Source organism: Sorghum bicolor, chromosome 9 (genome assembly GCF_000003195.3).
Source record: "Sorghum bicolor cultivar BTx623 chromosome 9, Sorghum_bicolor_NCBIv3, whole genome shotgun sequence".
NCBI classification, from domain to species: domain Eukaryota; kingdom Viridiplantae; phylum Streptophyta; class Magnoliopsida; order Poales; family Poaceae; genus Sorghum; species Sorghum bicolor.
Window position 1 is genome coordinate 7,434,429 of NC_012878.2, and position 57,035 is coordinate 7,491,463.

The 57,035-nt window shown below is 41.1% G+C and overlaps 4 protein-coding genes, 2 long non-coding RNA genes and 1 other non-coding gene across 7 annotated transcripts; 4 read left to right on the forward strand and 3 right to left on the reverse strand.

Moving 5' to 3' along the window:
• LOC8080970 (U4/U6 small nuclear ribonucleoprotein PRP4-like protein) lies at nucleotides 25,405-26,677 on the forward strand. The gene is made up of 2 exons (XM_002439344.2): nucleotides 25,405-25,829; nucleotides 26,587-26,677. Exons 1-2 carry the CDS (start codon nucleotides 25,405-25,407, stop codon nucleotides 26,675-26,677), a joined length of 516 nt encoding a protein of 171 aa, XP_002439389.2.
• LOC110430534 lies at nucleotides 27,134-30,412 on the forward strand. Its single transcript, XR_002447884.1, has 2 exons — nucleotides 27,134-29,367; nucleotides 30,108-30,412. It is a non-coding gene; the product is annotated as an uncharacterized LOC110430534 (long non-coding RNA).
• Nucleotides 33,556-34,425, reverse strand: LOC8080971. The gene has a single exon (XM_002440676.2). It carries the CDS (start codon nucleotides 34,339-34,341, stop codon nucleotides 33,883-33,885), a length of 459 nt encoding a protein of 152 aa, XP_002440721.1. The 5' UTR covers nucleotides 34,342-34,425; the 3' UTR covers nucleotides 33,556-33,882.
• TRNAM-CAU lies at nucleotides 36,410-36,481 on the reverse strand. The gene has a single exon. It is a non-coding gene; the product is annotated as a tRNA-Met (tRNA).
• LOC8064203 lies at nucleotides 36,756-42,355 on the reverse strand. Its single transcript, XR_002447284.1, has 5 exons — nucleotides 42,066-42,355; nucleotides 38,145-38,202; nucleotides 37,994-38,066; nucleotides 37,842-37,907; nucleotides 36,756-37,181 (listed from the first exon to the last, which is right to left on the reverse strand). It is a non-coding gene; the product is annotated as an uncharacterized LOC8064203 (long non-coding RNA).
• On the forward strand, nucleotides 44,969-47,242 carry LOC8064204 (hypoxanthine-guanine phosphoribosyltransferase). The gene is made up of 3 exons (XM_002439345.2): nucleotides 44,969-45,549; nucleotides 46,323-46,487; nucleotides 46,767-47,242. Exons 1-3 carry the CDS (start codon nucleotides 45,040-45,042, stop codon nucleotides 46,878-46,880), a joined length of 789 nt encoding a protein of 262 aa, XP_002439390.2. The 5' UTR covers nucleotides 44,969-45,039; the 3' UTR covers nucleotides 46,881-47,242.
• LOC8080972 (protein SLOW GREEN 1, chloroplastic) lies at nucleotides 48,254-50,815 on the forward strand. Its single transcript, XM_002439346.2, has 4 exons — nucleotides 48,254-48,962; nucleotides 49,825-49,971; nucleotides 50,050-50,130; nucleotides 50,225-50,815. Exons 1-4 carry the CDS (start codon nucleotides 48,339-48,341, stop codon nucleotides 50,408-50,410), a joined length of 1,038 nt encoding a protein of 345 aa, XP_002439391.1. The 5' UTR covers nucleotides 48,254-48,338; the 3' UTR covers nucleotides 50,411-50,815.

Below are 57,035 nucleotides of genomic sequence, written 5' to 3' on the forward strand. Positions count from 1 at the left end.
TGTGGCACACTAATGAAACACACATAAACTAGAACAAAGCTCACAACTGACAAAATATTGCTCATTATTTTCATTGAAACCATCAACATTTGTACTTGTACAATATTTCACAAGAAATACTAAGACAATAACCAAACTACACTCAAGTACCTACAAAACTAAGATGTTGGCTTGTACAACAACAACTCATATGATTTGCTCGCACAACAAAATCTTTCGTGACTAATGAAAATAGCCAACATGAGCACCTTGATCCTCTTGCCGCAATTCCCAGATAGCCTCATCAAACATCTGCAAAAGAATACTTGATCAGTAATAATCTTCATAAACATGTTAATCAACATTGCTCCCATTGGCTACACAAGGAAACTCCTAGGCTAAGAATCAAATAAGCACATGTAGAACCAATTGAATGGGAATGATTTGACTTCTCAGACTTCACAGGGAAATCCTCCTGGCATTATTGCTCCGACTCAGAGTAGCACATAAGAGTGGTGCACTGGTGCTGAAAAGATGAACACACAAACACTAAAATCAACCAAGAAGCATTCATCATGGATCCAGCTAGAGGAGAAGAAGGGTGGCCACCATGTCATGGATCTAGTCGGGGGAGAAGAAGGAAAGCCACCCCATCATCGATTTGGCCTGGGAAGAGAAGTAGGGTGGCCACCCCATCATCGATTTGGCCACGGGAGAAGGGTGGCCACCCCGTCGTCGATCTGCCCGGGGAAGAAGAAGAAGGCCACCCGCTATCTTGCTCTGTGAGATTGAGCAAGAGGTGAGAGGTGAGGGGCGTCAGGGAGAAGTGCATTGAAGAGAGGCGTCGGTGTGTAGCTCCAGGAAGAGGGTGTCCGGTGTGGGGAGAAAGAGGTGATTTTTTTCTTTTTTTAACAAGATGGATGTTGGGCTGATTTTTTATTTTATTTTTCTTGTTTTATCTTTATTTATTTATTATTTATTTTTTCTATGAAACAACCAAAAGAACATGTGTGCACCTATTTATTTTTTTACTTGTTGGGAAACACCACATTTGAAATATTTTGAAACCTTTTAATATTTATGGATAATATTCATGCATAAATTAATTATATGAAGAAAAGAATTTTTTTTAGAACCCTATTTGAGTTCAATCTTTAAGGCAGCATAGGAGAATATGATATGTGACGTCTAACCGTGACGACAGCTATACCAGCCGTCATAAATGTGTGAGCTCAGGAATGAAACATCACAAACAATGAAATTCTATGATGTTTTCTGAGAACGTCACCAGTAAACTGTTATGAAAAGCTTTATTTCTTGTAGTGCAATGCCTTTTCAGCAACGGCGCTAGAAATGCTTGTTGGCATTTCTTAGCACAATCACCAAGAGAGGAGGTTGTAAGTCCTTCCCTGACAATGACGCTAGAAATGTAGTATTGCTACTAGAATTGGTGGATCTAAGTAACTGTACCAAGGAATGTCATCTGATAGGTCATAACGTTTATAGATATTATCTGCAAGCATACGGATCTATCGTTGTACCATTTCATCCAGAAATATTATCAGGGTATCCTTATTTATATTTTCCCAAACTAAGGCATGGTTGTAAGAGTTCTAGTGTGGATATGAGCAAGATAGACATACATGCATAATGAACTGAATGATCATAGATGGGTAACCATTTGTAGTTGTAGATAGTGGATACACACAAATGTGCCGACCTTAAGGATAAAAGGAAAATAAAAAATAAAAGAATATTCCTAAATAGAGTAGGCATGATTCTATATAGCTATGCATAAAATGAATTAGCAGTCATACAAGTCATGTGAATAGAATCGAATTAAGTCTAGGATGAACAGGAGATCCCCGTAGCTAGTCTATCAGCCAATAGAGACATTTATGAACTCCTACACAATACCCCGAACATGGGGCTTACAAAGAATGAATAGGGCTGTCACCACCTATCGCCTACCCCTCAACTATGGTGCACCATCATATCTGAAGGCTCCCATGCACCCAAGCACCACACATGTGTACAAAGAAACTACTCATGTGAAAGGTCCTAATATGGCTAGAGGGGGGTGAATAGCCTATTTAAAAAATCTACAAACTCACTAGAGCAAGAGGTTAGTAAAAAACAAAGCGTAGCTTTTTGCTCTAGCTCTAAAAGGGGTGTTTGCAAGCCACCTATCCAATAAATCTAGTTGTTATGATCACTAAGCACACAAGCTCTAGGTCTTCTACAAGTTACACTAGTGAGCTTAACTACACAAGTCAAAACTAGCAACTAAAACTAGTTACACTACTTTGCGGTAAGTAAAAGGAGAGGAAAAGATATTTATACCGCCGTGTAGGGGATGAACCAATCACCAATATATCAACAATCAAGCACCGGGAGAATGCCAATCAATCACAATTGAGACACCGATTTTTCTCCCGAGGTTCACGTGCTTGCCGGCACGCTACGTCCCCGTTGTGTCGACCAACACTTGGTGGTTCGGTGGCTAAGAGGTGTAGCACGAACCTCATCCTCACTAGGACACCACAAGAACCTACCCACAAGTGAGGTAGCTCAATGACACGAGCAATCCACTAATGTTGCCTTTGGCTCTCCGCCGAGGTAGGCACAAACCTCTCACAATCACCAGGAGATGGCCACGAACAATCACCAACTCGTGCCAATCCTCCTCCGCTGCTCCAAGCCGTCTAGGTGGCGGCAACCACCAAGATTAACAAGAAAACCGCAGCTAGAACGATCCCCAAGTGCCACTAGATGCAATCACTCAAGCAAATGCACTTGAAATCACTCTCAATCTCACAAAGATGTATAATCTATGAAGGAGATGAGTGGGAGGTGTTTGCCTAGGCTCACAAGGATGTCAAGTATGCTAGAATGCCAAGAGAGTGAGCCCTAAGCTGGCCAAACACGTATTTATAGCCCCTCAAGCAAATAGAGCCGTTGGCTCTTTTCACTGGGCAAACTGCGGGGTCACCGGACGCTCAGACTCAGCGTCCAGTGCTCCAACGTCAGCCACGTGTCGCTTTTTGAAACTCTCGTGTCAGAATCTAACGGTCACCTACAGTGCACCGGACGCTGAGCAACACCGGACTCATGCGCAGAGAGTTCTGCAAACCTGCGGGTCACCGGACGCTAAGCACCGGTAGCGTCCGGTGCTCACCGGACCCATGCGCAGAGAGGGTCGCAAAACGCCCGCACACCGGACGCGCACCACCGGACGCACAGGCCTGCGTCCGGTGCCTATCGTCCGGTGCCTTACCCTAGCTAGGCCAGGCACTGTCTGCATCGGACGCTCAGACGTAGCGTCCGGTGCTCCAGAAGCCAGCGTCCGGTAAACACTCCCGTGACTTATCTAAATTTCCCACCGGCGCAATAGAAAATATGCACTTCATTTTCTCGAAAAGCACCGAATCCCGCTCAAAGTGTGCCAACACCACAACATGTGTACCAACAAGTGCACGTGTGTTAGCATTTTCACAAATATTTTTCTTCGAAGGAGTTAAGTTAGCTCACTAGGTTCTAAATGCATGCACATGAACAATGACACCTAGTGGCACTCGATAACCGTTTAGCCAAAGAATTCCCCTCTTTATAGTACGGCTATCTATCCTACATGTGATCACACCCTCCATGGTGTCTTGATCACCAAAACCAAAACCCTAAGCAATACCTTTGCCTTGATCTCCATAGGGTTTTGTTTTTCTCTTTCTTCTTTTCCAAGTTGAGCACTTGATCATCTTGTGGTCATCACCATCATCACCATGATCATCTCTTGCTCCATAACTTGGCATGTATCAACCTCATTTAGTCTACACACACTTAGTATAGAGGTTAGTACTAGGGTTCCATCAATTATCCAAAACCAAACTAGGGCTTTCATCATGGCCCCTAGACTCCAACCCTATGGATTGATAGGCTAGATCATGAGCAAACCCGAAGGAACAATGAACCATCACCCTAACCTGAATTCTACCTCTACTCATACAAGATATATGAACAATGAAGAATGACGATGAACATATCAAGATCATGGCATATAGACTAGACTAGTTAATATAACATGAATATACCATGATCAAAACTATGCTCTAGCTAGTTCATATGCAAGACTATATGAAATAGATGAAGACATGGGTAAATGGAGAGAAGATATTACTTATTTCTCACATGTTCCTTCTCCAAGGAGCCAGACCCTCCTTGCTAGCTTTGCCTCTCCTCTCTACTAATCCTACTTCTATTCCTAAGCTAAAGAAGAGTGGAGAGGGATAGAGGAGTGGTGTGTGTGTGTGTTTGTGAGGTAACTCCCAAATAGTGTGGTGTGTGTGTGTGTTTGTAAGGAGGGAGCCCCTCCCCTCTTCTTATATAGGCTAGGACAGGCGGTTTGTAGAGGAATATTCCACAGTACATGCCTACACTGCCAGCCTTCGCATTAAATGCACCACCACATGAATGGTGGGCCAGGACGGGGCCACGTGGGGGGGGTGCACCCATGCCTAGGCCGCCCCCTTGGCTCGTCCTTCGAGTGGTGGCCTTGCTGGTGGGCTAGACCTCGGTGAGCTCATGGGCTTGGCCTGATTTTGTTTTGCATTTGGCCCATCTCCTTCTCTTGCCCTTTTATGCCTTTCTGGTAAGTGTATTTTGATGTATTCGATCTGTATTTGATATGTATTTTGTAAAGTGACAATACTTTGGGTATAAGTGGAATTTGGTCAGTAGCAAAGGTATATGCGTGCAAAAATATCTAATTCTTTCCTTTTTGTGTTTACATTGGCAGTATAAATGTGTCGATAAGGACCGCCAACAATGGCTATGGATGGCAGTGTAGTGCTTTTGTGCTTGTCAAGATCTAGTGGTGCCTGATGGATTCTAGAGATAGCTTCTCATCTTAGCTCTGAGTGCCTTAGGGGACTGAGCCAAGGTTATAAGGACAACCACATGGGCTACGGCTAGGCCTAGGCTCCCCTTCAGGCATGAATTCCTACATCCCTACCGAGGCCCCGAGCCACGAGCAATGGTGGCTCTGGCTTTCTCAGACTTGCCCTTCTATATCGAGAGTCTCCTTAGGGGAGGGCCATTTGTAGGCTACCGAGCCATTCCCTTTTGCCTCAGGGTACACACAAGTGTACCTGATGGTTTTAGATCCCAACTGATTTAGAGAGTTGGCTAGGGGTCACTGTGATTGTCGCATCCTTCATCTTGAGACTTAGCATACCCCTATATTAAACTCTCGTCACTAAACACTTCACAAAGCACCTACACTAATCACCTAATAATTTGTTAAGCTCATATATGTTGGCAAGAGCACTAGAGTGGAGTCTCAACTCCTTTGATATGTTCCTTAGCTCCTCACTCCTTCAAATGGCTGGTTGGGAGTAATATATATAGCCCGAAGATTGAAAACTAGCTAATGCCAAAGCCTGCAACTTTTTGAGCATGCACTGCAAAGGTTTGGTGTGGTGGGACCTGGGCTATGGGATGTTTTCTCACAGACTAGCTATTGGAATTTGATTGATGGAGGTCCTTTTATATGGTGACTTCTTCAGTGGGTCATTGGACAATTCTGATGCATTGACCTTCGCTATAGATGTAAAGTACTGTAGATGTAGATGCTCATATATGCAAAGGGTACACTCACACCTATAAACGCAATCATACACACCCTACCTCTATGAGCACATTCGAAGGAGTGAATTGGACTAGCGAATCTTAAGATCGATAAAGTTACCATAGGCACCTTGTTATTGATGGGCATGTCACCTACAAAAGAATAACACTATCAAATTCTAGAATAAATTCAGAAAAATACAAGCATTAGTTCCATTACAAGAAACATAATCAACTATGGTCCACTTAGTCCGCCAAAGCATACCTCTCTTGATAGTACTCTATATTGTACGCAGAAAGACTGGGTTGTATAGTGCCCTATAAATGCATCACATAGAATTTGGATTATACTATATTATTCACGGACGACCTAATATTTTACTACATTTTGAACTTTGCATCAAATTAGAGCAAAGAACTTATGATTTTTTGTATTTGTGAAAATATGTGGAGAGTCTTCTTTGGTGAAGAAAAAGTAGACAACAATTAGTTAAGTTTACTATTGCTATAGTTATTAGAACAATTGATCATAGCTATCTCAACAATTTTTAAAGCAACATATTTACCTAAATAGATGAATTAAATACTGTAGCATTGTGCATGAATAAGATGGGTCTCTTAATTTTTCATCGAAGTGTCAACAACGCTAGTTTTTTTAGACCAAAGGCATTCACCCAGCTTTATTAGAAAGTGTAACAAGCACCCAAGGTCCGAACACTCAACAGAGAGAGCGCAGACACAGCATCTCTGCTACATCTTCTATATATCCATTCCAATCTCAAATACCTAAAACTAGTATTTTATGAAACGATAATGATACAACACGGGCGTCCGTTCCTCCGGACGCGACCACAAGCACGCCGCCGCAGGCCTCACGCACCACTGCTGACACCACCAATATACCCAGAGGCCTTAGAAATGGAGGGGCCAAGTGGCGGCGGCCCGACAAAGGTAGCAAGCTCGGTGCCGGTGGCACCACTGAGCGGGTGGGGGCAGACAATCAGTGGGCAGTATTAATTGGCAGCAGGGGCGAATGGAAGCTCAGATCACCAGTGGATTGTGGCACTACTACACAAAAGATTTTACACAATATTTCACACTATACCACAACCAATCTATAGTGTATCATCGTTCGTTATAAAGTTATAGTGACCGATGTATAAGTCGCCGTAAGTGGCATCGCTATACGTCTATAGCGTCCGATCGAGTCTATAACGACCGATAGATGGACGCAAAATCTATAGCGACCAATAATCTGTCGCACGGTTTAGCGACCGATGATATGAGGGTATAAGACTTCGTAGCGACCAATAATCCGTCCCTATGAACTGGTACAATTATATACAATTTTAATTTCATATTAACCAGATTTCATACCTAATAAACATCCACAACAGGCCACATTATTCATCAACCACATACATATGTAAACCATAGCTACCTACAACACTCATCAACCATATAAGATAAGTTATCTCAAGTTTTTATTGAAGCCAACATTATCAAGTATGCTTGCACAATTCATGACAAGTCATCATTACACAAGGAACAACACACATACAATCCAGGTCAAATGGCAGGCACAAGTCATATGTTTGCTTGCACAATCTAACTAGATTCACTACAAAATGCCTCATCTCCATCTTATCAAAAGCAAAATGTCATATGTTGGCTTCCTCCAAGGCCTCCCTCAACCTATAACATCAAAATAACAATGTCTGTATTAGTATCCTAACTACAGACGCATGTACTATACAGGCATCGCTACTATGACCTTTCAAATAGACGTGTTTACCGTTGGTGTCTGTAGTAGTAGTAGTAGTAGTAACCTACCTGCAAATGTGTGTAGAGTACGCGCGTCTATACAATATTCACTAAAATAAACATGCTTAACAAATGCGTCTATAGAGGTATTCTTACTACAAACCTGTGTATAGTACACACATCTAAATGTTGTTGTTCACACAGACAAGTATTCAATTTAATCACAGTCACATGTTGGTATGTGCATCTGTAGATGTATTCTTAAAATAGACGCTTGTTTTGCGCATTTGTAATAATCCTTATTACAGATGCATTATTTCCAATGTGCATTGGTGCGTGTGTGATGCACCTAAATGCGCGTATGTGAAGTGAATTTTTGACATAGGGATGACATGGGAAAATAATGCTGCAAATCAAGAATCTAACGGAGAAATGTTTGCACGTAGTGTTGCAAGTTTTGGCTTGGTTCTCAAGTTCAAGGTGGATAAGTGTTTGGAACACTTCCATCTAAACATACTATTTCATCACAGGAGGTGACGATGTCTGGTGGAAAACAAAATGTTAGGGAACTATTGGACAATTTTAAAGCTACTAATCTCCAAATGCATTTCCTTTGTTGGAACAATCTGAGATCACTGCTGCATAAGCCACCAGGAGCAACAAAATCTCTCTTTTCGATAATGCTAAGGTAGCTCCCCAAGATGAAATAGTTAATACAACTATGATGGTGGACAAGTGTACTTCTATGGGCAGTGGTAACAGTGAAAGTGTGGTGCACACATGAAATGCGTATGGCAAGAGCCTCAAGGAGCTAAGTTCACTGCATGGGCAAAAGGGTGTTCACTGACGAGAGGAGAATAAGCGCATGTGCTGATGTCAGGACAACAACCCGTCACAATGGATGCCTCAGATGTAGTGTCTTGACCAAAACCATGGGAGACAAAGATGGATGAGATGAAGTTGATCCAATTTGCAGTGTGGACTCTATGCAGGTTGTTGATGGAATTCAAGTGGCACCAGTCAGATGACTTATCAGCTAGCATGACATGCTCAAATATTGCTAGTCCAACTTAGTACTTCTGAGGTGCACATAGGGGTAGAATGTGCGTGTGTTCACAGGAGTGACTGCACTCGTGTATGTGAGAGTCTGTGTTTGTAACTAGGTCTCATAGTATGAAGAAACAAATGAGATGAGAGAAGTCACTGAGATTTTGGTAACACTATCACAAAGTTTATGCAAAGACAATATTGTGCATGTGTCATTAGTCATCGTCAGCATCAATTGCTAAATGTTTTATGTGCACAACATGCAAGAAGTTCTCTTCATACCATTCCCTAGGAGGCAACATGTCCATTCATAACAACAAGCCAACCAAGAATAGTGGCACTAGTAGCTCCAATGGTGGTAGGGAGTGGTCCACATGGAAGCACATGTGTGACAAGTGCAATGTGAAGTTCCCAACTAGGCAAATCATCAATGGGCATAAGCGCAAGCATTGGTGGGAAGAACACTACAAGATGGCACTACTAGAAGATCAGAATGTGAAGCCACCATTGCTAATATTTCCTCATCATGAGGCAAAAAGGTCAAGGCTAGTGGTTGTGCCAACTAATGAGAACATATAGCATGCAAGGACAGGCTTGGTTGTGGTAGCTCACACAGTGCCACTGGATTGTGATGGTGTCCAGCAATGAGTGTGGTGCACACATGCAATCAGTGTGGCATGAGCTTCAAGGAGATTAGTTCACTAAATGGGCACCATAATCACTAGAAAGAGGAGCATAATTAAGCAGATGTGCATGATGGCAGAAAAACAACCCATCGCTATGATGGCAAACAAGTGTACTACTATGGTAGCTAACCAAAATGCATCATCAGGAAGTATTATGGTGGATAGTTACAATGGTGTGTCCAGAATGAATAAGACGTTCCTCTAAAAAAAGCTAATAAGATGGAACATCCTATCAAAGAGATTGATAGTAATGATGGAAGTGTGGTGCACACATGCAATGAGTGTGGCAAGGGTTTCAAGGAGATTAGTTCACTAAATGGGCACAACGGTATTCATCGGCAATAGGAGTATAAGCACATGTGCATGATGGTGAAACGACAACCATCACTGTGATGTTAGACAAATGTACTACTATGGTAGCTAACCAAATTATATCATTGGGAAGTACTACGGTAGATAGTAGCAATGGTGTGTCCAAAATGAATAAGACTAGTTATAAGATGGAACATCTTGTTAAAGAGAATGGCAACAATGGAAGTGTGGTGAACACATACAATGAGTGTGGCAAGAGCTTCAAGGAGATTACTTTGTTGAATGGGCAGAAGGCAATTCACTAGCAAGAGCATAAGCACATTCGCATGATGGCAGAACAACAACCCATTGATGTGATGGTGGACAAGTATAGCTAATAGATTGTATCATCAGGTAGTATTATGATGGACAGTAGCAATAGTGTGTCTAGAACATTCCTCTCAAAAATCTTATAAGATGGAACATCCTGTCATAGAGAATGATGGCAATAATGGAAGTGTGGTACACACATGCAATAAGTGTGGCAAGTGTTTCAAGGAGATCAGTTCACTGAATGGATACAAGGGTATTAACTAGCGAGAGGAGTATAAGCACATGTGCATGATGGCAGAACAAAACAACTCATCGCTATGATAGTGGACTAGTGTACTACTATGGTAGCAAACCAAACTATATCATCGGGTAGTTTTATGGTCAATGTTAGCAATGCTATGACAAAAATGAATAAGACTAGTTCTTCTAGAAAAGCTAATAAGATGGAAATTATTGTCGAAGAATGATGGCAACAATGGAAGTGTGGTGCACACATATAATGAGTGTATTATGAGCTTAAAGGAGATCAGTTCACTCAATGGGCACAAGGGTATTCACCATCGAGAGGAGTATAAGCACATGCACATGATAGCAGAACAAAAACCCATTGCTGCAATGGTGGACAAGTGTACTACTGTGGTAGCTAACCAAATTGTATCATCGGGAAGTATTATAGTGGATAGTAGCAATGGTGCATCTAGAATGAATAAGACTAGTTCCTCTAGAAAGCTAATAAGATGGAACATTCTATCATAGAGAATGATGGCAACAATAGAAGTGTGGTGCACACATGGATGAGTGTGGCAAGAGCTTTGTTGGTGCAAAAGTAGATCTACAAACACAAAGGGCTAATACCCGATTCAACGTTAAGGCGTGCCAGCCGATTTGACGTTACAATCGACAAAGGTGGTAACTCGAACACTTTGGTCCCGACAACAGCGAAGCGCCCGAATGGCACGGCCAAGAGGTGTCCACACAGAACTCGAGAACTCATCGAGATTGACTCGATGAATCCCTGAGAACTCGTAGATAAAAAAGAAAATATGCAAGTTGACAAAGTCGTTGAAAAGTAGATGCTGGAATTGATGTAAAAACTTGTGTTTGATTGATTGTGTATATCTTACATCGCTACAGGGTCTTATATTTATACCCTACCCAAAAGGGTTACAACCAGACACGACTAGGACTCGAATTCCAAATTAAACGGAATCCGTATACAAAGCAAACTCTAATAACTATGGAAAGTATTAAATCATCTTCCACAACCGATCGGTACACCACCGTGAATCGATCAACAACTCCTGCGCCTTTCTCCATGACCATCGGCAAACCACTTCCCATGGCCATCGGCAGCCATCAGCACCAGTCATCGGCACAAATCCATCACCACTCCTGGACTTGGCCATATCCTGTCGTTTTCTCATCGCCACCAACCCTCATCGGCAACTCTTCTGTAGACTAGTCACCACTTTTCTGCCTGCCGATCATACCTCATTAACTCCGGATACACGTCCAAACATATGTGTCCAAAAAACAGTGTCAACTAGCTTCAAGGAGATTAGTTCACTAAATAGGCACAAGGGTATTATCTGGTGAGAGGAGTATAAGCGCATATGCATGATGGCGGAACAACAACCCATCACAGTGGAGGCCTCACATGTAGTGTTTTGACCAAAACCATGGGTGACAAAAGAGGGATGAGATGAAGACGATTTGGTTTGCAGCACGGGTGCTACATAGGTTGTTGATGGAATTAAGTGGCACCGGCCAAATGACTTATCAACGGTATGACATGGTCAACTAAGCATATCAAGCTTGATGAAGAAATAGATGAGATGAAAAAAGTCAACGAGTTTTAGCAACACTGCCATAAAGATTTTTGCAAGGATAATACTATATATGCATGTGTCATTGTCAGCATCAATTGCTAAATCTTTTCTGTGCACACTATTATAGAAAGTTCATCACTGCTAGTTCTAGACCCCATTGGTAAAAGTCGTTGGTGATAGTCTGCCTAATCACCATTGTTTTCACAGTAGTGGAGGTATTGGTCATCACGACTAGATCAGCGTACGATCTGGCGGTGCTGTCAGTTACTTCACTACCATGTTAGAATATGATTCATTGGCAATTGGTTACTTACCAGTTACCACCCCTAGTGTTGCGGATGATCCAGTGATGATGATGGGGACAACAATGTTGGTTCAACATACCATCTGGCGAAGATGAATAAGACATCAACATATATCTTAGTTATGATCTATTGTTGATGTAGTTACCAGTACAACCGGCCGCCATTCAATCCGGTGGTGTTGATGGGGCGGTATTGCATGTGTGAGACAATATATATCAAAGTTGTACCACTTCTAATTCTACTACCCCCACCACCACCACCACCACCACCACACCACCGCCGCCACCATACCACCACCACCATGGGGATATCAAGTTGCTTCTTAGTGACATAACTAGAGTCTACCTCCACATACTTAGAGGATTTACACTTTGGATAATGCTTTGCTTCCTCATGTTCTTTACTAAATAGGACACACCCATTAGCACATGTGTGTATTTGCTCATACGGCATCACAAGTGCATGAAGGATTTTCACCAACGCATACATGTTCCTCGGTAGGTTCTAATTTGCTGGAAGCAGGGTCCCAAAAACTACCAACATACCATCGAAGCAGTCTTGACTCAGGCTATACTACAACTTCAACCCCATTAAGTGTCCAATGACATCAAGTTGAGAAATCATTGTCTTCTCATGAAGGAGCCTCTATGCCAAATCCAACATGTCATAGAATGCCTTTGTGGTTGACTCTGGATTCTCCTCCTCTGTACGTCCTTCACCGAACTCTACTTCATGAAAGTCATCTAACCATTCTATTACCCCAACATCACCATCAAACTCTTCAAAGTGTTGTCTCACAACCTCCACTCTAATACAATGGGCTTCACCATGGTAAACCCACCGAGTATAGTTTGGCATAAATCCAAACTTGCAAAGATGTTCCTCCATGGCCTTCCTTGTTTTCCTTTTCCTATTTCCACAATCACTGCAGGGACACCACATGTCACTTGCTCCTTTAGCAGCCTCACCAAAAGCTTGGTTCAAGAAAGCCTTGATCTTGTTCATCCATTCACCAGTGCTCTGATCCTAACTTGGACGGGCAGTGTACATCCACTCATGGTTATCCATCCTCTACCATATACATAACCGAGTAATATAACCATCAATCATATCTACACAGCATGCCTACTATCTAATAAGGTGAGGATAGGTCCTAATCCCACTCGCAGATGTAGATGAGGTTAGTTTCCATGCTCTACTTTGATCCAAGATAGAATTTTAGGAGAACCTCCCAGCTATTGTCCCGATACACATCCTAGAAGGGAGAGTGTATCTGGAGATCAACAGGGAGGTGATGCCAAAACTTTGTCTCGGATTAGAGCAGACCATGGAAACTAACCCATCTATGGATCCGCAGGCTGTCCAAAAAATATGAACAATCCAAAATAGATACGGTCGTAGATATGCAAAGATGTGCATACCTCCAACCATATCTCTTTCATATGGGAATCGCCTAACTAGGTTACATGATCTAGACCATGATATGGGGAGAGGGGTTATACCTAGGGTGACGGTGGAGTCAGGCTAGTGGGGTCATGGTGAGTCGAAGCAGTGGCAAGGCGATGTGGAGCAGGCAGATCCGTAGCGGCGACAAAGACGATTGGGGTACTCCGTCTTGGCTTCTACGATCTCTTCTCTAGAAAAAAACATGTAACAATTGTCTTGTTTGTTTGGCTAATAAGCCATGATAGAAAGTGTTATTGGCTGATTTATTGTGAGAGAAAACACTGCTAAATGGCTGACAGATTCGATTGATAAGCCCAAACGAAAAGATTGAATGTCAATTAAAAATCTCAGCAGAACCTCTCTTACACATTGAGGTTTCCAAAACCTAAAAGAAATAATGGCACGATGGCCAACAACCACATATATACCATGGGAAGCCATGTAAGAATGTATCGAAGTAGTACAACTACTACCGCTACTAACTTACTACTACTAACTACTACTTCCTCGATCTCTGAAAGCTTCAACTTCTAGAGTTGTCCTAAGTTGAACTTTCAACGACAACGACGGAGGGGATATACCTTGCCGATTCATTGGGCGAGGACGTTGGCGGTGAGGACAAACAGGTGGAATGGTGGGGATGGCTGTGGGGGCTCATCAACGGGCAGTCGCTCTCCTTCTTCTTTTCCTCTACTTCTCCTTCTCTTCCTCCTCCCTTTCTCCTCCTCCTCCTCCTCTCCTCTTTCTCCTTCTCCTTAGCCTCCTCCTACTCCTTCTCAGCGCGGGGGCCGTGGTAGGGCAACAGTGGTAGCAGGACGGTGCAGGCAGCCCGCAGCACAAAGGCCGAGCATGGGGCACCGGCGGCTCGCACATGGGGAGGGGTTGTCGGCGAGCGCCTGCGTTTACAGCCGGGCGGCGAGGGGCAGCGATGGGCGTGGTAGGGAGGAGGGTGAGGGGTGAGCTAGCTTGTGCGCGAGGTGGGGCCTACGGCAAGGTGTGGGAAGAGGCATAGGGGGATTTGGTGTCCGGGCGAGCATGGCAGCGGCTGTGCGAGGCGAGGGCAGCGGCGGTGGGGCGAGGCGAAATCAGCGGCGGCGGTGTGATGCAAGTGCAATGCAGCGGCACCGGGTGAAATGGGCTAGGGTTTGGGGGCCGTGGGATGCTGGGGATATATTTTAACTTCGGTCGATATAATTATAATTTTAGTCTTTGCTAAGTGCCCCAATCTAGCACTCGGCAAAAGGCTATTTAAAAAAACCCTGAAATTCCTCTTTGCCAAAGGTCCTGCAGAGGCACTCGGCATAATTTTATTTTTTTTTCTTTTTGCCTCCAAATCTTTTATGCTATCCTCCTACAATACCTTGAGGTACGTGTTCAAATTTGAAAGTTTTCTAGTTTATTTTGCTATATTTGGATCATTAATTTTGTTTACTTGATTTTTTTATAATTCAATTTTGAACTGCAGGTGCATCTAATAATAAAATTGAGTGATTCAAAAAATGATAGTCATATATTTGAGTGTATTCTGAGGCCATATCCAGGGACTGGCACAAAATTTCAAACATCTTCTTCTTGAAACATGGCCACCAACTTGCAGGCGATTTGTTTTAAAATTCTATAAAATGCAAACGAAGTCCATAAATCATGAAACTTGTCAAGATGTCGTGATACCACATGTGGAGGGTGTGATAAAAAATTGAGAACGTTTCGTGCAAGTTGTGATGTACGATGCTTAAAACCCACACATATGCACATGTGATCACGATATTTTTCGTGTTTTGAGATGTCACACATTTTTTCGTATAAAATCGTGTGTTACATAGCCAGCAAGATTCAAACCCATGACCTTCCCCTCGTGCGTAGCATGCACTATCATTCAACCCATCACTTAATTGTGACTATATTAGAGTTTGGTTTCCACAAATTATCCTAAACCCGAGCATACATTGATTGTTTGAGGCTCTAAACGAATTTAAATGAAAAATTGTCAACTATAAAGTTTCATAACTTTTTAAGATCTGCAACTTTTATATTGGTAGTTTCTCCATCTGAGGTCGTTTACAAAATTTGAATTTCTAACAAATTTGAACATAATTTTCGATGACAAGACGTTTTCAAATAAAAAAGTTATCAATTATAAAGTTTTATAACTTTTTGAGAATGACAACTTTTATTTTGATGGTTTTTTCATACGAGGTCATTTAAAAAATTAAAAAAATCAATTTCAAAATACCTCTACGGGCAGTTTTCGTAGGAGAGTACCACTAAAAATCTGATTTGTAGTGGCGGTTTCTTAAGAAAACCGCATGTAGAAATGCATAATTTTCAGTGGTGATAGAAAACCGTCTGTGCAAATATATTTTCACTAGCGGTTTACTTAAGAAAACCGCTAGTGAAAATGCACCATTTACATTGATGGTTTTCTTAAGAATATGTGTTTCCACTAGCGGTTCTTGAGTCAGACACGCTAATTTATTTTTACAGGTATTTTTAATTAAAACCGTTTGTAAAAAGAATCTCCACTGTTAGCGTAGAGCTTTTACAGTGGACTAGTCGTCAGATTATTAGGCTAGTCTCAATGCATGTTTCATATGAGTGTCATGCACATTAAATAAGATGCCACATAAATAAAATTGTTGACTTAGCAAGATCATTATATGAAGGAGTTTCATCAAATGAGAGAGAAGTTTCATCCCAATAGAACTTACGTGGCTCGGTTACCTAATTTATAATTTTGGTAACTGTACCATGAAACTATATATATTGAGACTGGCCTTACCTTGACCTTCTTGAGGAGCTCGTATCCCGTCATCTCTGGCATCCAGTAATAATAAGTTATTATCATACTCACGTTCGCCTCCCAGGTAAATTCACGCGTAAAAAAAACATTAGATGAAAAATAAAGACGGAGAATCCATAAAGATCTCTATTTTTAGGCCTTATTTAGTTGGTAAAAATTTTGGATTTTAGATACTGTAGCACTTTCGTTTGTTTGTGGCAAATATTATCCAATCATAGACTAATTAGGGTCAAAAGATTCATCTAGCGATTTACAGGCAAACTGTGTAATTAGTTTTTGTTTTCGCCTAAATTTAATACTCCATGCATGTGCCGCAAGATTCGATGTGATTGAGAATCTTGAAATTTTTTGGAAACTAAACAAGGCCTAGGCCCTGTTTAGTTCCCCGTCTAAAAATTTTTCATCCATCCCATCGAATCTTTGGACACATGCATGGAACATTAAATGTAGATAAAAAAAATAAACTAATTATACAGTTTAGTTGAGAATCGCGAGACGAATCTTTTAAGCCTAGTTACTCCATGATTAGCCTTAAGTGCTACAGTAACCCACATATGCTAATGACAGATTAATTTTGCTTAATAAATTTATCTTGCAGTTTCCTAACGAGTTATGTAATTTGTTTTTTATTAGTTTCTAAAAATCCTTCCCGACATCCTTCCGACACATCCGATATGACACCCAAAAAATTTTCGTTCCCAATCTAAACAGGCCCCTAGTGATCCCGCTATAGTTCAATAGTGACCTCCCGTCTCCTCACATAATAAGGCCGTGTTTAGTTGGTGAGCGAAAAAATTTCGCGACACTGTAGCACTTTCGTTTGTTTGTGGTAATTATTGTCCAACCATGGACTATTTAGGTTCAAAAGATTCGTTTCGTAAATTTTGACTAAACTGTGTAATTAGTTTTTATTTTCGTCTATATTTAATACTCTATGCATGTGTCTAAAGATTCGATGTGACGAGAAATCTTGAAAAATTTTGGGTTTTGAGGTGGAAGTAAACAAGGCCTAGCACAATCCATCACATCCACAATCCATCACATCCACAGATCTCTATTTTTGGTGCAGCAGTCGGATGCATGCCACAGCCGCTATACCACCCACCTCCCTACCTATCCACACCTCCCCAACAATTCTCCGCGCCACGACAAGTAAACACGAAAAATTCCTCGATCCTCCGGTGTCGCCGACCAGCACGCCCTGCCTCCACTGCTCACTGCCACCGCCGGAACACCGCCCCGCCTGCGCCCTCCGTCGGACGTGCGGCGCGCCACCGCTGCGATCTCTCCATCCAGGACTTTATTTGTTTCCGAAGGAAAAAATTTTAGGACACTGTAGCATTTTTGTTTATTTATGGTAATTATTGTCTAACTATAGACTAACCATACTTAAAAGATTCGTCTCGTCAATTTCAACCAAACTGTGCAATTAGTTTTTATTTTTGTTTATATTTAATACTCCATACATGCGTCTAAAGATTCGATGTGACGGAAAATTTTGAAAAATCTTACGTTTTTAGGTGGAAGTAAACAAGGCCCAGGTTATATGCAGCCTGGATCGCATGGTGTAGTGGTACTCCGTGGGCCGCAGTGAAACAAACAAGAAAAAATTTATTTCCCTCAAAAAAAGACAAGAAAAAATTTATATGCGGGCTGGCTGCACAGATGCTCGGTGCAGACCACGCCCGATGGAAGCCACGCGTGAGGAGGAATTCATCACGCGACCAGCGCCAGGCGATGAACGGCTTCACGCGGCCACGAGAAAGCCCATGTGTCTGGCGGCAATTGATCCGACGGCTGCTGTGCCATGGAAAGGCACGTGTCAACATCTGACTGGAAGTGCTCTGCCTCAGTACAGCCGGTTTACATTTAAATTTTTTTCCGACAAACGCGTTGCCTCCTATGCCTATGGGCTGGGCAATTGGTGCTATCAGTTTTTTTTGTTCTGATTTACTACTACGGAAGTGGTTTGTAAAAGCCATCAAAATCAATTTTGTAGAGGCTGTTGTTGTAGTCTTGTAGACTGAGTTTTTTTCCTATTCTAAGTGTTACGAGCCCTTTCAACTATGGGCGTGAGCCTTTAAACACTGTAATGTTGTATTATTATTTTTTTCACTTGTAAAAGGCTTTTTAGGGTACAAAAACAATGTTCCTTATTAGTACAGTGAGTACAATAAGAATTCTTCTGAGCCTTTGATTTTGAAATTACCTAATAACGACTTTCAAATGCAGAGTTCAGTTTAGCACATTGACAAAGGGCCACACTCCTAGCTTTCCATCAAAAATACAATTGCCTCATCATCATATATAGGCCTTCCTGCAGCTGATAAGAACATAACTTTGTCAATGGCATTCTTATTGCATATAGTCCTATGGGGGTCGTCCTCTTCTACAAGCATATAGTACGTTGTGTACTTCGATGTGTTGTTGAACCACTTCTCGTCCATGTGAATAATGTTTTTCATTTCACTAAACATGGGTTCATTTGGCAATGTCTGCTCATCTAACATCGACAGACACCACTACAGCCTCTCTTTCTTGTTTTCATCCCTTAGTAGAGGCTTCAATGTGTTAGAATGGCGTCGTAGCAGCCCTTATTTGCACCTATGTACAGTGCTCTTCTCTACACCAAGAGCAGTAGCTAGTGATCTTATCATTCTCCTCCTATGCAAGAGGATGCTAAGAACATCTGATAGGTCTATTTGTTTTTTCGTGGCCACAATTCCTTTTTCTCAATCTAACATCTACTGGCCTGCCTTGTGCACGGAACTGCTTTACTCTCTTCCAAACACTCCGCACTTGATTGATACTAACCTGGAACATTTGAGCAACTTTATTTGTACTATTCTTTTTTAACCTTCCTCGGTTGCTTCTCTCACGCAATTCTTCATATATTTGCTATCTTTCGAGATCCATCAGATTTCTGTGATGATGTGTATTATTTTCATTTGCATGTTCATCTTTATCAGCATTTGAGTCCTCCAACTCCTCAACAACGAAGGCTAAGTCCACAACATTAGAGTACACACCATAGTCATGCATGCCCTTGTCATGTCTACATTAACAATATGTTGGTGAGTTCTAATACCACTGTTGCAGTGTTGTACATAAATGGTAAATATTTCATAATAATAGTTGCTGAAAATGTTTCTAAAAGTTAAAAAAAATGTCTTGGAAGTGTTGTAGTTGTATGAAAAGGTTGTGCCAACTATTTGAGAAAAAACTAATGTTACATGAACTTTACTTAGTTTTATTTAAATCTATGCAAATAGACGAGTTCGAATAACTAAATCCAAATTGTTGCTATTTTATATGCAGTGCCTTATAACCATGCTTAGTTACTCTATGTCATTTTGTATGTGTACTGATTAGCCCCATAGTTCAAGTTATCAAGTTTAGTTGCAAATGGTGATATAAGCTTGACCGTAAATCCTTGTTTTGAACACTTAACTGAAATGAACAATGTATACAGTCAAAGTTGCTGATCTGGATCTTAGTGATCATTTCTTGCCTCTCTTGTTGATCAAAAGGTTCTGAGTTGAGGTCAAATTCATCTTGTTCATGTTCACCATGAAAGCTGATATCTCCATGTTGTTGATGGTCTTCTTCAACAACAAGGACTACAGAAAAGGTGAGGGATAGTGTCTAATTCATGTTCTGAACTTGTGTGTACACATTTCACCATTTGCTTGTTGTAATGATGCAGTTAAGAGACATTACCTTCATGGGGTGGTTGTTGTCCTAGCTAAGCAGCAATGTTGAGATCAATAACATGCACAGTATCTTGTTCATCTTCTAGAAGAGAGTGGGCCTGATCTTCATGGTGTCGGTGTACTTCACCCTCTTGGGAGGTCGATGGACTTGATCTTGATCCAGAGGATGATGGGTTTCAACACCTTCCACATGTGCAGGTTTTGCATTTAGGTTCATCTCCATCTGGTACTATGTTGAGATCTGTGGCTAACTCTTCATCTCCATCTGGTACTATGTTGAGATCTGTGGCTAACTCTTCATCTCCATCATCTGGTACTATATTGAGATCTATGGCCATGTCTAAATATAGATTGGATTGCAGGTTGTTGGAGTTTAGGGAAGATTGAGCCTTTCGTTGGATTGATCTTGAAGAGGTGGAGACTTTTTATAGTGGGCCAATGGCGCCAATTCAAAATTTGTAATTTGGCCACAATGGCGCCAGACTTGTGGTACTGGAACATTCCGTGCTATATTACATGCCCATGAGCTTGTAGCACTAATAATTTTTTATGTGTGTCACTCCACTAGTCTGTGAAATGTTTGGCCACTAGTTTATTGTACTACTATTATTGGTTTATTTATTTTAAATTTTACTCTCCAAATATGTGAGCAATTCTCTATACTGTCAGACGTCTTTATAGGGGAAAAAGTGTAATTTGCCGACTTCATTGATCTAGGAGCCCAAGTGCTAGATGTATTTTTATTTGTGGGACGGAGAGAGTACAACTGTGGTATGGGGATGCTATCGATCCTCGTGGTTTCACGTGCACAAACACCACGCTGATCCAGTGATGCGGTGAAGCCTACCTCAATTTTTGCGCTACTTGTCACAAAATTTTTGCGCTAGTACTTGTCACAGACAATTGTGCCGCAGACTAGACAACGAAGTCAAACAAGATTTTTCAGCATATCGAATCTTGCAGCACATGTATGGAGCATTAATATAAATAAAAAAATAACTAATTGTACAGTTTACCTGTAATTTGTAAGATGAATATTTTGAGCCTACTTAGTTCATGGTTGGACAATAATTACTAAATACAAACGAAAGTGCTACAGTAGCCGAAACAAAAAAAATTGCAACTAAACAAGGCCAAATCAAACTAGTGCGCCGTTAGCCATGTCTCAAGATGGCAATGGGTACGTACCCGACGGGTAGTGACCACCCGTACCCGCACCCATGAAGTCTAAATTTTATCCATCGGGCTACCTGTACTCGCACATGGGTAGGAAAATGCTCCCATACCCGTACCCGCGGGTAAATTCTACCCGATGATAACCTGCACCCCGAGGATTACATATAAACCTTAGACATTCACATGCAAAGATAAATCATTCTAAGCTTCTAACAAGTTATAAACTAATATTCATATAATAACATCACATTCATATATATAATAGGATAGTTTAGTTGGATTTAGACCAAATTCATAGGTTATATAGGCTAAAATGACAAGAATGGCTAGTTATTTTGGCGGGTATTTTTTACCTGCGGGTAGGCGGGTATGGGTAGAATACACCCGTACCCGGCATACCCGATGGGTATAGTATTTTACCCAATAACATACCCACGGGTAGAAAATTCATCCTATACATGCCTCTTTATCGGGTAAAACTCGTTACGTACTCGAGTTTCGGGTACCCGTTGCAATCTTGAGCCATGTCGCATCACTGCTTCACCCGCCTGACCTGCTGGGTGTGTCGCGCCCGTCGGCCACCGCGCCGCGCCTGCCAACTGCCACCGCCTCCAAAGGGTTAGGGTTTGGAGGGAGAGGGAGAGAGGGAGAAGGCCACGAGGAGACCAGGAGCGGAGCGTGCGAGTCGCTGCGGGCTGCGGCTCTGAAGAGTCATGCCGAGTGGGCTGTTGGGCTATGAGGGCAAGTAGCGAGTGGGTGGCGAGTGGGTTGAGCGCCTACGCCTGCACGTCGTGGAGTCTGGCTCTTTAATGATGTGTCGATTCCTCGGGGTCTCAGTTTGGTTTGGCATAGAACCGAAGCCGAAGTCGAACACCGAATCACACAAAAACAGAAACCGAAGCCGAACCGAAAAAACAACAAACCAACTTTTCAGTTCAGTGTTCGATTTTTGGTCAGGTTGATTCTGTCCGATTCATCTCCATGTGGAGGTACCGATACAATGCTATGGATCCTCATGGTTTCGCGTAGACAAACATGCCGTGATGTCTATCTCAATTTATGTGTTACTTGTCATAAAATTTTTGTGCTAGCTGGATGCGCGGGGCAGCGGCTGCCTCTCCACCACGCTAGGGAGCGCGCGGTGGCTGAAGCTTGCTGCTCGGGCACTGGCGTCGTTGTCACGCGAATTTGCTAGTTATTCATTATTCATTTTCGTACAACTTTTTGTCTGATGGCTAGCAGTTTGCTATTTGCTTTCATATGGTAGTGCCTTGTAACTACTCCCTCCGTCTCAAATTATAAGTCATTCCAAAAATCTTGGAGAGTTAAAGTTTTTCAAGTTTGACCAAATTTATATAGTAAAATAATAACATTTTTAGTATCAACCAAGTATCATTAGATTCTTTGTTAGTTATATTTTCATAGCGTACCTATTTTATGACATAAATCTTTATATTTCTCTCTATAATTTTGATCAAACTTGAAAATACTTTGACTCTCCAAAATTCTTGGAATGACTTATAATTTGAAATGGAAGGAGTAGTAGCCACTGCACGGTGAATCGCTGATGTCAATCAAGAAATAAAAATTCACTTCAGTTATTTCTAGTACAAATGTAATGGATAATACTCCCTCCATTCATAAAAAAACTGCAACTCTCATGTTTCAAGGAGCCAAACAATTTTAAATTTAATCAAAATTGTATAAAAATATCATCTACAATATAAAATAAATTTCATTAAATCCACCCTAAAAACGTATCTTCATAATGTTTTCCTTGTATTGTCGGTGTTATCACTTTCGATAAAAAAGAATATGCTTTTCTTGACAGAAATGGAAATATCTTTTTCATTTCTCAGCAACAGGATCGGTTGCTAAAAAAATCATATAAAAATCAAATAAAAAGGTTCTAGCAAAGCTGCTGTACTGGCGGGATTGGCTAGGCTCTTTTTGCACTCTGGCCTTGTTTAGTTCCCAACAAATTTTGTAAAATTTTTCAGATTCTCTATCACATCGAATCTTTAGACGCATGCATAGAGTATTAAATATAGACAAAAATAAAAACTAATTGTACAGTTTGGTTGGAATTGACGAGACGAATCTTTTAAGCCTAGTTAGTCCATAATTGGACAATATTTGTCAAATACAAACGAAAGTGCTACAGTGTCCATTTTCCAAAAAATTTTGAAACTAAACAAGGCCTAAATCCAAACAAGAGTGAGTGGTTCGATTCCACTCTCAAAACAAGACCGAATGAAAGAAAATGCAAGTGAAACGGGACCAAAATTTTAGGTTGGGAACATGTATTTGAACCACCTAATAAACCAGATCTTTAAAAGACATACCACTATTTCGATACACTCAGTTAAATTTAAGGAGTTTGATTTAGGAGAAAACTCAAAAGAATAATACTTTAAATCGGACGGAGTATCATGGCCTATTTGGTAGAGCTCTTCTAACTTATTCTCTAATGGAGTGATTTTGGTTAGGGGAGCATACTGGATGAGAGCAGATAAAGTAATCCGAACATCTGATCCACTGCGTTCTGTTAATCAATCTTTGGAGCTCAAGAGTATTATAGTCATTAGTCAAATCATTTGCTTTCTCCAATGGCCCTATGCCAATGAATTCTAAATGGACAGATTTACAAAAGTTTGATCCCTTCATTTTTAATTATAAAACATTTTGGCATTTCTACATATATAGTTTTGTTGTGTACTTAGATATATACTATATCTACATACAATATATCTAAAAAAACAAAATGTTTCATAATTTGGGACATAGGGAGGTAGCAAGGTAAATAAAAAAATAAACATGGCATTCTCAAGGAAAATATACAAAACCATATCGGCACTATCTTTTGCCTGAGTAATGACAAACTCTACAAGCAATAGAATTCAGGAAGTATCAGCAACATTGTACCGGAGGGTTCAAAATTTTGGCGAAATTTCATGAATTTTGGAAATTTCAGTGGTGGAAAAGAAAAAATCAAAATTTTATAGTAATATACTAATACATGTGCTATATAACTCTAGACAGACTCATATTTTTCTATTATTTATGTTGCATATTCTTCTACACAATCTATGTGTACCCATAAATCAATGCTAATATTTTCTTAGATCTAATTTTTTAGAAAAATATATTTCATATGCAAGTCTCTAAAAAAAACATCGGTGAAATTCTGGTTGAATTTCGCGGTAATTTTAGAAGTGGTACCGAAATAAAAAACCCATCAACCTGTTCGGATGACAAGTTGAAGTCGAATTCACGTGTTCTCAAACTTGACTAATCTATACCTATCTATAAAGAGCCAAAATTTCAGTCTGCCAAATATTTTCTTCTGCCTCCTGTCCATGTTCTGTCCGTGTTCGTGTTCGGTTTACGGATCGCCTCCTCTGTCCAACGTTTTTAAAAGGGCAAAAAAAAAATAAAAAACATTCTAGGGTTCCTAATGCAAAATCTCATATTCCAGTCGCTCGCCTCTACCGTCGACCGCAATCCCAACCGGAATCGGTACTGATGGAAAGAAAAAAGAATAAAAATTTTTCTAGAGTTTCTAATATAAAATCTCCAATTTACTTTTCTTTTATTTTTTAAATTGGCTGAAAATTAATAAATGCATAGTAATTCATAGAAAAATCTAAAAATTATAAAACAAATTTTGTTCAACTCCACATATATAGATCCATGCAGTAAACAAAAAATATCACAAATTTTAGTACACTTTTTTTTTGGAAATGCTTGCCTATGCTTTTTACTGTAAAATTAAAATTGTAGTTATCTTGCTCCAATTATTATAAAAATTTAATGGTACCCTATTTAATGTGATGCTTGATTCATATTTCATAGCAATCCTAATCTAAATTAAAAAAATAATGCTAACATCAAACTTCTCATGTTTTAATATAATACTGAGGCATATTAAGAGGTAATATTAGAGTGAGATAAGATTTAACTATTTTCTATTTTTATTATTAAATAAATATGTCTTTAAGCTACATATTATTGTAAATATTAACTATCTAGTACCATAGATGTTATGGTTATCAATAAAATAAATTATGGACTTTAAATTTTATAAAAAGGATAAATATAAATAGATATGTAACATTATGTCATCACTTTCTAGGGTTATTCGATGTTTTTCTTCCGTTGCAATATTACCAAATTGAGGAAAAGCAATTTTTTTTAAAAAAAATTGTGACCCCCGGCCCCCACTCCTCCCATGGCTCCGCTCCCCGTCCCCGTCCACCCGCCAATCGCTCCCATCCCCGTCCCGCCGCCGCCACTTCCTCCGCCGGGGGCGGAGGCGAGGCCAACTACGAGGTCTCCGACGACCACCGCGCCACGTGGGAGCGTCACGAGCAATCGGTGCAGGAGCTCCTCTAGCGGCGCCGCGCCTACGCCATGGTCGTGTGGGCCTACCTCCGCCGCCTTGGCGAGCGTGAAATGGAACGCCACGACCGCCTCCGAGCCCTCATGGTCCGGCTCGAGGCCGATGGCCAGGTCGACCGTCTCCTCCGCGCACGGGAGGACGACCACGCTGCATGCACCGGCGAGGAGGAGCAGATCCAGTACCCCTTCTTCACCAAGGGCACGCAAGAGCTTCTCAAGGCGCGTGTCGACATTGCACGGTACTCGCTGCCCCGTGCCAAGGCCAGGATTGAGATGGCCAAACGCTGCCACGAGGATTTCGATGAGGACCCAGAATCGGAGGCCGAACTCGTCGTGAAGCAGGCTGCGGAGTTTGTCCTGGAGTGTAGCGAGATTGGAGATGATCGCCCTCTGATCGGCTGTTCCTTCTCTCGTGATGCATCAATGCTGGCCACAAGGTACTTCCTCTTAATCATACGGAATTACATGTGCTTTGTTCATGTATGTCTCAAACAAATACTGTGATGAAAGGATGTTGAGAACTGTTACCTATTAATTATATTATTATGTGGCGGTTGTGGCTGTGGGCTTTTGTCACTAACTACGCCGCTGGTTTTGCTTTGGATTGCACTGAGCGACAATAAAAGTGGACTGATCTGACGTGTTGTTTGATGGAATTGTTCCCTCATGTGATGCTTTTATGCTTTCTTTACGTAATATTCTTCCTCTTTTAATTTCTATTCATATTTTTATATCATTTTTTACTCTTTTTCCTCCACTGTACATGAAGATTTTTGATTTTTTTTATGGGACATGATTTTTTTTCTATTTCTTCTCAAGGTGATTTCTAATATTAGTTTGGTAGTTTTGTTTGTTTTGGTGGGGTTATATTTATTTGATTCAAGGTTGGACTAAACTCATTTAAATTTTACAAAAAGTGTACAATTATCAAATAATAAATTCTATACCCCGTTGCAACGCACGGACATATTTTGCTAGTGACTAACAAATTATGAAATCAGAAATTCAGAAGAAAAAGTAGCACTCATAATAATTCATAAATTCAGAGAGTCCACCTATGCAAAACAAAACATGCCACTTCAGCACATGTGGTCAGCATATATGAATCTCCTACAACTAAAAAGACTAGAAGATGGACATTTTCTTCGTGCAACAATCGTTTCGTCCGTCTGCCTATATATATACACTAAAAAGACTAGAAGATGGACATTTTCTTCGTGCAACCATCGTTTCGTCCGTCTGCCTGCTCGCGACGTGCGTCCGCGCCTCCGCATCCTCCTACTAGGAAACATTCTGCAGACCGTCATCCCCTCCCCTTTCCTGTCTTGTCCGCGCTGGCGCCCCAATCCCTGCGCCAATCGCCTCCGCGAGAGCACCCAATCTCTCCGTCAGCGAGGCGCTCTTGAGCCGTCCACCGCGAGACCGTCAGCGAGACCCCATCTTCGAGCGCCGCCCATGACCTCCTCGTGAGAACGTCGTCCCACGACCTCCTCGTGAGAGCGTCGTCCGCGCGCCGTCCGTGAACCCCGCCCTCAAGCGCCGTCCGCCGCGACGGTGCCCGCGACCTCCTCGTGCACGTCCCTGACGAGCGGGCTGCCATAGGGGTGGGCAATGGCACAAGGAGCCTACAACGACGACAACTGCAAGATTTCCAAGCTGGTCCTGCCATTGAAGATCCTCTGCCTGCGTCAAATCATGCGAGTCTCTGGTGGGTTGTGTTTCTTTTATTTTGTTGAATTTCTGCTTAATTTCTATGATTTTTTGTGTTGCCCAGTGTGTTCTTTGGAGATCTTTACCTCCCAAATCCTTCCCTGGTTGAAGGATTGATCTTGGTTTTGCTTCACAGTGCAGCCGCCGGTAGTTAGAGGTTAGTGTCAGGTCTCTAAACTTGGAGAACTCCTGAAAGTTGGTATGATCTCAACTCCTACCGGTGTCTATGTTGGTGTCTGATGGCTCCTAGGAGGACATGATGAAACCTTTTTGTTTTTTGATTTTTTTGCAGCTGCCCTAGAGCATGCATCGCACTCTATCTTGCTGTTGCTTTGGCCTAATATAGTCACACCTCATCTGAATATCTGATCACATTATTTACATGCTTGCATTCACATGTGCAGATACATATGTGAAACAGAAACCATCGAAGATGTACAATTTAAAATTTTTGAAATGGCACATGATGATGCAGGTTAATTCCGATGATCCTATCCATTAGAATTGACATACATTTGTATTTATGATCTTATCTGTTACAAAGAAGTTTGTGATTATTATTTTTTTATTCTGAAAACAAAGAAGATCCTTTGCTTTTTGGAAACTAAGGTTAGGTGACTTTACTGCATTTGTCAGATATAGTGATATACAACCTTTCGTTTTATCTCCTAGATTGCAGCTTTATTTAACAAAAATGATGGTCATGTCAATAGTAAGAAAGCAAGCCTAGACCAAGCCTGCAGTGGGATGGATATATGGATAGGTAGGTTTTGGAGATTAATCATTTCTATGCATAGCCATTTTGTATCTGATCACAGGTGCAGAAGACTTCTTAGTAGTTGCCAATATGATGTTCACAAATGAATTCAGAGTTTGATTAATCATAGTTTAGGTTCTAATAAAGCTACAGTCCTGCCCCAAGCATGCATTAGTCACTTCACTTATATATCTATAATGGTCCTTATGGCTGCACAACATAAATTTGGCATCCCTATTTAGACACAAGTTTAAGTCCTTGATGACTTCTACATTTTTAGATATCTAGAGGTCATATCTAGAGGCGACGACTACTAATTGCTGTTGCACAAACAGCCTGTGGCTATGTCCTTCTGTTCAATACGACATGTCATAGTCCAACAAATAATTTGGCACTATTGCTCTTAATATTTGAGTTTGAAATGTGGAAGTATGTTCTACTTTTTTTCTGGCAAAATATATTTACTGCATTCTTTCTAGAATGCGGCATCTCAGTTCACCTAACACTTCTTGAAATATATTAATTATTATTTAAATAAAATGCTATGGTGGATAATAAATATTAAATATAAATGACGTGCTGTCCAGCATGCATTTGTACATATATTTGTAAAAATTAGGAGCTTGAGAAGAAAGAAAATCTGCAGCAAGCTGCAGTTTTGTGCTCAGTGATAGAGATGGCAGTGGCCTAGGTGGTTGCGTGTGTGTATAGATAGCAGCAGGGGAAGATGAGATGTGTTAGCTGCTGCCATTGTAGGATCATGGGAGCATGGGGTGTGGCTTCTTGCTGCTGCGAGAGTTGTGCTATGTATTACTGGAACTTTTTGCTGCATAACAACAATGTCCTTCTAAAAGGTAGGGAACATTAAATTTGTGTGATATATTTCTCTGATGATTGCTGGTGTGTTTCCCAGTAGAATGCATGGGATATCCAAACACATTTAGATGTCATGTCATCAGTGCTGAACAACTATCTAAATTGTCAATAGCAATTGACAAATTAGGAAGCCAGTAAAGTACTTTGAGTATGATTGAGTTGTGTAGGACCTTGATTTTTTAGGCTGTGTGCTCTATTAATAATATGCAATTTATAAAGTGTACACTGAATCAACATACTGTGACTGAATGGTTTCTACTATTTTGGTCAGCTGTCCATTATTTGTCCTGTCTTCAGAAATTTGGTATATTAGTTGCAGACTATATGAAATAATGCCTTATATAATCTGAGAGTTGTTTAACCAATTCAATTAACATGTGAATTATTGAACTGCATAATTATCTGCCTTTTGAAATCTTCCGTTTGTGCTTGCAAGCTGACAACACTCACATATATTTCATCATCAGTCAGTTATTTCAGTTGCTCCACCATCTCTCCAGTTACCTAATATGAATTGTATTTGTCATCATTACACAATTTAATACACCTCTGATAAGCATCAAGGCTGTCGCGTGCCATCAAGGCGTTGGTTACCAGCTGCAATCCTACAAATATTGGCACTCCATTTGCAGGTAAATTCTATGACTACTGGATAATTGACAAATATTGTCCTTTAGATCTGGCAGCTTTTCAACAGAGCAGTGGTAGCCATGGCTTGTCCAACTTTCTGAAATCAGCATATTACTGAGCATCGGATCTATATGTATCGTCAATGAAAATCCTTTTAACATTACATGGGTTTACTCCTAAAGTTTCATAGAATCCATAGATATATATATTTTTTGTTTAAGCAAAATATCAAGATCTCCGAATCACGAGTCAGCATAATCTTGTCTTGTGATAATATGGACTTGCTACTGCTTTGGTACACTATATTTTACCCCAATTATATGTGCATTAGTTAGTACCATGCATGAAGCTCAGAAGTACTATTCTTTGAAATAACACTAGAAACACTGATTTTAGTACAAGGACAGAATTATATAGTACTAATTTGTACCTTGAAGTACAAAACTAGAACAATGTTAGGCTTGGACCATTCTTAGTGGCACAGAAAGATAGAAACATGTATCAATTATTTTTACAGAAAATCCTTGCAGGGAGGAGTCACCTCAGTTATTTTCATGTTTTGTGGGATGAGAAAAAAATTACCATTCATTGATGATGATTATAAAGCTCAGCTATGATGTTCTATAGTTAACTTAATCTCCTTAATTTTTGACCAACTGAATTGGTGAAATACATTACAACAGAGAATGCCAAATTCTTCAAGCTCTTCATTTAATTGTTTCCTATGTTTCTTGACCTGTAGGTATGTGCAAACCTTGAGAAGATGAGAGAAGATGGTGAAGGAGGGACAGGAGGTGAGCTATCACATGTGGGCAGAGGCAGATGGAGTCGATGAGGTAGAGCTAAAGAGCAAGATTGCAGGTTACTGCTGAGAGAGGCTGCTGGTGCTTGTTCCATTTGGTTTAGTGGTTATAGATCATTTTTTTTGGTGTATGTCCAACATCTGGTCCTTAATTCCCGAGACATCCTCACTACAGTAACAATCTGGTTGTTAAAAAAACTAATCAATATCAATCTAGATTTATCTTTGAGAAGTTTTATAGACAATTTCAATTCCTTTGAGGCTCATCTATTAGACGTTTTAATTCATGAAAGACGATAGGAATCAGATACTAGACAAGAAATGGTGGGAAATGCAGGAGCAATGGTCACCAAGTTGCTTCATCACTTACAGTTGGACAAGTTGGTTAAAGAGAAACTTGTAATCAGGGTTAGTAGATATCTTACTATACAATATATTTCTAATTAGCTACTGAGATCAAAGATAAGGATCTATGGATAGGAATTTCTCCGGTGTTTTTTTTTTCTTTTAGTTAGTTGTATAAATATGCATCACCAATCAAAATAATTCCTGTTATTGAGTTGTTTGCAGCTATATTAACGAGCACGAATCTAAAAAGGGATGTGGGCAACTTCCAGAAAGGGATATTAGATGTGGGCTCCATTGGTCCATACGAGATCTGGAGCCAATATTCATCCATCCTTGTTGCACACTAATTTTCTGAAGTTCATCATCTTTTTTTCTTTATAATCATTAGTTACCATAACAGTTAAGCTAATTGTTCATGCGTGATGAGTAATAGTGTTGGGTAAACAAAATGTTAAATCCTACTCCAAATACTTTGTCACGGTGTCATTTTTTTTGTTGCAATGTATGCACATATAAGAATTGCAATAGGACAAATTGCTATCTTATTGTGCGATCTATGTAATTTTTAGTGCAAATGTTTAATTATCCCGTAGCAACGCACGGGCACGCTACCTAGTATGAAAAAAAAAAATAGAAGCTCGAAATCAGAAATTCAGAAGAAAAAGTAGCACTCATAATAATTCACAAATTCAGCGACTCCACCTATGCAAAACAAAACATGCTACTTCAGCACATGTGGTCAGCATATATGGATATGAAAAAATAAATGGAAGCTCAAAAAATTCTATCAAAGCCAGGTTTCGATCCTAGGACCTGTGGGTTATGGGCCCACCACACTTCCGCTGCGCCACTTTGATTTTGATGTTTTAGAGGTAATAGACGTGTTTATGTCTCTAGACTTGCTGTTTGGTGCTGACCACATTAAGCATTATCTAGTTCACAAGCACAAAGTTTAAGAGAATATTAGAAGATTATTGGTTGAAATGCTTTGGTGTACTTAAAGCACAGTTGGAACTCTTAATTTCGGCATTTCTCATCCAAAATTCTGATTGCACCATACAATGGAAAACTTCACAAATCCGAAACGTCAGGTTACAACTAGCACTACAGCAAACGTTACAGAAATCTCATGACAAGCGTACATTGGAATCATGAATCGAGTCGCAACAGGTAAACCATAAATGATTCTCACAGAACAAACGTTCGGATTCAAGATTCCAGTGTATGCAACGGAATATATCATGCCAGCACCTGAAGTTGTCACCAAATTTCTACTAAATAATCATAGTGGAAACTTGAGCTGTGGTGCCAGATAACCGCACTGAACAATATTGGAAGCATCCAGTTCTTCAGCTGAACTATAATGGTCAGATCATATTGCAGATTGAAACTTGCTTTCTATGGTTCCGTCCTCGGTTTTCCTATAGGAGTTGATTCCTTGACATCCAGAGACGGAGCAGCATCTAAATGCTGGAATAACAGAGGAACTCCTTCAGTATTCTCGTACACTATTATTGAAGTAAGGAAAAAAAAAACCTCCGGAGCTTTGAGAATGCGAGCAGACAGTATAATTTTGAGCATCAATAGTCATTAGTCAAAGAGAAAGCGTTCACTAATCCCTGAGCCAGTCTGCCAACTGAGTTCTACACCACAGATTTACAAACGTTTTGGCAGTTTGACATGGCATTTTGCCATGAAAGAAAACGGATTTGCAGAAGTTTTTGTAGCAGGGCAGTTTCACATGCCATTTTGCGATGAAGGAAAATACAAAACCATATTGCTGTATCTTTTCCTGAGTTCTTTTCGTGAGTAGAGTTAAACTACATGAGCCATGTGCCGATGTACTCAGTTCAGTAAGTGTTATCTTTAGAACCATAGAGTTCAGGAAGTATCTGCAGCCATCTTGAACGACAGGTTGCAGTCGAATTCACGTGTTCAAACTTGACTACGGACTAACCAATTGTGAAATCAGAAATTCAGAAGAAAAGGTAGCATCCAGATATTCAGACAGTCCACCTTCAGCTCCTGCATTCCATGCCAAGACAAAAATACATGCTACTTGAACACATGCGATTCACATAATAGTGATATAAAAGGGATTTCTTAATAATCATGCTGATCTGATCTCTAAGGTCTACACCCTCTCCTTCTCTCCTGCATCTTCTTCACCTTCGCTATGTCCACCGTGCTCTTTGGTCACACCTCCATGGTTCTATCCACCCTCCTGGCTGCACAAACCACATACCTCTCTGTAGCCTCAACGAGAAAGAAGTTGCTCACACCTTCTGGTGAGGGTGCAGGGCTTCGATGATCTGCTTTACCAGCGGGGAGCCATTTGAGGATGTGCATAGCTGGCCTTAGACAGTGTCAGAGAAGAGACAGTCTAGAGGCACCCATTTGAGGATTAGAGTAGCACATGTGCAAACCATTTAGGTCCAGTGTTGTAACAAATTTCCATTTTTAAATTGGTAATTTTATCATTCAAATGTTCTGCAGCAGCATATAAAAAATGGTTCCTTCATTCCAAGGGTAACCATATTTATACAAAACCAGAGTTGAAAAATAGATACCACAATGCGTCATGACTCATGCATATACCAATTTGTCCAAACAATAGCCCAAGAAACCATGATAGTTAGAGCTGATAGCATAAAATATATAATTCTGATTAGATGTTAATCACTGATTCACCAGCAGTTTATTTTCAAATAATATATCACTTAAAGACATGATACTTAAGTGCTTATAGCTTTAACTCATCTCACATGGCTTTATTCCTCCATTTAAGACTTGAAGAGAAATACCTCAAGTTCAGTGTTTAGAAGAACCTGGTTTCAGGAACACAAGACATGCAGTTCAGTGTTTGCACACGAGAAACATCAATGATCTAGTTTTTCCTGGTTTTCAGTAAAATGTGTGTCAAGGTAAGGTTTAGAAGAACCTGGTTGCACATACACAAGACAAAGTAGCTCAAAATTTTGCCAATACCATGGGCAACAGATACTGAGCAATGAAGCATCCATGTTGCACTAAGCATTAATTAAGCCAGAACAAATGCAAATGAAGCTTAATCCAAACACAGGAACGCATTGGTTTAGATTCTCCTATCATAATCAATGTAAGGCCTACAAGGCTACAACAGTAGCCAATCAAGGAAAGTTGGTAAACCAGGCACAGTACAAATTAGCTCCGGATCTCCACTCACCTGGAAGAGCTCAAGAACAAACAGGCAATGCAACTGATAGTTGGGCTAAATTTATTCACCAAGCGGTACATCTAGGAATCTCTATCTCAATTCTCAAAAGAACAGGTGTATAACCAAACATTACGCCCAATTTTCCTCCCAAAACTCAAACCTTTCGGCAGCCTAATCCTCGAGCTGCTTGAGCTCGGCCTTGAGCTGCTCCATCTTGAGCCCCATGGAGCGGCGGAGCGCGTCGGCGTCAGCGGGCGGGAGGCGCGCCAGGAGCGCGTCGAAGGCGTCGAGCGCCTCGTTGGCGGCGTCGCGCGCGATGGAGGCCTCCTCGTTGAAGTAGACCGTCTCCTTGCTCTCCATGGCCGCCTCGATCTCCTCCCGCGCCTCCGCGAACTTGCGGTTCACCTCGTCCACATCCTTGCCGTAGTCCGCCGCGGATGAGGAGGAGAAGGAGCGGCGTCGGCTGCTGCCGCTGCCCAACGGCGCCGCCTCAGGGAGTGGCCGCCACGCCGCAAGCGCGGGCGAGGGCGTCGCTTTAGGCAGGGTTTGGACGGCCGCCGCGGTAGGGGCGGCGGCCGGGCGAGTGAGGGAGACGGCGGCGCGGATGACGGCGCGAGGGTTCCGGTGCATCTTGCGTAGCGTGGCTTGTTACGCGTTCCTTCCCCGACCAGGTCCAGCAATTTTGGTCTCGGAGGAGTTGAGCAACGGTGGAGATCAGAGGATCCACGGAGAACCGTCTGGTCGGTTGACACGTGATTCCGTCGGTGTGTAATGGTTGGTGGAGCAAAAATGAGAAACAAATTGCTACTTCTACTTTTATTGCTCATATTTGCCCATATGACAAACTTGTGCTCATATTCAGTAAGCATGCTGCTCAAGTGTTGACACTTGTGCCAAAATGTTGCTAAGATCTAGACAAAATGCAGCTCTTATTCAGACAAAATGAAGCACAAAATGAGAGAAATTGATGCTCTTCTTGAGTGACATTGCCCCAGCAGTTGTTCATTGATTTGTTGCGAGAGAAAAACACTACTGAATGGCTAGCAGATTCAGCTAATAAGCTCAAGCGAAGTTGAAAATAGCTCAGATATTTGAATATTTCATTCATTCGTTCATTCAAGGCTTAGGCTTCATACAAATATAGCAAACACATCCCATTACGTTGAGTCCCTAAGACACCTAGGATTACATTGAGTCTCTGTTACATTCACTTCCACATTTGTGCAACAAATACACCAACAACTACACCCAACGGAGACATCCAACACAAGTTGCATCTTCTTATTGCCCAAATCCTAAATAGGATCACCAAATTGCATGTCACCAATTTGTTTCTTCAATTTTTAAACTTCACTTACAACATTGTCCGGTGTCTGCTTGACCTCATTCAGTTCTTGCTTCAAATCGTCACTACCCTCTTCACCTACTGAATCAAAGTGGTACTGCATCAGCTTTGATATGGTTCCAATGAACGCACATAGGTCCTGTACTCCTCCTCGGAATGGATCCATCCACATGTGTTGTGATCACCCTGGGTTCAAACATAAATTTGTCTAATTCAACCAAATCACAATGAGTCAGCATTGCAAATTTCACTTTTGACATTGTTGGGGCACTTGATGAACCACTAATTCAGGGAGCCCCATTGCTTGCTCTTGATACACGGATCAGAGGCACATGGCAATGGAAGCAGTCTTTTGTAGGGGGTAGTGTCCCCTTCTGCTACCGCCTACCGTTGAGCTCAAGCTCATAGCTGCTCCCTTCAACAGGCTTCCTCCAATCCATGCATGGTCCTCATCGTCTTAGTTTGGTGTGCCGCCGTCGAGAATCATTGTCGTCCCAATTGTTGTCGCCACTTAGGGTCCTTGCTGGAGGATCATGCGAGAAAAAGATTAAGATTGAGAGATGAGTGAAGACGACAGGCTAACCGTGCTTGCTGGAGGAGCATGCGAGAAGGAGATTGAGAGTGAGAAACGAGTGAAGACGACAGGCTGACCGTGCCATTTATCCTGTTTGGACGAGGGCAATACGGTCCATACGATTTTCATCATATGCCACATACGCTTGCAAATGAACCCAAGGCCTTGGCTGGCCTAGAGCGTGGCATATTTCAGAGTTCGGAAGAAATATAATGGCATAGTTCAGAATAGGCAAATAGCTATGCCAGTTCTCCAATCGGAGAGAATTGTAGTGGCATCAATAGAAAAACCAAAGAAAAAACGCCATGTGTTGTGACCATGTCAACAATTGTCACCTAAAGGAAAGTACATTGGTGGTTGTCTTACATAGCCTCATGCGGTGTAAGTAACTATGACATGATTACACAGTCAACGTATATAATATATTGTCTTTTGAATTGTCGTATAGTAATTTGATTATTATAATTTGTGCAATAATCGTGTTGCAGAAAGAACCACCATTAGAAAAGTTACATGGAACAAGTGAACAACAAAGCGGTCATTGCTCATTTTTAAATGTGATGTGATTCTCCAAAAAGAAGGTACTACGTGAACTACACAAGAAACGCCAGGACACCTGCATTTTTATGGTATTGCAAGAACAGCAAAGTAAAAATTTCAGCTCTTTCTAGAACAGCAAAGTGAAAATCTCATGAAAAAGGTTTAAATCAGAAAGCCCACTGAACTAGAACGGCAAAGTCAAAAATAAAAAGGCAAAAATCAGGAAGCACACTAAAACTTATCAGAGCCAGGTTTCGATCCTGGGACCTGTGGGTTATGGGCCCACCACGCTTCCGCTGCGCCACTCTGATGTTGTTGAAGAGTAAACCATATCTATTTATATCTTATTTTGGAACCAAGTGCTGTCACTACTACACTAACCTTACATTAGCGAGGACAAAGGAAAGGTACCTAAATGTAACATCTGTTGTTTTATATTGTGTTCTCTTTGGTTCTGAAACCTAAGTTCTCTGACTGCCTGCTGAATACTGATCTGACGTAATTAGCGTGGATAAAGTAAAGGCAAGAGAATATTAGAACAATGCTTTGGCATAGTCAAAGCATAGATGAACACTTGATTTCGAATTTGGCGTCCAAAGATTCTGATAGCACTATATAGATACAAACTTGACACATCCATAAAAATCTATCACACTATGAAAGTTTTCATGACAAGCATGGAAAGGAAATCGTGAATCCGGTTGCAACAGATAAACAATAAAATGATTCCTCATAAAACAAATGATCAGATTCAAGTTTCCATCATGCAGTTCGGAAAATACTAGATCATACAAACATTTGAAGTCTCCACCAAATTTCTAAATCATAGAAGAAACTTGAGCTGCGGTGGCAGAGTATGGCATTGGAGAAGATAGGCACCATCTAGTCTTCAGCTGAACTCAAAGTCAGATCATATTGCAATTTGAAGTTTGCTTTCTATGGTTCCGTCCTTTGTTTTCCTGCCACAGTTGATTGCTTGACATCTCTCTCCAAATGCTTTTCTTTCTTGTGCTGCATTTATTAATAGTATATGCTGGTTAAATGAGGCAGAGAAGCGTTGAAATGGAGTGACAGAAAAATGAGGCAAAGCTGCCAGAAATCCTGGAATAGCTGTTCATTTAGCACCTGAAAGCAATTTAATCGAAACCAAGCATGTAGTCTGACAAAAAAAAATGTGCCATAGAAAAAAGAAGCATGTAGGGATGACACTGGAAGTACCAAAGTTTTTTCTTTTTACATGAGTCATTTTATGAATCAGTGATTCTTTATGGGAATGTCAGCAACATATGTTCATATATATATATAGGCTTGTAAAATGATAGGAACATAGTACTTCAGCTTAGTCCAGAGAACTAATCGACGAAACATGTCAGCATTTCTATTCTTTTGGGAGTGTGTGTGTGGGGGGGGGGGGGGGGGTATGCATTTCCTTTTTTACGCTGTACCCATTTAGCAGTTCAACATGAAGTGAAGGACTGAACTAAGCAGAGGAGAATTTGGTAAGAATTGGCAGCATGACATGTTAATTTCACCTTATCTTATGGAAAAGTATCTTCTGTCTTTTCCATGATATTTTTCAGTACAGAATGAGATTCCAGCAGTTTGGGGAATCATTTATCATTTTTTTATGAGTAATACATATACGATGAAATCTTAAAAATGGAGTTGTACCTTTGGAAGGAGACCTTCTGCAGACATAAGTTCATACAGTTTGTGCATGATTGCTTCTTCTTCTACCTGTATAACATGGCAGACACAAATTAGTATGCACACATATCAATCTTCTAGATGTATTTAAAAGCTCATACAATCTAGGGATAAACCTGAAGTTTATGCAACTCGTGAGACATTGCTCGGTATGTTCCCATTAGTGCTTGATTTTGTTTCTCCAGATGCCTGCATATCTCTTTTATCTTATATAATGAGCTAAAGTTACAATCCATTTTACTCAAAAGGGTAGTCAAGAAATTTTACTTGGACATTTCAGCTGAATGTTTTGGTTCCATTATCATCAAGGCCTGGATACTCCTTCCTGCAAAATATCCATCAGACAATCATTCCAAATTAGCTAAAAAATGCTACCGAGTTCAGATCCTTCATGGTACACTGCACTATAAAATATACAAGTGCATGACACATGTAACACGTTAAGTCTTTTTATCTGAAGAACGCCTTGCATAGTGATTTAAAAGTGCACAAACTACTCCATGGCACTATTGCTATCGACCATTACTCAAGTTTCAGATTGAAAAAAGATTAAGAAGTTTGCAGTAACAACCAATGAGTACTATTGAAAAATGGTAGAACCAAACAAATCCGTGCATACAAACGAGGAGTTCTTTGTTCAAGAAACAGGCAATCAAATGAGCAACAAAAGTCAGCTTCAGTGTCAGTTAAGCTACGAAAGGCTTGGCAAGATGCCCTTTCTAGTTTTCTAGAGTCATACAACACGTTTTTGAAACCTATATCGCCTCATCAACAACTGAACAATCCTGACAAACCTGAACAGGTTCTTGACAGCTTTTTTACAGATGTGAAAGCCAAATGTTCAGAGGGTTGACTTAACGGGGCATATGAATTAAGCGGCGTTTGGAATAAAGATTTGGATTTGATTGGCAGAAAAGAAAGGCAGGAACATTTTTTTTAAGAAAACTAATCCTTAGAAATAATCAATCCCAGTAAGCTAGGGGTTTCCTTACCAGGAAAAGAGCAAATCAGTACAAGCCCAGACAGACGGGCAGCGAGGAGGAACCAAGGAGCTAGTGAACACCAGGTTGCCAGCGATGTGATTTGTGTGACAAGACAAAGGCAGAATGGGGAGAGGAACAACTACAGGACAAGGGCTCGGAGATTTGTAATATATATATATATATATATATATATATATATATATATATAGGATGCATTTTCCGTACTCCCGGGAGTAATTACTCTCATCTTCAATAAACCACATTATGTATGTATTCATACTTGTTTATCGGTTTGAGTATGTTCATATACTTATAATACTCTAGATCTTACCATGCGAAAAATTTTCAAAAGAATTCATATTTTTTAATATATTACTAAAATGCCACTACTGTAGTATATATAATAAGTATAACCATATACTCTATGTATGCATGCATACTTAACATACATACTACCTTAGATGGTTTAGTATGATCATATACTTATATATAGGATAATTCCTTTGTACTCCCTGCAGTAGTTACTCCCATGTGTATATCTCTAGATTTATGGTGTATATGGCCCGATGAAGTGTATGTAGACGAAATATATGATCATACTAAACCATCTAAGGTAGTATGTATGTTAAGTATGCATGCATACATAGAGTATGTAGTTATACTTATTATATATACTACAATGGTGTCATTTTAGTAATATATTAAAAAATCTCAATTCTTTTGAAAATTTTTCACGTGGTAAGATCTAGAGTATCTTTATAAGTATATGAACATACTCAAACCGATAAACAAGTATGAATACATACGTAATGTGGTTTATTGAAGATGGGAGTAATTACTCCCAGGAGTATGGAAAATATATATGGACACACATACAGCCAGCAAGGGGATACTTCGGGGCTGCTTGACCTGGCCTGACCTGGCTGGCGCAAGCAAAGAATGTTGCCTAGCCAGGGGAGCCAATTTGGCTCTCTCAGGCGGGCAAGGAAAAACTCATCCGTACAAGTCCCAAGTTGCTCAGATAAAGCTTCCAAACAAGCACGCTTGCTCTCTATCTTTGCTTGGTAAGGCTACAGGGTGACTAGTAGAGGAACCAAGCAGCCCCTTTGTCACTCCACAGGCCATAGACCATGGCATCTGTCCGAATCTTTTAAGATTTAGTGAGAGCATCTGGACACACTTTAAATTTCACCTTCTATATCTTCATTTGGTTATCCACTCTAAAATATTTCTCCTCCATATCAATTAAGACCCAAACGGACTAGTCAATTCTCTCCTTCAAATCTTATTTGCCTACATTGTGTTGATATTCAAAATTTTGTAACTGTCTCAAACAATTTAATATGGAGCAGTAAACTATCTAGTTACCTTCGTAAAACTGATTCGTCGCTCCTAGTAGAATCAAAATCAACAAAATAATACTAGAAGTATTCATCAACACCTTTGGCATGATAGAGAAATTGTCTCTTGAATGGATCATCTATGTTCAGGCAATACGTAACCTGAGCACACTGTACTGATTGAAACAACTGCCTACAACGTCCGGAAATAATTGAGCACACAGTAATAATTGTTTTTTTTTTGTTGAACTAATACAGGTTTGAAGGAAAAAAGCACTCAATGCTGCAAGTATGGACGTTTCAGTGCTAAAATCACTTCTTGAATGGACCATCCTCTATATAATCTAGGAGCAGACCAATCCCCATTCCCATCAGTACAGTAGCGCAGTTCTTCCCCAAGATGGGAAAAGAAGAACATCTCCACAAATTGACATTAATCCCATCTCAATCTCGTTTCCCCTTGTCTTACATCCCAAATCAACACAAATTCTAATCCCAATCTCATTGTCCCTATTTTCTCCCATACCAATCAACACAAAAAATACTCCCTAAATTCCTTTGGGCTATAGGGCTGAAGGCAACCCGGACAGGAAGCAGGCGGCGGACTGCTGTGCAGCGCAGTAAGGATGGGGGGAGGGTACAGCGCCTGGGGACGATGAGGACGGGGAGCTCACCAAGACCGCAGAGGAGCACCGGCAGTGGCGGAGCCAGGATTTCACAGCTAGGTATTCCACGTACATAAAATTTTTTGAGTAAAGTCTACTAGCGGTTCTCAAACTTGTTCAACTGTGTCATCTTGGTTCTTAAACTTGCAAGATGCGTCATCTCGGTCTTTAAACTCGCAAATCAACCGTTTAGGTCCTCAAACTTGTTCACTTGTGTAATTCCGGTCCCTAAACTCGCAAATCACTCGTGTACTTTACTAAAAACTTTTCATGCAAATGTATAATAGTAATTACCAAAAGAGTAAAGTCCATCACCGGTTCCTAAACTTATTTGGGTGTGCCATCTCGGTCCCTAAACTCGTAAAACGACCGTTTAGGTACCTAAACTTATCCAGTTGTGTCATCCTAGTCCCTAAACTTGGAAATTTCTCATATAGGTCCTCAAACTTGTTCAGTTGTGTCAACTTGTTTTTAAGTCTCGTCTGGGTTAAAACAGAGTGAATCTAAAAACTCTATATCGAAAAATAACTCATAATTTTTTTCATATGAACTCAAATGAAGATAAACTTTATATCAAAATTATATCCATTTACAACTCTGTAGTTAAAAGGTTTTAAAATTAAAATCAATTAGGGTCCCAAAATTTTTTTTTAAGTTTATAGATTTTGAAATTAAAAATTAAATTTTATGACACTAAACGACTTTAAATAAAAAAAATCAACTATAAAGTTGTAGATCACGTTAAGGACTACAACTTTGATATAAAGTTTGTCTTCATTCGAGTTCATATGGAAAAATTATGAATTATTTTTTATATAGAGTTTTTAGATCGCTTTGTTTCGAACTAGATGAGACTCCAAAACAAATTTAAGGATTGAGATGACACAATTGAACAAATTTGAAGATCTAAACGGCTGATTTCTAAGTTACCTGGATGTCATAGTTGAATAAGCTACTATAAGCTTAGGGACCTAGATGACACAGACAAACAAGGTCGAAGACCTAAACAGTCAAACAGTCAATTTGCAAGTTTAAAAGTTTAAGGACTGAGATGACATGTAGGCACCGGTGGTGGACTTTACTCTTACCAAAAGTACAATCTCTCAACATAGTGAGCTGATATGGAAGTTTTGAAATCCTTAGGATAAAACTTTGTAATAACAAGTCTAAAACGAAATCTTAAATTTCTGCTGTGCTCACCTTGCTTCAACGGTTCAACCTTCAAGGCTCAAGCACAAGCAGCAAGCCGGAGCCAAACCGTGCCGCCGCCCGCCAGGGCCGGGACGCCGGGTGCCGGCCGCCAGGGTTGGGTTGGGCGCAGTCGCGCCCGCGCAGGTCACGCTCGCGCAGCGCCGCAGAGCCAAGGGGAGAGGGCCGAGGGGTAGGGCGCGTGCGAGTGCCGCCGTGCTCGCCCTTTCCTTCCGCCCCTGCCTCCGCCGTTCCCCGCTGCCGGCTCCAGACGCGTGCGATGCAATGCGAGCGGCAGCCAGGAAGCGACGGGAGGTTTTTTTTTTCCCCCTTTGTGGGCCGGTTTCTGTTGGGCTTTGGGCCATATTTGCATCATCTTCCAACTATACAGTTACTATACCATTATATATATATATATGAGAAAATTCCTTTGTACACGTACGTGTAGTTACTCTCATCTTTAATAAACTACATTGTGTATGTATTCATACTATATATATAGGCAACGGATCTGGTGCAAACTCATCTCTCATGCAAACTATGCAAACTCTAATCTGAACTGCAGGATGTTGATCCAAGGGGCGCATGAGAGAGGTGGAAGGAGGGATTTGTAAAAGTGTGATTAAGAGGGCTGTTAAGTGCAAAATTACCCAATCTATCCGTGTCCCTTTGATCAACATCCTATGGTCCAGATTAGAGTTTGCACAGTTTGCACGGAAGATGAGTTTGCATTAGATCCCTTGCCATATATATATATATATATATACAACTTGAATACACTTTGTGGTGGTACAATTATAATTGAGTTGTACTGCCTACTAGGCCAGGCTCCAGAGTCCAAGCAAAACGTGCCTGCTCTTGCCTCGCCGGTCGCCATCCGCCCTGGCGCTCTCCCGGCGTGCTTGTCTTGTTCCTGCGCGGACACGGTAGAGGTTAGAGGGTCGCCGCCGCAAGTCATTCATACGTGCCGGCTCTTAGTCACGTTAAATCTTATGACACATATACATTAAATATTAAATATAAATAAAAAAAATAATTATATAATTTACTTATAATTTGTGAGATAAATTTTTTAAACTTATAGTTAATAATTATTAAGTATAAATAAAAGTACTATGGTATCGAAAAGCTTTTTAACAAGACCTTAGTGGCGGCACCGGGGGTGTTCCACAATAAAAGTGTATTTTTTTTCTTAACTTTCACGAAAGTCCGCTTTTCCTCTCTCAACTCCAAAACCGAACTAATCACCTCCCTCAACTTTTCAAACCATGCATTCTACTTTTCTGGAACGGTTTTGAATGCGGTTTTGCTACAGTAAACAATAATTTTGCTACAATAACGGTGGTTTTGTCTTTTTATTTTTTAATTATTTTGGCTGAATTTTTGAAAAATCATAGTAAATCACAGAAAAAACATAAAAAAATCTAATTTTTTTACTCCACATACGTATATCTACATAGTAAACATATAATACTATGCTTTAGTACAAAATTTTTGCTATAAAGATTTTACCTTTTCCTTTTTTATTTATTTGGCTGAATCTTTGAAAAATCATAGTAAAACATAGAAAAATCATAAAATAAAAAATATAATTTTCTTAGACTCCTGTTGAAAATCAAAGTCAAGAAATAGTGTATGAACAAAGACTTTGAATGGTGGCCAAATTTAATGAAGAAGGAGGATTTTCAAGAATTCAAATACTGTAAAATTTCTGAATGTATTTACCACATCTCTCTATAATATAGGGAGTCACTTTCACCTTTGTAAAAAGGCAATCAAGAAAAGAGTGAAATACAGAACAAGCTTCTTCCTCCTCCATCTCCCTCTCTGTGTGTTTTGCGCCTGTGTTGTGAGAGTGACTGAGCAATCCAGTGACTCGATTTCTAACAACTCATATATATATATATATATATATATATATATATATGACGTGTTTTTTTACATGCGCGTGTAGTTACTCTCATCTATATATCTCTAGATTAAAGGTGTATATGACCGAACGAAATGTATATATACAAAGTATATGATCATACTAGACCATCTAGAGTGATATGTATGTTAAGTATGTATGCATACATAGAGTATATGGTTATACTTATTGTATATAATATAGTAGTGGTATTTTAGTAATATATTTAAAATATAATTTTTTTAAAAAAAAATCGCGTCATAAGATCTAGAGTATATTAATATGAGTATATAAACATACTCAAACCGATAAATAAGTATGAATACACACAATGTAGTTTATTAAAAATAAGAGTAACTACACGTACGTGTACAAAGGAATTTCCATATATATATATATATATATATATATATATATATATATATATATATATATATATATAGCACTATTTATGGCACATTAGATTTGTAATACAACGTATTTTTACAATATACCTAGTTATATTATAAATATCAATATTTTTATAATTTATTTAAATTTAGATTACCTGGATAAAATCTATAACTCTTATAAAGCTAAACCCCACTAGATGAATTCTCTCTTCATGCAAGGTGTCCACATCATTTTCCACTAAGTGACCCTCTAAATATACTATCTCTTCATGCAAAGTGTCTACATCATTCCGCAGTAAGTCCATGTCATCCCATATTAATTAAAAAAAATGATCATGTCATCTATATCATGTGAAATACTTTAAATCTTTAATCTATTAACATACAAGTCATGTACATACACTATTTGTTTCATCACCAATTAATTTCTCTATAATATAACCAAATATTAGTTTTTGTTCTATTAGCTTAGCAATTTTACTAGATCTGATATAATAAAATACATGCAAGTCAAATTTATATGTACATATACATAATAGACTGAATACCATATAATGATTTATTTTTAAGAAAATTTCGCATCAACGCGGGGGAATTCACCTAGTTACAGAAAAGAGAGATTCCATTCAACGCGGCAAGGCACAGAGGTCAACCGAACAGCAACAGGAGTACTCCTACCATAATCATGGCCAACAACACCGCGCTGACGACGCAGGATTCCGGAATCCTGGCACGGTTCCTTAACGACCTCGCGGCATCGCACCCGCGGCGCGACCGCGCCACCTCCACCACGCAGCCCGCGCACCAACGCCGGCCCAATAAATCCCCTGCGCTCCGCGCCCGCCGGCACGCAACCCTAGCCTCCCTCCCCTCCGCCGCCGCCGCCGCCGCCATGGTGAGCGCCGAGGTCGGCATCGACTACGTGCTGTGGACGGAGGCCGAGGTGTCCGCCCGCGTGGGCGAGGTCGCCGCCGAGCTCGCGGCCGACCTGCGCGCGCAGCCGGAGCCCGCCGTCGTCGTGGGCGTCGCCACGGGCGCGTTCCTCTTCCTCGCCGACCTCGTCCGCCGCGTCGACGTGCGGCTCGCGGTCGACTTCGTGCGCGTCGAGTCCTACGGGGCCGGCACAGAGTCCAGCGGCAAGCCACGTATCACGTCCGACCTCAAGGTCGACGTGGCCGGCAAACACGTCGTCGTGGTGAGCGGCTCGACCCCCTACCCGTGAATCGATTTTGTGTGGTTCGCGTATCTTTTGCACTTGTCCTGTGGACTGCGGTGGTGTCCTGTACCAAGAATTAGTTGGCTTTGGTCATTTGGTTGGTAGCTGCCATTTGCTTGTGGAGAGACTCGATGGAAGATAATTCGCGTTACCTCCTCTAGAGTCTAGATTGTTTACCTTCACTCAGTAATTCAGTAGATAGTCTTGTTATTGTGTTTCATGTTCCCAGAGAGTACTAAAAATTTAGAATGGCTGTCCAAACATGACGCATAATTATTTCTTTTATTCTGGACTAGAAACAGAAATCACTGACCTAACAAGATGCTAATAATCTCAAATTGATTAGTGTAGAATATTTTAGGGGAGGGCTAGGAGAAAAGGCGAGCATATATACACTAAGGTGTATAAGATTATTTGACCACTGTTTGTAACTATTGAATAAATACCAGCTGGTAAGGCCACCTATCTCATAGGGCAGTGGGGGCATTTACAGCTACTCTGAATGAAGTAGTTTTGTGTAGAGCATTTGCCAATTTTAAACGTAAATACAGCATTCACATTTTCCCCTTGTATGCAATCTTGTGGTAAGGATCTAAAATATAGGCACCAAGGGAATTATTAATGTGTTGCTTGATTCATGTTTTATATGTCTAGGAATAGTATTCCGTTGAGAAATTTGCTTTGCATTGTGTCAGATTGATATTATGGGAAATGCATTTTGCAAAAATAAATTTGATTTTGTATCTCGGTAGGTTGAAGATATTGTGGACACAGGGAATACTCTGTCCTGTCTCATTGCTCATTTGGAGAAGAAAGGTGCATCATCCATATCGGTTTGTACTTTCCTTGACAAACCAGCAAGAAGGAAAGTCAGTGTTCAGTTAGTGGGGGATGGAAAATTCTACCGAGGCTTTGAGGTACGAATACCACCTGTCTCCGTATTGCATGCACCTCTTGAGAATATGTCCACAAAATGTTATATTGTTATGTAGCAAGTTACATAAGTATATGTAGTTTGCATCTTTCATTGGTAACAATTATAGTACTGAATTTCTTCAAAATAAAAACAATTATATAGGACTGAAAGCTGAAAAGCAATCCTGGGCCGCCCTTTATATTATGAGTAAAATGCATGGATGGTCCTAAGCTTGGAGGTGCGCGGTGTCATCCAGGTTCTAATTCCTTTTTTTTTTCAGTGCCCAGACTACTTTGTTGTTGGCTACGGTTTGGATTATGCGGAGCTCTACCGTAACCTGCCTTATGTCGGAGTTCTCAAGCCCGAGATGTACAAAAAGGATTCAAGCAATTAGATCTGATGTTGTACTTGCACCACGCGCGAGAGATCAAAGTTACAAATGATACAAAGATCTCAGTTACAAATGATACAGAGATCTAGTTTGCTTAATAACTTTGTAAAAGGAAAATGCAGAAATACGGCTAGTTTTACCCTTTTCTTCTGTTGAGGAAAACTGCAGTTTTCCAAGTTTCAGTAGCATAACATTGTTTGCCATTGTTTGTCACCAAACAGCACCCCTGAAGGGAAAGATGTTGTTGCATGTGACATGTTACATTTTCAGTTTACAGGCTGAACAGCTTATCTCATAGTGAGATGTGTCCTTGAAGTTACATTACATCTGGGAGATTTCTTTGTGGTTATCTTAATTCCCTTGAACTTGGCTTGCCTACGCTGAAAATATTTTTCTGGATCACGACATGGTCACTTCAGATTGGGAGGGAATGACAGTCAAACTGATGATTGGGAGGGATATACTACCAAGTCAAACTGAAGGTATCAGTTGAGGTGACTATGCTGGCCTTCGTCACTCACGTATCGAATTTGGTTAGAACTTAGAAGGATGTTTTGGACACGGTCAGGATCCCAAGTGAACCTTTCCTAAAACAATTGAAATTGAAGTATATCCCAGAACTCCTAAGAAATTCATTGAAATTGAAATATATATGCAGGAACTCCTCTGAAATTCCTTAGGCCTTGTTTAGTTCCAAAAAAATTTACAAAATTTTTCAGATTCTCCGTCACATCAAACTTTGCGGCACATGCATGAAACATTAAATATAGGTAAAAAAGATAACTAATTACACAGTTTGCATGTAATTTGCGAGACGAATCTTTTTGAGCCTACTTAGGCTATAATTGGACAATATTTGTCAAATACAAACGAAAGTGCTACTATTCATATTTTGCAAAAAAAATTCAAGTAAACAAGGCCTTAACATATGCACAAGTTTCAACTTTCAACTCGGCTTCATCTGCTATAGCTAAACTGCTGGAGCAGGAGCTGCTGCTACAGTGATGCGCTAAGAGGGATTGCATCGCAGCACATCTGATCTCAAAAGACTAAGGCCTTGTTTAGTTCACCCTAAAAACCCAAAAATTTTCAAGATTTTCCGTCACATCGAATCTTACGGCACATGCATGGAGCATTAAATATAGATGAAAATAAAAACTAATTACACAGTTTGTTTGTAAATCGCGAGATGAATCTTTTAAGCCTGGTTACTCCATGATTGAACAATGTTTGTCAAATAAAAACGAAAATGCTACAGAACTAAACAAGGCCTAACATTTCATTTACATTTGTAAATGAATATTACTTTTCATATTCGCTGGCCTTTTTTCTCTCTCTACTTTTCCCAGTTTCATTTTAGCAGCAGATTCCAGAATCGTTGGTTGAAGGCCCTGTCGCCAAGACGCCAACAAAAGAGGGAGCCACTCTTCTTCACGGCTCGCACTCGTCAAATCCTCGGCCATGGCGACGAGCTTCTTGTTGCCTACCACCACCGCTTCAGCCTCCGCATCCCTCCTCCTCATCCACCGCCAGCGTGCCACCGGCCCCTCCCTGTCCTTCCGCCTCAAGCCCCACCGCTCCCGAGTTCATCTCAAACCTCCGCGCTCCTCCCGAATTCCCTCCCTCCCCACCTCCTCCTTGAAGACCCCGACCGAGAGCGTTCTCTCTTCCGTCGTCTCCACCTCGAGGACCCTCCTTTTCGTGCTCGTCGCAGGCCTCCTTTCCCTCTCCGGCGTCCGCTCGCACCCCGCCCTCGCCTACGCTCCCGCGCCGACCCAGCAACTCCAAGAAATCGAAGAGCAAGATGAGCAGCAAGATGAGGAGGTGCGAATGTATTCGGCAATTCTGAGCCGCAGTCCTGGCGACGTGGACGCGCTCAAGGGCGCTCTGTACGCTAAGATGAGGCGCGCGGATTGGGGCGGGGCGCTGCGGTACGCGCGGCGGCTGCGTGACGCCGAGCCCAGCGAGGTGGAGTGGCGGCTGATGGTGGCGCAGCTGAACGAGCTCAAGGGGGACCTCGCCGAGGCCGAGTGTCAGTTCAGGGAGCTCCTGGCACAGGAGCCCCTCCTCGTCCAGGCTCTCCATGTGGGTATAGCGTAAATCCTCTTTCTGATCAATTCAGTAGCTACAATTTGCCTGCAATTGTTCGTGTTGGTGTGGTTACTGCTGGCATCGCAGTTGATGTGGTGATCGGTCATCAGTTATCGGATCATATATGTTTCAGTCTTTCAAACAATGGGAATTAAAGATGGTACCAGTTGGAATTGACGGCATTACTGATGAGGGGATGAGAAACCGTGCCATGATTGATTCCATACGAAATTCTGCATTTTGCTACAAGTTGTTTCTAAGCTATGCTAGAGTTGTCCCTAAAAGTTGACAGAAAGTTGTCTTGATGGCTTGATGCTTGATATTCTCCAAAAGGAAAAGAATGTGCATTTTTCCATACATTAGGCAGCTGACTCCACTTGCTAGCAATTTCTAATATAAAAGAATCTGGGGGGAGATTCATGCGACAGTCTAACCCTTAAGGTCACATAATTGAATATTCATTAAGATGGTAGGAAGTACTAACTACGCAAGGGCGCTGTTGTCAGCATTATATTGTAGTTTTGCAGTTTTATATACTGATTAGGTCAGGCTTAGTAAATTTAACAGATTAAGTTGTTACAAAAACTGATTGTTAAGTTTTGCAATTTTTCCTTGATAGATTGCAACTATAATAATACTTCTTGATTTCATGAGAAATGAAGCAGAGCAAGTTCTTTACTACTTGACGTGTCTGCTCGACATTTTGTGTTCAGTCATGAGCAGCAAATTCTCAACAGCAATCTTGTCTTAGACTTTTAAAACTTGCTCTTTATTGTAATCCCATCCTTGTAACATTCTCTAAATAGTTGGTAATTCCTCATGTCTGGTAACACTTCGCACTCTTGCTGTCTTGCAGGGACTTGCACTATGTATGCAGAAGAAACTTGAAGGCCCTACTGTTTTTGAAATGCTTGAGAATGCTTTGCAGCTTGCAACTTCAGAGAAAAGGGTCCCAGAAGAGCGCAACATAAAGCTTTTGATCGCACAAATGCATGTTGTCATGGTAACATTTATTCAAATAGGATGGAAATCTGAGACCATGACAGTTTTTTGTGTCTAAATGCAAATTTTGATGGCACAGGGTCAGTTGGATGTTGCATCTGAAAAACTGCAGAATCTTATAAATGAGGATCCAAGAGATTTTCGGTCTCATCTTTGCCAGGTACTCTGATATTTTGCTGAGTTTGATTTGTCCTGAAGTACCTTTGTTTTGACTTTGATTGTGCATTTGTCTGTCTATGGTGTTGGTCGTGTAGGGCATTGTGTATGCGCTTCTAGACAGAAAAGAAGACGCAGATAAGCAGTTTGATATATACAGAAGCCTTGTGCCGGATGAATTCCCAGATAAGAGTTTTATCAGTGATGTTATACTAGCGGCTAGAATGGAGTCACATGATCGGCTACAAAAGGAATTTGAATCTGAGTTTCAAACAAAGAAATGATACATTAAGATTTCTGTAGATGAGGCCCAAATACTCCTGGTAGGATAAATAGTTGCATAGTGATGTGCACCAAAATGCACCAATCTTACAAATGAAATATAACACAGTAAAGCATAGTGAAAAGAGGTGTCTCCTATCAGGCTATCGCCAATTTTCCTCATTTCCTCTCCCTCTCAGTCTCTGCAGGCATTTGTCAGTAAAATTTAATGTAGCGAAGAGCAAGTTCTGCTTGAAGTAAAAGCTGTAGTAGCCAATCAGATGGATTGAGTTGTTGTACAAATGTAGAAATTGTAAAGCTTATATTTCGTCCCTTCTTTTTGCACTATCAGCATAATGTTCATGTTGTAAGCACACTTGATCCATTTTATGTAACATTCTTACAGCTTCAAGGCATCTTCCTGAACAGTGGTGAGAATGTTCAAATGCTTATTTTCCATAACCATTGGTCGTCCATCATTGACAAATTTTAGGACTTTCAAAATATACTTATTCCAATTTTGTTACTTGTTTAAAGATTAGTCCTCCTGTGATGTAGTCTTTTCGGTTTTTATCACACTTTGACACCATTTTTCCTTGGATTAAAATTGTACGCTTTTCTCTAGTCATGGTTGAACTTGGAAACAACCAATTCAATATTTCATTGCACCAAAGGGGATAAATATGTATGAATTTGGTAAAATATCATATCCATGATTATTTTCATAACCATTGTACTGCTGAAAGGCTTTTGTGCTGTGATATGATAGTTTGTGCACTCGTAGAACCCTAGACAATTCAAACTTGATTCAGGAAGGTTTGCATATAAGAAACCAGGTGGACGAAAGGTTATTGAGGTTGATAAAGCTGATATTTTTTCCATTGCATGGATGAGGATTCCCAAATCTTATCTGCTTGAGGTTGAGACGAAGGAGGGTTCCTTTTACAGGTTCTTTGGCTTCCATGAAGTGATATTCTATCCATCGTTTTTTAAGGAAATTAGGTAGAATATCTTTGTTTAATGGAGAATTGTAAAAGAAATTAGAGAAGAATGCAACCACATCTAGAGTTCATTTCATAGACCCCTATCTGGCAATTGGAACAATGACAATATTGTAACTCTGAGAGCTCTCAAGTATTTAATTTACTTTTAGGATGTTAGCAACCTGACTAACCTCATACAAAGGAGCATGGGAATCTCACCAAAGGAGAAGCAGCTTTCCATTTGTGGGCACAATTGGGGTGGTGTTGAAATCAATGGTTAGCTAAGTTTTTCTATTCTGTTTAAGTCTTCTCCTTACTCCATTGCCCTTCGATTTGTTCCTTTTCCTAACCTTTACATTTCAGGAACTAGGCTTTTCCTTTAATGTTGGTGGGAAGGTAGCATTTGAAGTCTCTAGGAGCTGTATTGCGGCTCCCCTCAAATGCAAGGGAAAACAGATGTTCTCGAGTTACATGTAGATGATATTACTTGTCAGCAAGTTCCTATGCATGGTTTAATGATTGATTGGCATCAGTGGCGTAGCCAGGGGGTGCTAGCAGGGGCCATGGCACCCCCAATGATCTGAAAATTCTTAAACAACCCTGCTTCAGCCATTGTAGTAATAGGTATTTGAAAGGAAAGAAGTTCTTGAACCAAGCCTTACCCTCATCTTGCCCCCTCCCCCTAGTTTTTTGTCCGGCTCCGCCTCTAATTGGCATCCCACCTGGTTTTCCCCCTAAGTGTTGCTTTGGTTCTTGCCTGCCAACTAGGTTCTTTCCCCCAGCGTGCTGCCTTGAAGTGCATCGATTGGACCAATTAATTCATGCCCAATCAAACCTAATTAATCCTTTGGTTCTAAGGCATCAAGCTAGAAAACCATAGGTAGGCAGGAACAAGCACAAAAATATAATAGGCAACCTGCTGTGCCGAAGTGTGACCGCATGACACGGGCTGGCCCATTGGTCTTTCCCCACCCCACCCTCACAGCTAGCGTCGGAGATGGGGACCTCACCGGTGTTAGGGTACTGGCATCACCGGCATCTCCCGCTCCCACGCTCTTCCTCTCCTTTTCTCCATTTTTGGCAGACTTAGAAGGGATGCGCCGAAGTGTGACCGCATGACACGGGCTGGCCCATTGGTCTTTCCCCACCCCACCCTCACAGCTAGCGTCGGAGATGGGGACCTCACCGGTGTTAGGGTACTGGCATCACCGGCATCTCCCGCTCCCACGCTCTTCCTCTCCTTTTCTCCATTTTTGGCAGACTTAGAAGGGATTTTATGGGGTGGCGGCCGTGACACGACGGTGGAGGTGGGCAATACTGTGGTGGGGCGGGGTGACGGGAGATGGCAGTTGGACGGGGGCTGGTTGTGGGGGCATCGCAATAGAGGTCACCTGTGACTGCCCTATGACTAGGGGAGGGCGGAGTTGAGGGGCAAGGGCAGGCGGGTGGCGCGGTGAGGTGGTGGGAGGGGCTAGTGGTGGGGGTGGGGATGAGGATGGGGGCGAGGATGAGCATGAGGAGGACATCACCGATGCACTGCCCTATGTTCAGAGGAGGTCCAAGTTTAGCAGTGGGGCCGTGCGGTGGGTGATGGGTGATGAAGGCAGTGGTGGGGCAGGCAAGGCGTGAGGAAGACAACGTGGCTGAGGTGAGGTCGCGAGGAAGATGAAGCGGAGCCGGCTCGCGCCACGCGTCATCACGCTCCAAAAGCAAACATTGGCATATTGCTAAGCAGTAGCAGGGTAGAGTTCAAACAACAAAGCAAGGAGGAGGCTCCCCTGAACTAGCAAAATGAAGTGCCTTTGTCCTGCCCTTGGGCAATAGAATGAGAATCAACACTTAAATAGTTTGCCTTATGCCTGTGTGGCTGTGACATAATGTGATGAAACGTGAAGTTGCACATTTTGTCAAAACACATTCTGCATCGGCTACGATTCGAGGAGCTAGCTTCTCCAACTTCTACCTTTCCGAGGCATATACCTCAGCTTGTTTGCATCAGTCACTCCTGCTCGAAAGACTACCTTGCCATTTCGATTGATCATCTTTCTTCCGCCTAGTTCATAGGGGGGTTTCGATAACCACCTACTAATCTGGGGTTGTTTTTATGAAGGAGTCGTCATTTTCTATCAGGAAGGCTATGTCATTTACAACCCCGATGTATTTTGGATGCTTGAAGGGCCCGTTCACCCGAAGTGATTTGTAATGCTCCTAAATAGCGCCTCCATTGCAGAGCTTGTTCTCATCGTTTGCATTAATCACATAGTTTAAATGTCCTAAAAAACCAAGTACGGCGCAATGGTGCCACCAGTAAAATAACATTAGACAACACGTTATTGCACACACACAGATCCCAAACTACCTAAAATCTGCAACTTTATTATCATACAAATAATCGGGATCGCTGACATTGGATGACCTACGAAATCGCAAGCACTACAAGCAAGCAGGTTACTTTCTCCACTACTATATAATCCACCAGTTGTAAACATAGCTAAATGCACTCCATAACCTACTACTACAATCATAAGCTACACTAAATACACCCATGAAGATGTATCTTTTGAAATTAAGGGACAATGTTAACTCTAAACTCTAATTCCTCTAACTCAATCACATCCAATGGTCATAAACGCTCAGATCAAACTCATCACTCACCTCATTCATCCCTCTGTCTGCCCCACCGCCGTCTCACGCAGGACCGTGTTTCTTCCCGAGGCTGTCTCACGCACGACGCACTGCGCAAGGGAAGCCAGAGGGCCGCCGGGCCGGTCCGCCGCGCCACACCGGAGCATCGGAAGGCCGCCACGCCGGAGCGCCGCCAGGGCTCGACTCCGTGCCCGATGGCCGTTGCACTGGGCCGCCGCCAGGGCAACGATCGCGGCCAGAGCGCGATGCTGGAGCCACACTAGAGGGTCGCTGGGGCTCGTGTCGGGGCGCGTGGCTAGGGCGCAACACCAGGGCGCCGCCAGGACTCCGCACCTAGCGGCCTGCACGCCAGGGCGCCGCCAGGGCGCGACGTCGGAGCGTGGCCAAGGTGCGACGCCGGAGCATGGACAGGGCGCGACGCAGGGCGCAACGTAGGACGCGATCAGGGCACGACGCAGGGCAAACGCTGACGCACAAGGCTAGATGACGAACGTCGTGATGAACGCAGTAAGTATACTTGCTTTACGTTTTCTATTGCAGATTACAATGAACGCCATCATCGATGGGCCTGCTACAGGTCTATAATGGGGGATCGGCGAGAAACCTGTCCTGCACTTAATGACATATCAAACACTATCGGACAGGGTATGTTCACGACCATCCATATTTGTTAGTTTCCCAAAAAAATTCTAAAACTAATAACACACACTATATTTCACAGCCACAGATAGAACACCGGCCGATGAAGAGAGAATAAAGAGGGAATAGAGGAATAGAAAACAACGTGAATACCGCACACGTAAAAGGGCCTAGAAAACCATTGACCAAAGAGAAGAAAGAAATAGGAAGCAACGTGAATATCGTACAATGAAAAAAGCTGGAGCAATATCAAAGACACCTGATCAAGGTAATAGTGCAGCAATATCTTCTTATGATGTAGAGCCTATCTCCGGTTGCACAGATATCCAAATGACCAAAGCAGTACATTCCACCTTGGCACCATCTCGGTTGGGTATGTGTTTGTCTTTTGCCAATGCTAATGTGTGTCTCTGGCCCGAGTGTTAGTCTTTTGTTGATGCAAACTGGTGTTTCAGGAGAAAAATCACCACAAGAAAGTGGTGTTTCAGCCATTTGCCAAGCATCAATACATCATTGCCAGGAAAATGATGATCCTATTGAGTCTATGGACTGGCTACATAGGAATGATCAGTATGTTAGCAAATAGAGACCACCATTGACGCCTCTGCAGATTGAAGGTTCAAACGGCAGGTATGCTCCCTACTTTAAGACATCGTAAATTTCTATGATACATGTCAGATCAAATATTATATCTCTAATAACAAGGTGCCACTTCAGGCAATATCAATCTTCTCAGAAGCCGAAACTGGTACATAAATATGGATGCGACCAAAAAGACAAAATTGCTACAACAGAGATAAGACTATAAAAGAGCAAGAGCAGTGGATAACAGCAATCGATCGTGCCCTACCCTTCTGCAGGAACAAAATTCTAGCCACATGTTTCAGACACCTGTAAAGCCGAGATGTACATATGCCGATGACGTCGAGTTTGATACTGTTTTGTTTGAGCCTGCAGGCCATGATTCTGATAATGAAGGTTGGTTTTACAACTCTGATTACAAGTGCAATTTTTCTTTTGTACGACATTTTAGTCCTTGCAATTCTGACTACATAATACTAATTTCAAACATCTTGGCTCTATGCAACAGATCATCTATGTTGTGATGAAGAAGAGGAACTCGTGATAGAAGATGGTCCTAACGATCTTGAGACGATGCAGTTTCTTGGTGCAGATAACTAACTATTACATGTAATTATATATGAATATATAAATTTCTTTAATCATGTGTAGTGACATTTTTTCAAATTAAAAACAAAAACTATGTTTGAGTCATATCGTTTACTGGTGATTGCATTGGCAATGCTGCCACCGATGATCCCTATGATTTTGTTTACCAGAACTTGCCAGAAGGGCACCATGTTTTAAGAAGGGTTCCTGACTGCCAACATTATGCGGCCATGAGATTTGAAGGCGAAACACCAGGACTATGTTGTTGAACGGGGAAGATAAAAGTCCATATCCCTGATGTCCCTGCTAAGTTGAAGAGGTTGTTTCACAAGTCAGGTGGATACTGATGCCAAGTATTTTAGAAAACACATATGGTATTTCAATTCACACTTCTCCTTCACAAGTCTCGGAGTTACACTAGATAGAAGATACTACACTGCAGCAGGCACCGACATATATACATTCCGTGTTCATGGTGCCATGTATCATCGTATAGACCATTTGGTGCTAGGATCAAAAGGGCCACGTCACCTGCAACTATACTTTTATGACACAGAACACGATGAGACATTGTCCCATAGAGTGAAATGGTCAATCTTGATATAAATATCATAAGGAATGTGCTCAAGATACTACGAGAAGGAAACCCTTATGTACAGACCTTTAACAAACTTGGCGCCATTCCAAATCTTGATGACTATGTAATTGAGCTCAACACTAATGTGACACTGGACCAACGAAGGTACAACCTCCTCTCTATTACTTGTTTGTGCTGTTTCTGTTATTTTATTAATTCCTACATCACTTTTTTAAGGTATAATGTTCCTACTGTGTCACAAGTGGCTGCTATCTGGACCAATGGAAATGACCCCTAAAGATGCTTTTGATAGGAGTGTCCTTGTATACCCTAAGGGAGAGAAGATGTGCGATATCAAACCATATCATGGTTGTTATGATGTATTAGCATATCCACTATTAAAACCTAAAGGAGAAACTGAATGGAATATGTTCATGTCATACAATGACAGTCCCAAAGAATCGACATCACCTAATGATTGTGAAGATTCAGTACAACAACCACTAGGTATGGCAACAATCCACATTCAGACATGCTTTATATATCCTACTAATATTGTATATGTATATATTAAATTTCCATATGCATACAGATGATGGTGAAATAGATGATGACGTACAACAAGGTGATGCC

Excerpts from the sequence above, each read along its gene's own strand:
- LOC8080970 (XM_002439344.2), top strand. The coding sequence starts at position 25,405 with ATGGTCGTGTGGGCCTACCTCCGCCGCCTTGGCGAGCGTGAAATGGAA. Across the intron at positions 25,830-26,586 it reads GCATCAATGCTGGCCACAAG|ACTAGAAGATGGACATTTTC; the intron begins GTACTTCCTCTT and ends TACACTAAAAAG.
- LOC8080972 (XM_002439346.2), top strand. The coding sequence starts at position 48,339 with ATGGCGACGAGCTTCTTGTTGCCTACCACCACCGCTTCAGCCTCCGCA. Across the intron at positions 48,963-49,824 it reads TCCTCGTCCAGGCTCTCCAT|GGACTTGCACTATGTATGCA; the intron begins GTGGGTATAGCG and ends GCTGTCTTGCAG. Across the intron at positions 49,972-50,049 it reads CACAAATGCATGTTGTCATG|GGTCAGTTGGATGTTGCATC; the intron begins GTAACATTTATT and ends TTGATGGCACAG.
- LOC8080971 (XM_002440676.2), bottom strand. The coding sequence starts at position 34,341 with ATGCACCGGAACCCTCGCGCCGTCATCCGCGCCGCCGTCTCCCTCACT.
- LOC8064204 (XM_002439345.2), top strand. The coding sequence starts at position 45,040 with ATGGCCAACAACACCGCGCTGACGACGCAGGATTCCGGAATCCTGGCA. Across the intron at positions 45,550-46,322 it reads CCGGCAAACACGTCGTCGTG|GTTGAAGATATTGTGGACAC; the intron begins GTGAGCGGCTCG and ends GTATCTCGGTAG. Across the intron at positions 46,488-46,766 it reads AATTCTACCGAGGCTTTGAG|TGCCCAGACTACTTTGTTGT; the intron begins GTACGAATACCA and ends TTTTTTTTTCAG.